Raw genomic sequence first — 72,089 nt, forward strand, 5'->3', positions numbered from 1 at the left:
GATTTGTGAACATTTTCTCAACAAAAAAAGGGTTTTACTTTAATTTTTGGTCAACAATATTAGGGGTTAAAAAAGACCAATGGTTTTGGTGATTTGAAGACAGTCGTGAAGACAACATCTTCACAGTCTTCATGATTAGGTCCGAACACACAAAGCATGGCAAGAATTCATCAGCAAAGACGAATAGTGGACGTGAATCATAGGGACCATCAAACACTAAAAAGGATTTTGTTCAAACAAGACTAAACTACTGCAGCAAAAGTGACAGCAAACCTCGATATTCACCTTGAATGCCCCGCTTCTACAAAACTGATCACAGTTCACAAAGCTAACATCCATGAAAGAGCTGAAATTGGTACAACTTCTACAATCAACAGTGTTAAAAAGCAAAAAAAGATGGTGTTATGATCATAAAAACCTAGACATTTGGCCAGAAAAATCACCTGGCTTGAATATCGTCAAACCACTGTGGGCAGTTTTGGATAGAAATGTGAGAATTCTCACTCTAGACAACATTCAACTGGAGACTATTCAACAATTGTATGAATCTCTTCCATGAAGGTTGGAAGGTATTACATGCAAATGGTGATAAAACACTTTATTAAAGAAATATTGCCTCGCTAAACAATAACCTGCATAGAGATAACTGTGTGCTTTTTAAATGATATTAATGGTATTAAATATTTACGTATGTCCTGGATCTCTGTTTCGGTGCTGATTTAGGGTGAGTGACTTGCACTGCACACTATCATATCTGCTATCTCTCTTTCTCTTCCTCATCTGACTTCCCTCTCTCTCCCGCTCTCTTTCTCCTCCCTGCAGTCAGACAGTTGTGACAGGCCTGCTTCTCTCTGACTGATGTTACTGAGATGCCAAATGGGAGAGAGAATGGCAATTATGTCAAACTGCGCAGAAACATGTGTCTGTGTGCACCAGCGCCGACCCACCTCGCTGCACCTGATCACTCTAAATAACTCTGAACACAGGTATTCTGTGCCAGTGGCAGGCAGCGAAAGAGACAGAACCCTATCCTGCGGGTTTGTTTTCCTACCGCTCCCTTCATTTTCTTTCCCTCTGTATTGTGTTTTGTTTTTTCTTTCCCCCTACGGCTCTTCAGTCCGCAGCCTTGAACTATCAGAATAAATAACCCGCAGTCTTTCTATTTGCGAGAAGCTTTTAAAGTGTTGTAAGAGACAGAATGGCATTGATACACCATTATATATGTGATTATTTGCGTGTGCACACACACGTTACTTACAGTCTCTCGGTACGAGACAACAGCATCCAGCGCCGTACATTTAAAAATAGCAACCTGCAAATACATAGTTAGGCTCCAACCACAAAGTGGAACAGTGGACTAAATAAGATCTAGAGCAGATTGTAGGAACATTTCACAAGAGAGAAACACCAAGTGGAGCAAAGGACAGAGGATTTACATTCCCTTAAGAGAAAGAAAGAATACTACAGAAAGTAGCCTGGCAGTGGTTTGCCAGTAGGGCACCATATGTGGAGGTCTGTTTTCATAGAAAATAATCTCAGTACTGGTTTTACTGCAGATCCACGGGCTGACAGCACTTCCTGGCACTCGGCCAGTAACACGCAGGCTTTAGGATTTGTTCATTTTCGCTACTTATTATTTGGTGGGAGTGTGACAGAATTGTTGCAGAGGTTTTGAACACCAGAACCACTTCTTAGGACTGAATAATTGCTACCATGCAACAACACAGTAGAAGAAAAACAGCAAAGTTTGGAAAGTTTGGTGTGCGGTTTAAGGAACTGAGTGACTGAAGGAAAATGTTTGAAAAAGAAAAGAGAGAGAGAGGGAGAGAGAGTGTGTGAGAGGAGGGAGGGAGATTCTCTGTCTGAATCTTGGCTAACATCCAGCTGAAGGTAATCTGTGTTTCTGACCCCCTCTCTCTCTCTCTCTCTCTCTCTCTCTCTCTCTTCAAGATATATGAAGACTCAAGAAAATAAAATGTTTGAGATTGTACTCTAGGAGTAAATCACATTGTATGCAATAAATTATTTGCAAACTGCACTGAAAATGAAATGATTTTCAAGTAAATTTCATAAATAATTACAAAGAAACAGCAGGAAACACTGAATTAAACATGAAATTTTGAAGCAGAAAACTTATTTTCTTGCAATATGTACTGAGATGTTGAAAAATTCAGATAACCGTGGTGGCTTTGTTACCATTTTGTAGAATATTTTGTAGAACTCATTACCAAATAGCATCATAAAAAATTCTTTGCAAAGGCAACGGTTACCATATTTTTGGTCTGCAGAAGTAGTCATTTCTAGTCTTATTTCTTATTTGACACATGAATGGACATGCGCTGGACATGGTACTGTACATGGTGTGTTCAGCTTTATATATTTACGACATTATTTCAGAATGACTAATGTGATGACATCATGCCATATTAAGCTATGAAATGTGCAAATTGCAGAAAGTGGTGAATAATGTCTCACTTAAAATCTGAATTTTCAGTTAATTTATATTTCACAGCAGTGATTGTGCTGCTGTGTGTGTCAGATATATTCTCTTCCACTTGAGTTTTGCTTTTGCTCTTTTTTTTTTTTTAACTGCCCATTTGACATTCAGGTCAGAGATAGTTGTCAGAACGCGCTGTCATTTTTCTCTGATTAATGTATATTAATGCATCTTACATTTATAAAGCCAAGATTTCATTGATGATAAAGTCCACTAAAATGGCCTTGTTTTAAAATAAATTAAACACCCGTGGTTTGGAAGCCAGAGTCTGTATTCCAGATGAATTTTAGAACAAGGCTAATGAGAGATCACTTTAGCCTTTTGATTGATAGTGAATGTGATCTGTAAGAGCCAAATGTTCCCCTAGAGTAGATAGTGAGCATCACTGACTGCAGTGCTTTCTGAGCACTGGCCCAGTTCTCACAGTCCTGCACAGTGAGGCTGCAGTGTAAAATAAACACAAGGTCATTTGAAAGGATTTATGACATGTTTATGGGGCAACAGAATTCACATTCCTACTTCCTCTTCTACTGTTTATTCACTAGGCTAACCTAAATGCTGCCACATCTCACATTCCCATTTCCATCTTTATCTGATGGGATGAAAACAAACCCCACTTAGAGCCAAGACGAGTGTAAAAACATGAGCACATGCACACAAACACACAAAGCAAAAGGATCAAAAACGTATTAATGCTTTCTTAAATTTCTATCTATATCTATATCTATATCTATCTATCTATCTATCTATCTATCTATCTATTAATAATTTACTTAATATGGCAATATCATGCAACTTAAGACAAGGAAGGGATAAAATCCAAGTTAAAGGCAATAGAGAGAAAGAAAGTCATGGCAGAATGAAACATGTCATTATATGCTGATAGAAAGGCACACTGAGGCATATAATGTAATTACTTCCCAACTTTCACAGTGTGTCAATCACGCCACTATCTGCTTATGCTTTAATGGGATATTGAAATGTCCTCTCAGCTGAGAGGCAATGAAGGCTCCTGCTAATTAGTATGAACGAGGAGCGTTAAAATGAGTAATGCTGTGGAGGACAGGTTTTAATTGAGAATAATATAACGCTCTATCCCTCAAATTCATCAAAGCCACACACTAATTGCCCATCAGACTAATGTTGCCACAGACCATGTTTTATTTCTTGTACATTTTTGGACTAAGAAAGTTTCTTTGCTTTAATTGATGTAAGGTAATTACAGTGACATTTTAGAGTAGGGTGACATACACATTTTATAAGACAGTGCTTAACAGAAATTAGGAGATAAGTAGATTACTAATTAAGTAATTAGCAGTGGTGTGGTAATGACTCCACGTGTGTCAGAAGGTGAGCCGAAGTCTCCGGGCATTTGTCTTAGAAATGGGGAGTGCTTTACTATTCAGAATTGTCAACAAATTACCACATTTCTATCTAAAAACAATGTAGAAATAAATCTTATAAAAACATTTGAATATAATCATGAACAGCCTGTGATACAGTGATAGAATTTCTTCTTGTATTGTTATAGTTCAAAGTGTCATAAATAGTTTAGAATATAAGGTCCCATTTTATATTAAATGTCTTTAACTACTATATAAATAAATATATATTATTGTCTACATACATGTTTTTATATTGCCTGCGTTTAATTACATCTGTAATTGATTTCTGTAATTACATTTATAATTGCACTTTAACCCACCCTTAAACCTATCCATACCACCAAACCTGTCCCAACCTTACCCATACCCAACTTTAATTGCAGCAAGTTTTGCGAAACAAAATGAACACAATAAGTACATTGTGCTTATTTTTGATGTATAAGTACATAGTAGTTAAAAGAACACCACTTTTTTTTTGTTTTTGGAAATGGGCTCATTCTCTCATTAACTCCCCCAGAGTTAATAAGTTGAGTTTTACAGTTTTTGAATCTATTCAGCCGATCTCCTTGTCTGGTGATAGCACTTTTAGAATAGCTTAGCATAGATCATTGAATTCAATTAGACCAGTAGCATCGCGTTTAAAAAATGACCAAAATGAGTTTCCCCTCGTGATATTTTCTTAGTGATATCACTGCCTTTGATGCGGCCATGTTACGGCAGCAAACTTCCTTGATTATTACGCCGGAATGGGAGTATATTTCCTAATCGTATCGGCCTAGAAAAACGCAATTATAAATTATAGTTTACAAAATCAATCTCGAGCAAGCAAATTTATAAAAAATACAGCAAAACCACTCCAACATAGTACAGTCCAAGAACTTGATTAACAAACATGTACTTGAATGAGTCAGACATTCCAATATTACTGTAAATATAGCAGAGGACCATTCAGAATCAGTTGATTTATTAGTATGAGTCTGACGTAACAATATGAGACCAGAACGAATTGACTGGTATAAATATCAGAAGGAGATAGAGATGAGTATTTACAATGTTTGATTATTTAAAATGTTGTAGCATTTGTTTGTGAAAAAGTTACAATAATAAAAACATAAGTTTGTTAACTTTTATTTGCTAGGTCTAATGGCATGTTATTTAATTTGACTATGTTATGTATTTTTAAACTTTGCTAATTATGGCAGAGCATTTTAATTGAACGTTTTCTTCATTTATATGGCTATATTTGAGTTTATATTCTAACCGAGGCTATATTCACCACCGTATCACAGATGACAACACTGCAACACATTATTACCTACATTTAAACAGTGCAAATACAGCAATGCAACAGTAACGCCAGAGAAGGAAGGTGAGAGAAAAAGATAGATTAGGAAACGGTGTAGTGAGAAAAAGAAAGCACTTTTATCTTTTATCTCTCTCATCATTACTGAATGCTGTAATAGAGGCGATGGCCCCCGAGGGTTCTATGTAAAATGCAAAGACAGCATATCCACACTGCATACTGCAGTATCAGCCGTGATGTGGGAGGGAGGGGGTGAGGGTGCTGGAGAATCAAATCTCGTGAAAACATCATTTGTAAAGGGCAGAGTAAATTTATCCTCCTCTGATCCAGCGTAGCCTGACGTTGTTATTCTTACACGCAATTAAGATTCAAATGCGCGAGTTTAAAAATACAAACACCGAAAAATCCGCTCCACCCAAGCCCATCAGGGAGCTCAGTGACATACGAGATACATCATTTAGTATTCAGTTACCTTTTAAGATTCTTGTTCAATTCTGTGGTTTGCCCTTTTAAAATAAGCATTTTAAATATTTAAGCCCCTGCCTCTGGAAGTGTATTTATATTTCTGTGGAGATTTCGACTGTTTACAGGTACTTGCAGTTTTAAGTACTTGCGTTCTAAGATTTGTTGTTGTTACTGCTGAAATAATTTTTGCTCATTTAAACGTGTGCAAATGCATCATTTCATGGTTACATCACTGATCAGCGGCGGCACTGATGAAAGCAAATGCATCAGACTCTTCTTTTGATGGGCTTTTGGACATGCGAGACCAGCTGAACATTTTATTCAACGACAATTCGACTTTATTGCATTACAAAGCGGGGAGAGATCAAAGACCTCAGCGTCTGATAATGAAGACTGAAGGCGAAGGCAATCGCACAAACCCAACCGCCCCAAAAATATCAACCACCCTCTATATGAATCCATGTGTAATGGGGGTGGGGGGTGCTTGATATCTAAGAGGACTGTAGCTGAATCTTGAGTGTATCTGTTCTATACACAACGGAGCAAAGCTGATTTGTCAGTTTGCCAAGGTCACAGCAGATGACGCTCTTCTTTAGATTCATAGCAGAGAATAATTCGGAGCTCTGGGTGGAAAAGTAATACGGTGGGTCACATGTTTGAGACCCCGAAGACAAGAGTTGCACATAACAAATGCAAAATGATGTGTAGGCTGCTATATGATAAATCGCGAGACGGAATACAATGCACAATCGAATTTGTGCGTATCACGAAAGGGCACGTATAAGGTGTCATTATCACATTATATATTAGTGTGGCCTATATAAAAATGCAGCTAAAAGATTTGCATTATGTGAAGTATTTGGCCTTGTTTTATAATAAGCACATGAGAATTGAGATATGAATATTATTGATGCCACTGATGCCTCTTCTTCTACATCCACAGCTGTTCGGTCTAATTTAGAGCACACTGCCACAATGGAGAGATCACAGGCTTAATATGAGGGGCGCATAAATAAAGATTATTAGGTTAATTAATTATTTTGCATTTATGATTCTTTTATACCTCCACATAATTACTATGGGCTGCTATAATTGAATTTGAACTTGTGCCAGAGTGGGATAATTTGTTTTCAGGTTACCAAATGGTGACAATGTTGCCGGGCGTAGAGGAAATGACATGAAGTGTGAGTGCGGCATAATTCATCTGTGCTCAGACGCTGACACCAAACCCACAGAGAGGAAATTAATTCAGTTTCCTCCTGCCACATGGGCAAACAACATTACACACACAAATAAATAATAACAGAGAATCAAAGATGCTCCTGCACACATCAGATCGGGCGCATTCATCACCACGCTTATCAAATGTAATAACAACAACGTGGAATGTGGAACACCCTCCTTATCTGATCGCCTGTGTGTCTGTGTGTGTGTGTGTGTGTGTGTGTGTGTGTGTGTGTGTGTGTGTGTGTGTGTGTGTGCAGATAACATTCGTGCACGTGTGTTTGTCTGTTCATGCATGTTTATTGTATGAGTGTCTGTCTGAGGGGAAGAAAAAGAAATGTTATGCATATAACGTGCATATATTCCATGCGTTTCTTTCCCTTTGTAAAATCCTTTGCCCTTTGTAGATAATTTTGAATGCGAAAAAACACATCTTAATTAAATTTTTGGCTGTTTTGTGTAATATAGGATTATGCATTGCACGAGAGTGAACATTTTCAAAAGAAACACTGTGAATGCAAATGCAATCATGATTGCCACTTACCTTCCAGCTGAGCCTCTGTTTTGCTGGTGGAGTTACTTTCATCTATAGCTCTCTGATTTAGACCCATGGGATTACAGAACTCATCCCATCCCATAATGCACTATACATGCGTGACATTTTTTTCAAGAAAAGAAATGAGTTCTCAGCAATCTTTCAGCTTGTATGAACAGTATAAAAAAATAAAATGGTTTTAGTTTGTGTGTGTGTGTGTGTGTGTATGTGTGTGTGTGTTTGGCACTAAATATGACGACGTTCACCATTGCAATTTGGTTACAATTTTGAATTATCTCCCAGACATCAAGCTTTATGTGTTTCTGCCATTGCATTGGGTGGTTATTTGAATGTTGTAAATCCATGCTGTAATTGTAACGACATAGCTTCAACGTGAAAAAATGAAATGAAATCATTCAAATTACTCTTCTAAATGATAAATCATTGTAAATTGCCTCCAGTGTGTTTGTGGCCTGTAGCCCCTGGTGGTCATACTCAGAAATGTTATCCAGCTGCTTCAACAAAATGTTTGATTTGGCTGCAGGAACGTATGCATATATGTCACATCCTCTCTCTTTCCAGTCGCCTCATATTTGCCTTGCATTAGTTAAGAAATACACGACTAATGGCTTTGTTCCTAAAGCATTGCTTACCCTTAAAAAGACTGAGCAAAAAGCTGAGAGGAAAGCTACCTATTCACATGCAAATGATCTACCCAGGATATTCTGTACAAATTTCTTCTGCACATTTTTAATTCGGCTGAATTGCACTAGGAAAATGTGCTTAGGGTGTCTTTACTTTTTAAGAATTGTTTATATTTGATACGACCCAATAAAATTATGCTTTACGTCTTTGTTTCAATTCGCAATCAATTTTAGTTTAATTAAACTACTTGCTTCAGATCAAAGTGCAATTTCATGTTCCTGTTCGAGCCTGGAAATGGGCAGAGAATTTTGAGTTCCCAGCATGTATATTTAATGTGTTTTTGAGCAAGATGAAAAAAGGAGGAGACTTGTTAGTGTTTAATGTCCTGTTATGTTGGGATTTACAAGAGATTCTGTGATGTTGAGTTTTGGAGTTTGCGTTTAGGTTGAGGATGAGCTAATGGGAACGAAAGGACACCATATGAACTGTGCTCTAAACCAAGAAAAACTACCGAATACCAATATGGCTGCACAATTGTGATGTCAATTTGTAGGCCAACTCTGAAGGCTATTTCACCCTTGGGTACATCCTATGGGTTTTTAGAATAGTGCTTTTCTTTTACAAGTAAGATAAGGCCTGTGGATAGTGAGACTTTCATGTTTTGTTCTAAAACATAAATCACACAAACAGTCGAATCTCACTTTGTTTATTAAAAACCAAAAAGTTGCTATATAAAAATTACATTGGTTACCCTACTCATCAATCATCATGTCATTTATGTTGTAGAACAAAAAATGGAAGTCTCTTCAGGTAATAGTTACAGCAGCCTACATTACTTTACTCCTCACAAACTCAGAATCTCAAGAAAATGCTAATTCTTGAAGGTTTTCAAAGCTATGGTGAATACCCTCTTCTTACGCTGTTAAAAATAAAGTTCTCTAAAGGCATCAATGATTCTATGAAGTGTGTGGTGTATGTGCGTTTCCACCAACTAACATTATATATGTAGTAATAATATAATAAATGTATTACCAGCATGCTAATGGGTAAAAGTTTTGGTAGCTACTGCTTAAAACGAAGTCACGAACGAAGTGGGGACATTCCATAGCCCTAATGGTTTTAATACTGTACAAACTGTATGTGCTATTGTCCTACATCAACCCTACACCTAAACATACACATTACAGGAGAAACTACAGGCATTGTTAGATTTTCAAAAAAAAGTCACTTTCTATGATTTATAAGCGTTTTGAATGTCATTATAATTCACCTTTTCCTTGTCATACCCATGTCATTATAGAGATGTGTGTCCTCATATGTCACAAACGCACACACACAATTGGTATTTAAATTTTATTTAAAATGGAATAATATATCAATATAAATATCATTACAAGCTTAGGCTACTCAAAAACCACACATTGGCATGTACAATGCCTAAAAGAGTTATATACAGATAGATTTTTACATAAATAAAAATTTTATTATTTTTTTTTCTTCAGGCAAGGAAAACTAAATCAAAAAGAAAAGTTGACGCAAAAAAAAAAAAAAAAAAAAAAATCAGCTTAGTGATTAGGAGTTTAGTATTTAGGCTATATTGTCCATGCACGTAATAATGTACGCGGGGGTTTTCTTTCTGGGGCTGATAGGGGAGTGGCGATGGGTGCTCGGGGAGTGGTCGCGTTGAGCCCCACTCTCTCCCGTACTCCTCCATCACAGCTTGATGTTGGCTGAAGTAAACAGAAGACCATTGGCTGTCCAGAGTCCCTCAAGCGCTGTAATGAATATGTAAACACCGCTTCCCAAGTTTCTTGGACTAACGGTGCCATCGGACAGTATTATTCACGTGTCTGGAGGGCTTAATTTTATTTAATTAGCCAAGCTCTGAGAGGCTAAAGTGTCTCCAGATCTCCAACTGACCGGCAGCGGTTAATTTGAAACGTAAAGTGGGGATTGATGGAGGCGTCTTTGAAACACTGAGAGCGGGAACAACCTTGTGTTTAAATCATCCAGCTACCGAGCTTGTCTGTGAGCGTGCATCCGAACGGAGAACATTGTAGCGGAGTTGCAGTTTGCCGGCTTTCTTTGTGTTGCTTTTCTCCAAGCATGCTTGAACCTCGCAGCGCAGGAGCAGTTTGAACAGCGGCGAGCCTCCCTCAACATCCAAAAACTATGGCCAGCGATCAGTGCTTATAGAAGAGGATTACTAAAACTCCTTACAACATCATTTTTAACCTTTCTCTGTCCCATTGAGCTGCGTTAAACCCGCGTTGTTCGCCGCTTCCCTCTCATTCACCGCGCCTGGATTGTTGAAGGACAAGTAAGAGAAAAATTGCGCCCTTTTCATAGAGCAGTGCTTCGCCGAGAGGAAACATGGATGTATTTTATCCGTCTGCCGGAGGGAATTCTATTCCTGGAGACCCGCAAAACCTGGATTTTTCCCATTGCCTGGGATACTACAACTACAACAAGGTAAAAGACTCAGTTTGAGCCCCTGAGCTGGTGTTTCCAAACTAGGAGCGCAAAGTTGATTCTGTTTGGCTCAATACATTTGAAATGGCGAGCGGTGTTGTCTTTTTTGTGACTGCGTGTTTGTTTTTAACCAGTTTAGGTGAGATGGTGTAACTTTGGAGAGGTTTTATAACAGGGTCGCGATGTTTTCAGTGATTTAACTTTGTAAAGCACCATCATTCAGAGCAGGTGGAAGAGCTACTGCCAAAACACGCTCACATGTGGCAAGCCATGTTAACATTTATTAAAAATGTATATATTTTTATGTCATTAGTGCTCGTTTTAAATAACTAGTAATTACTCTGACAGTGATTATTAACCGTATCTTTTTTTCACTGATAACTATTCTACTCATTAGATACTGATAGTGATGCTATCTCCATGATGAAAAATAATTCCATTGCTTCTAATAACAAATTGCAAATGTGTTCTAATTACCACTGGTGCATATTACAGTTTTAATATTGCTTATGTTTTGGAAACTGCTACCTATTTATTATGACAAGTTGCAATCATCTTTTCCCCCATGCATGTCATGTGTAACAACTTACAGTTTAATTGGAAATATTACTTGTAGCAATTTTAGCGTGTGTTCAGTATCTGCTAGGACAACTGCTGTGATTAGTATCAAAGGAAGAAATTGATAGTGGCGTTATTAGATTACTTACTAGTTAGGGGTGCGATGAATACATGTTTGATTGGCTTGCCATACGCTGCACTCTTTCTGTGCTGTTTCTTAGTCTTTTTATTTTCCTTGAGCAGTGTTGAGTGAGCCTACGATAAACATTTTTAGCGAGATTTCACCAAAAGTCAGCCTCACTTTTCCTCGTGTCACGTCCCTTTGACTGCAAGTTACTTCCAGAACCCCATAGGTCTGTGTATTTAGTAATGACTCTACAGAAGGGGGGGGATGCATGCCTTCAGCAGTTAAAGAAGACTTTCAAACAAAAGGCTGTCAGTGTTACAGGACAATGCGTGAATTGTGCTGCCTTACAGACTCTGCTTAATATGACAGGAATGTTTTTATGTGCTCCTTGGGGAACAGTTCTGCGATTCCAGGATTTTAGCCCTCCCAGCAAATGTTGTTATTTAGTAATTCGCTGAACTATAAAATCTCTTGCCACAGTGTTTTAGACTGGCAGGTGTTGCTTGCGTTAGAGGGGCTTGCTTTCGTTTAGGCAGCTCTGTCATCACACACTACGTTATTTTGGCCCCATTGCTAAATATTGTCGGAATTGTAAGTAAAGTGTTGTAGTAATTGCAAATGTGTCTTGCTGTAAAAACACACATTTCCCCTATTATTCTCTATTCAAACTAAATTATATGCTATATGATGTAGAAAACAAAGTTTTGTTCTTTTGTTAAGGTTTGAGTCGAAGCAGAATTGCCTTCTTTTAAGCATTTACCACCTGCCAACATAATTATATAATTCTTGACAAACCTAAAGCATCATCAGGACCCTGGCCTTTACGTTACTTCCTGTCTTCTTAATGATCCTATATGAAGTAATGTCACTACAAAAACCCCGGTTCAGAATGTACACTAAAACACCAGAAGCATAACTGCTTTATTTATTATGAAGTGGTCGTGTCTAACTGGTTTTAGACAACGTCAGATGTGTTTAGATCCTGTTTTGAGAACTTTTTTGGAGGCAATAATTTCAGTCATCTCACACTAAAGACTTGCACTAAACACGTCCTCGTAAAATCAGTGCAGTTTTAATTATGTCCACAGTAACATTGATTTCAGGCGTCGCATATTTCTTAACATCTACAATAAAAACCAAATGACTGACATAAACTTAATCTGATACTGAAATAAAGGCAAAAGGCTGCGTAAGGCCGGGATAGAAAATAGTGGCAGATGAGAGAAAGAAAAAAAGATGTTCTCCACCCCGATCGTAACGCAGTTTCAGGCCTATCCAAAAAGATGAATAAATGCAAATTCCGAACAAGCTGAAATGTTGAAACTGAAAGCACGAGCTTTGGAAAGGCCAATGATCGCAGCTGATTTGCAAACATCCAAAAAAGTAGGTGCGTCCAGTCGACAGTTTTAATAAATTGATCATTTTAGTGAGTAACAAATCCGCGTCTGGGCCTGAACTTTAGGGTATCCAGTAAAAGGCCTGTACCCTTGAAGCAGCTATAAGGGCTCTTGATTTGTGTCTGCAGCCACATTGTATGCAGTGGATTCTGGGTAATGAGTGCGGTTTGTGCAGGAGCATTGGGTTTATGAAGCGAACACATGTGGTAGCAGTCAGTGAAATTTACTAGAAAAGTGTTCCTGATGGCTTAAATAAACCAGTGCCTACATTTGCAGAATGCAGTGTGATTTTATTTTTGCAGTTTAGAGTTTTGTGGAATTTTGAATGACATATTTAAATGCCGTGTTTGGTCCGGTTTTGGTTTGCATCGACGAACTGTTGTTAAATATCAAAGACAGGTCTGTCCCACCGAACTAATCTTTGTGCTAGTAATTTAGCGAGTCTGTGGTTGTATTTACATAATGTCAGGTACCAGTCATTTGCATTCTAGGTGAATTGTATTTACTCCGATCATTTACAGATGTCTAATAGTGTAATAGAAGGAGCCTTTTATTATGCAGAGGCATTGCATTTGACGGATAATCTTCACTGAAATCATTCAAGGCTGTTGCAAAGGAGATAGTATAATGATTACATGGATAATGAGACAGCACATTTTGGCAGGGAATGTCCGTCTTTCGTTTGGTGGTTGTCAGCATTCCTAAACCTATTCACTCTCTCTCTCTTTCTCTCTTTCTCTCTATCCCCCTCTCTCATGAAAAGCATCATTCAGTTATGCAAGAGACAGATGATTCTCTTTGTCCTGGATATGTTTGTGTGCGCATTCTTAATGGACATAAACAGATCACTTTATAACTTTCGCACACCGATTCACTTGTTGTTTAAATGTAAAGGACACATGTATGTTGTGCAAATTATACAACAAAACAAAACAAAGCCATAAAAGGTTCATATAGTCAACACTGAGGTTTTTTATTGTACAAACTCCCTGAAGGGAATGACAAGTTGTGTGGGTTTAGTCAGACTGTTTATAGAACAAATCAGAGTTTGTTTTGACATGCTAAGTTATTGCAATTTCAAATGACATTTACTTTCCTTTGATAGCCAACTTATCGGTGTTTACTCGTAATTATCTGTCATAACAGTCAGATGTCAGTATATAATTTTAAGAACTTTTAGAAATGCGCACATTTCTGTTTTCTGTCAGTGGAATGACTTAAAATAACATCACATATTGAAATAGAAGACTTTGGAGAAAGTCATTTAGTTAAATGCTTATTTGCAGAGGCTGAAGTTGTTGCTATAAAGAAATACTGAAAGTCGCCAACTTAAACTGTATACTATACTGTATATATATATATATATATATACAAAAGAAAAAACAAAAACAGGAATACATTATATATATATATATATATATATATATATATATATATATACACACACACACATACATATATAGTGAAATGTCGCTTTAATTAGTTTTTCTTAAGCTATGTATCTGAAGTTACATATTGATTAATGCTCTTAATAAAGTGTTTCCCACATGAGTGAAGGAAATCACTTTTACACCAACTGTTTGCAGGTCCTGGCACTGATCTGATTTTCCAGGAAAAGCTATGTGGAAATACAGTCTCATATAGCAGACTTTATGAACTTTGAGGATATAGATGCTGTTTCATGGTCTTGTGCCGAAGACAAAGGCTAGAGGAAATGAGGTGACAGCAGCAGGAAATAGCAAATGACAGTGTTGACGACATTCAAGTGCATGTATTCTCTTGTTAAAACCCACACGTAGACTCTCATCCCCCAGGTATATAGCTTTTCAATTCAGCCCTTGTCCCGATACATACAGCAAGGGTTAAATTACACATTCTTACATTCAAATCTGAGTACAGTGTTACAATGAATGTACACAGCAGGTGTCATTACACACATGGACAGGAAGCAGCATAGATCTGATTCAGGAGTTTTAATCGATGTAACAAAATCCCTCTTTGTAGGGCAAGTGGATACGTGTGTTTGTAGAGATTCCTGTTGCGGATTCTTTCCGAATGGAGGATGTTTTTTGTCAAAATGTTGCTTAGTGTTAGAAATAAGAGAAGAAAATTGAAAGTCTAATTGCTGATGAAAGATCTTTTGAAGAAAGTTTCAACCGTCTTCGTCCACGCATCGAAAGTCAACGAGCGTTTCAAGAAAGAAAGCAATGCAGGTTTGGCATATACATGAGGGTGAGTAAATGATAACAGAATTTTTTATTTTTGGGAGAACCATCCCTTTAACTACCTGATCGACAGCTGAAGAAAATAGCAACTGTTAGCTGATAGGCGAACGCTGCAAATGATATAGTTTCGCTCGCCATCGCCATTCAAACAACATAGCATTTTGAGAGCAGAAGCAGATGTAAGTGCTCAGTGTGTCTGAAATGTTTCTCATTGCCTTTGCCAGGAATACTGATGTATTTATTGAAAGTGGAAAGCTTTCATCAGGATATGATTTCACCGGTATTATGTCCTAAAATGGCAGACAGATGCGAAGGTTGTCATTTGGACTTGTGGTGTTTGTGGCCGGGTGCATGTAATCTGCTACTGAGTGTTCAGATCTTGTATTGACACTCAACAAAACGACGTGCCAATCACATTGAGTTCCCTTCATGTGCGTCTTTGCAGAAGTACTGACCTCTCTCTCTCTCTCTTCTGCGGCCTTTTCTTCCCTGTTTCGGTTTTCCGGTTCTCTTTGTGTTGAACCATCGTTTTAAGTGAACTTAGACTTAATGCGATTTCGCCTACAGGAAAAGTCACTCGATGGTACTAGTCGCATATGGCCAGCCACGTTGTATAACCTACATAATGTATCTCGTTCTGCGCGTGGGAAGTGTCATCATTCCGTGTAAATAGCAATGTAATTCACTCGAGTCCTTCACCGCTAACGGTAACCAATGGCCATCTCAGATGCATCGGTGATTGATGGAAGAAAGGTAACCATGCCAGTACAAGCCCCGGGCTCAACAGCTCATTTCCACTAACCCCTATCAGCAGACTCTTTAATAGTGGCTATGATTGATTTAGTAGCTGGCTGATATGATGTTGTGTGCCTGGGCAAATATGTAAATTTGTAGCTGACACACACCATTAGCCAGGCCGGATCACGCTCTATAAATCATGTCTTTAATCCTCTACATGCTGCTTCCTGTAAATGCTCCTCATCTCATTTCCTCCGATATTACCTGTGCGCCTCTTCTGGTCGCTATACGTTGAGGTAACTGATGGTATGAATGTCTGTTTTTGCTTCTAAGTGAGAGGCATTCGTGAATGTGTTCGATGAAACTGAGTAAAATAATAAATGAAACCTGAGGTGATGTACTCGCATGTGTGTGTGTGTGCGTGTGTATTTAGATTGAGAGAGAGAGAGGGAAGGTGAGACAGAGAAAAAGAAAGGAATCATTGATCCCGAGCTGCTGAAAACTGTCACCAAATCTTCCCCTGAGATTGTGTTAAACAAAGGTTTGATGGCTCCTCTTCAAGACAGGAATGTGCCCCATGCTAAGGGCACAGCACATCTGACAACACATTGTGCTGATGCCAGTCAGCTATGTGGAGAGGGTTTAGCATGTCCTCCTTCTTTTGTTAAGAGCCCAGCTGAAATTCTGATTCGCATCCTGTTCCAAAACACTTCTCAAATCGTATTGTTACGAAACAAAGGGTGCCAATCTGGAATGCTGATCACTCAGAAGATATCCCAGTTATGACAATGGCTTCTGATAAGAGAGAAAGGAAACTTTTTCCATACATTGTTTTAGCTTGATGGGGTCAGCAAACATCTCTGTTATGATGAGCAAGGCAAGTCTTATTGCTACAGTTTTGCACTTCTTTTGGCGTGGAAAGAATATTTTATGATCGCCTATTGTTGTATTATTATTGTATCATTTATACAGAGCTGTTGATTGACGTCTCTGTATACTGCATGCTTATGCATGTACTTTTTTAAACCGCTGAGTTAAGTCACAAAGAAACAGACGTAGCAGCATTTCTTTTCATCCTTATTATGAAGTACATCAGAGTGAAACGGACTATCGGAAAAGAAAAATTATAGGGTGGTGACTTGGTTCTATTCATTGGTTGCTGATTGAATTGAGCTGAATACAGCTTTACTGTAATTGAAATAGTGAAACTTACAATATTAAACAGAAATATTTTCAAAGCTTAACAAAAATGTAACTTTAAGGTTCTATGAAATGTTTGTTTTTCTCTCAAATTTATTTTTTTTATCAAATATTAATACTTAACAACTTTTGTAGTTAATTGATTGATTTATTAATAATAATGTATAGATTTTTTTCAGAAATACTGTGTTTTATACATTTTTCTTCTAAATAAACTTTCTATTAAAAATAATGTTTCAGTCATTTTATTAGTAGTAGTAGTAATACTATCTTAACATGAAGTAATATTCAGTTTCTTGAAGTTAATTGATCTTTTGTTTTGTCAGGGTGCTGTGAAGACCTTGAGGTTTATGTTTGTATATAAAATGATGATAGCTTTACTGAAAAGAAATCGTAAAATGTTCATAAAGTGACAGTTCTTGAGATCATTCATGTGCTTATGTAGCAGAAGAGGCTGAAAACGCCGCGACCATCACACACACACTTCAGTAGTAAACAAAACCATTGATGAACATGCAGGATTCATATTTAAATGCCATTTTTGCGGCTTAATAGTCACAGACACTAATCCATATCACATTTTGATTTAAGTGTACTTTTTTTACTTTTGATGTATCCATCCAAAACTTTGCAAATTAAGTGACATTCTAGGGGTTATACAGTAGCCTTTTTATAACTGCTTTTCAGAAATCATAGGGCCCTATGTATGTCATCATATAGTCTGGCACACAGCATTTCAGAATATTTACCACAGGGATTTTATTCAAAGTATGAGTTCAAAAATATGCATGGATGAATTCAATAAAATCAATAACATGAATTTAGAAAACAGAAATTAATGGTTATGTAGGGTTTTGCAGTGGGTGGAGCTGACCTTCAAAATAGAAACTGAAGTAATCAAAAAAATTGTCCTGTTGCTTATCTTTATTGTGGTTGTTTGGACAAAACCTCGGACACACACATAAGCGATAGCTTTTATCTTTTGTCATTTTATCGCGTCGAGTTGGGGCACAGTGAACATCTGTCTGAATATATACTGAGCTTTATATAGCTCTTCAAGTGTAGTGTTTCTGAGATTATAATTGCACTAATGATTGCTCTCATTTCCTTTGACCTTTTATACATCATTAAAGCTAAAAGGAAGTAGAGGAAACAGACTATTTAAAGAACAGTCTGGAAAGTGTATGTTCATGGCCCTACAAAGTATATTTTGGTCTCTCAAAGCTCTCACAAGCTTTGTCCTGCTTCTCTGAAGTTATCGACCTCTCAGGCTTATTGCAGGGATATTTTCAGTGACCTAAAAACAGCTTTTGCTCTGAATCAAGTGATTTCTAAAGATCCACTTGGCACTCCATAAGTGGGCAATGCAATAAAATGTTTTCTTTATTTATGGTTAATAAACGACTACTTTCATCATTGAAAAGTTGCTCTATATAAAGAGCACAGTCATATCTATCTACTAGTCTCAGCATTTAATCAACTCAAGCTCTTCTGATAGACTGAAACACTTTGGATTGTTACTTCATACTGAGGATAACACAAGTCTCTACATATTCAATCATTTTTGACAAAGAGGTACAGTGTCAGTTGTGCATTTGAGGAAGACTGTTTGGTTTTCATTAAACTTCCATTTTTTTGATATCCTGTCACAGAAGTGAACAGTGACAGAAAAAGAGGAAGGAAGGAGGGAGAATCTCATTATTGTAACTGAAGAATGATGCCTGAGATACCACATGTCAGATGATAATATAAAATCATATTGCAGAGCTTCTGTTAGTCCTTTGTCAGGTTGCATACCCACAATGCCCTGTGGCTTCAGGTTGTCCTGTATGAACTGACAAAGACAGCAGGTGTGCAAATACTAGTAAGGCTCACTGAGCAAAGAGTTCAGATAGTGAGGGTAAACAAAAGACTCATTTGAATGAGCAAACAGAACACATATTGAAATGACTTGTACGAGTTACGACATTCATAGACATAGAAGACAGCCTGTAGAGCTGTTACATCAGTTCTTTCTTTCTTTCTTTCTTTCTTCACATTTATTTCTTGCTCTCTCTTCTTACTGTCTTTTTTTTCTCTCTCTTTCTCTTAACATGAAATGCAGTTAGGTTCAGGTTCAGGTTCAGTTCAGGGTTTTAAGGTGATTGTATGCAGCCGGAGACTGTGTTATGGAAATTAGGAACCAATGTATATTTGCTATTAGCTTAAAAAAGGTCATCGGTTACTGACACTACGGGTAACTCCTCCCCTACTTTCCCATGAGGTATCTGGGTGCCTATTAAATATCTTCAAATCCAGTTCTTCATTTCAAATTGAAAAGCTACCGTCTCCCTTGCTCTCTCTGTCGATTTTAATTGGAACCTTTTATAGAGGTGCATTAGACTGATAAGAAAAAAGACCCTTTGTTTTTCATGGGAATGTAATTCTCTGTAATTTATGTTAAATAAATCGTTAGGCCATGTACTCTTTGGCTCTGCACTGCACTCTCTCTTTCCTCCTTTCTTTACTTTGTCATCTATTTTTCTGAACGGATCTGGTTTCTTGTGTTTACATTAGCACTTCACAAAAATCTGATTCTCAGCATGTTGATTCACGGCTGTTGCTTTGGACCCGTTTGCGCTCGCACTTACTTTCTTTGTCAAAGCCGAGGAGGACCGGCGTTGTCTCCCATGCCTGAGGCGGAACAGGAGCATGGTTTTGTTCTGTAGCGGCACATTGCTCCAAGGGCACTGATTTCCAAAGGCTGGCAGCTTGTGCTGACATGCCGACTCATTTAAATTGTGCTTGACAGAACAACCCAGGGCAATTAATCATTTGACTAGCATGTGGAATGATGCTGTATCACAGACAGAGGAGAGAGAAAAGGACCTCTCGCACGTTTGCTCTTCCTATCCGATTCGCCAACCATGAAATTGTTATCATGCCCATGACAGCGTATTTTCCCTTGTAATAAAAGTCTGCTCCATACAGAGGATCTCTTCTTTTCATTAGGACAGGGCAGTGGACATTCACTCGCTGTCACTTGTATCGTAACACATTAAGACATATGTTCTCTGTTGATGCTAAATGAAGACAAGGTTCTGCCAGAGGGACGAATGACGAAAAAAAGAAAGAAAGAAAAGGGAGGAAAAAAAAAGTTTGACGCTGTGTTAGTTTTTCATAGCCACCAACCATATGGTTTGCCTCACTGCTGAGCCAGCTGCTGATATTTATTTCATATGCATATTAAAACTGGAGAGTGGATGCTTTGTAGACGGTTTCCAAAAATTGTACAGTGATTGCTTCATTGCTGATGGGTCTTTTATAAGCCTCAGAGGAATCCTTGAGAGAAACACCAGTCTGCACTCTCTGCTAAAGTGTGATTGAATGTTGCATTTAGCCTCTAATAAAGTTCTATTGGAGACTTCGGCAGCTGGCTCCCATCTGGAGTTTGTGGAGAGGCTTTTACTGTGTGCGAGTGTGTTTTAGGGTGCAAGGGGCTTTTATTTAAATATTTAATTTAGGTAGGCGTCTAAATGGAACACCTCCTTTTTGTTAAATGAAATGTGACTAGAAGAACATTGTGGTTATTATGCGAAAAGATGGCTTGATTTGTGCTACTGAAGCTGGATGACTACAAGGAGGACCTTCTGAGGGTCCAGTGATTGTCTTTTGGTTGATGGCATGGCTTTTGGTTGAAACCAAAGAATAAACAGTAGAGTTCTGCAGAAGTGACTGAATAAATGTGCTATCTGGAATTTTAGTCTTTTTGTGCAATAGTTTACAATTACATTTTATGGTGAGTTGCACTAAAATGTTAATGTGCTATACCTTTTGAATAATGTATCTCTTACAGTAAACATAGCAAATAGTGTTAACAGAAGTAAGTGTGAAATAAAAATGCATTAGTTGAAGCAATACTTGCCATTTTCTCAAGTCTTAGAGCTCTTTTATTAATGCGACTCGCAACAAGACCCAAGTGCTTTGCATCGCAAGTGTAATGCTGCACCAGGTGAGCTACTGAGTTACTGTGTCAGATGAGCTTTACATATGGTGCTGGTTATGCGATGTAAATGTCAAAATGTATTAGTCTACAAATCATGTGCCATGGTTAAAGAGTTGTGAGAACAGTATTTTGCACTATTACGTCTTTGTTAAAGTGAGATGATCTGCTCTGGGTAATTCTCATTTATGCAAAAAGGTCTTGGTGTTTTACTGACGCTAGTGTTCCTTTCAGCTGGACACTTCAATGAATTGTGTTTATACATGTGCTTTTGGAGTTAGGCAAAAATGTAGTTACAGGCATATTTTCCCAATGAGCCTAGGTTTGGTATGCGCATGGTGTATGACTGAATGCTGAAAGAGTTTTATTATGAATGTGGTATCATTTCAAACATGATGTTTACTTCTGTTGTCAGCATACAGATGCAGTTGTGCTTTTAGTTGCGTTGTTTTTCTCAGATGCAAATGTTTGGAAATGAAGCCTACTGTATAAATGCGTCACGAGCAAAGAGGTTTAACAGGATGATTCACTGTGGGACTTATCACTTATGAGCACTTTGATTTTTTTTTTTAACACATTTCATTTTCTCATCCTTATCATGAATCCTTTGTTCTATAGCTTAGGTAAATAGAACCTCAACCGCTGTTTTTCTCATCTCTTTCCCTTTCTTTCTCTTTCTTCATTAGTTGATATAATGGAGCGTTGTAAAAATGCATTATGAGTTGAACCAAAAGGTTACAGCAGAAGTTAACAGCTAATAAATGTGATTAAAAATAGTCTAACAAGAGTGCTGTATTAAGTGTTTAGGAAGGAACTCCGTGTCCTCTTAAGTGTCTTGTATCAATAAGGATTCCTATGTAAGCATTCCTGCGTAATGTTCTCGATCATTTTCAATATTACCAACTTTTGATTTACAGTTTTACTGTACAAATGACATTCTTATGATTTAATCGCGCTCTTTTGGAGCAGTTAACACATTTATTTGATTTGACATTATAACTGTTTCATTCTGCTCTGTGTGCTTTCTAAAAACTGACCTTTGAAACTTATTGGAACTGATCGTAGCTCACACTCAAAAAAGTCCCTAGCAGAGCACTCATTCCTCAGTAAATGGATATGAATAATCTTTGCAAATAACGAGTAACACGTTGGCTCTGTCGCACTTTTAATATTTGTTTGAGCGATTACACATAGAAGCCAATGGCATGAGTATGAGGTGGGACGAAGAGTTTATCCAACCAAAGGCAGGTGGGTAAAGTGCTTGGAGAAACCTGCCCTCAAACCTGTTTTTGTGCTCTTAATTGTGCAGAAACACACTTCACCTTTAATAAACTTGCATGACTTTGTGTGTTTTATGTAAACGTACAGTTAGTATGGGTTACCAGATGTTGCAGCTATTTTAGCATCTGTTCGCTTGGGCCGCTGGACAGTGCGCTTCGGAGCCTTACAGTCTGTAAAACCCCCGATGGTAGATTGTTTTAGGATCATTACCCTTCTCACTCACCCTGATAAAGCTTGTATGAGAGCATTCATCTCCCCATGCTCCTCTGAGCCACATGTCAGAGCCCTGGAGAGTGGAATCTCCAAAGCTCTGTTTACACATGAGCTCAATGCACTCCCGAGCTCAGCTAGCCTCACCGAGCACCGCGGTGTAAAAGAAGGCCGCGCTCGCTACTAATTAAGCGTCGGGGTGGAGCCGGAGCTGTTTGGCGTCCCCTGGCTTGAATAGGCATCCTGTTCTGTGCCAGTAGTGAGAGAGTGAATTGTTATCGGTGTAATCTTTGTGGGTTGAGCATATAAACAATGTCTCTTCAGTACAGAAACATTCTGTGCCTCTCACTCTGTGTAAATGACAGGCAGTGTTGTGTTCATATAGAGATCTGATTTAGCTGTATAGGTTTTCACCTGTGTTTAACGTCTTTGTTCCCAATCCAGGGGTGGCGTAGGATACGATCTACTTGTACGGCGTTCCTCGAAAAGATCGCTAAGCTAGAGAGCGCCTGGCCCCTGTCTAACTGAGACTAAAGGGCTGCAGAGGAGCGCTGTGATATTTGAAGTAATTCACAAGTGCATGTGTTCGCACATTAGTGGGATGCAGTCGGACAGCCACAAGGTTGAGAGCTAATTACAGCATTTAAAGCCTATCAGTTCCATGTGATTGCTGCTTGTGCTGGGTAAACGGCTTTTATTTGGTATGCTGTGGAAGTTTCCCCTCACAGCGAGGGCTCTGTGGCAGCAAATTATTTTCATCTTAATTGCATGTAGGTGGAGACATGAAATAATGGGGCATATTTGTGTTCAATCTGCTGTGTTTTCATTACATTGTGGAGGAAAACATTGTTAGCGGGAGTTAATTAACAAATATGAGTAATTGCTCTATGCTCATATTTATCACTAGTGTGTTCGCAACAGGCAGGCCTGAAGCGCTAACGACAAAGTGCTACATAAATCAAAGTGCTTTTCTTTGCCAAAGCAGAGCCCTTGGGAGGTACCTTAGAGCTTAATTAGAATCTAGAAGGATTTTGTTTTAAGTGTGAGGTGAGCAAGCACTTGAATAACAATGATAAATTAGGCCCCAGAGCATTGCCTGTATGTTTTGGACCGTGCGCGTAATGTTATATCCTATTTCTATATAATTCATAAAGTGTGATGGCAGAGGCTCCACGCCAGACATTCTGCCGGTCCTGTCGAATTGATGAGAGAGATTAATGCAGGGATTGCTGTTGCTGGCAGAAAAGTTTACTGAAATGATGCCAGAGTGTTCACTGCAGAATTACCCAGATGGGATTACGTGGACTATTCAGATTTTACGAGGCCGTTTAGAATATTTTTCTTGTCACGGAGTAATACGAAGGGATGCTTAATGTTGTGCTTCACTGTCAGTCATAATTCAGCGATTTGGCCGACTAAAATGTTTGGCATCCAACATATTTGTGGTCAGCCAATAAAGTGTTCATTTTTGACTCTTGATGGGAAATTACTGCGTAACTTGATCAGTCTTCTGTTTAATCAGTTATTTTTTCAGTTGTTTTTTTTGTATTCTATTTTTAGAATTTTATTATGGGGTTCATTTGTAATAATAACTTTTAATGCATTTTATATGTGAAAAACGGCATGATGATATATAGGCAACCTGTTGCTGGCTAAATTAAATAATTAACTTTTATAGTGTTACTGTACTGATGCCCTGAGGCCAGAGCAATTGCTTTGTTGTTAGATTCCATTACTCTTAGTGTTAGATTCATTAATCAGTTAAATATTTTTTATGAACTTAAAATGTTTGTATTACAAACATACACATGAATGTTGTTCTAGTTTGTAATTAACTTCGACTAAACCAAACATTTTTTCTTACAAATTTTCAGCAGGGGAATCCCACTTTGAAAACCCCTGGACCGACCGGTCACCAGCATTGTACAACCCTCTCAAAAAGACTACTTTCATCATTTAGCCAAAGAAAGAAGTGCTCTTATGTACATGTACAGAGAGCATGTTGCTGATGTTAAGGACTGCATACATGCCAATTGCAGGCTTCTGTTGTACTACCGCAGCAGGCCTTGGAGGTGCATCGAATGTTGTCTGCTGATTTAAAAAAAATAGCACACTGAGTGAAAAGACTTTGTCTGTGTCTGACAGACACTTGTGCGATTCTTGATTACAGTCATACTGATACTCTGTGGACATGCATATGGACTGCCTGTCTGTCTTGGCACCAGATTCAGCCATCTGGCCTCAATTATGCTTTAAACATGCTTTGTTGTACATGACAAGTCCACACTGACAGCGAGTCTGCCAGTGTTTAAACGTCATGCCTCTGGCTACGATTATACTCAATCAGTCACTCTGATTTTAATTGGAATGGTTGAGGATGAGTGGGAGACGTGAATGAAAATAAAAATGTCTTCATCTCTGCTGTGGTCAATTTGGAGGTTTTAAGTGTGGCTGTGCTCAAACTGCTTGGAATTGAAATTTGTACTTTACAAGGTAGAGTATCCTGTATTATGCTTTCAAATGAAAAAAAACTGCATGTTTGCCAAGTCTCTTTGAAATGGTTTCTTTTAGAACAACTTTTGTGTTTGCTTCTATTAGTTCAGAACTAATAGTCATAATGAGTCTTGTGACTGACTAGTCATGATCTTTCCTGAAAATCAGACATGCTGAATGAATCTTTTTATGTCTTGGAAGCATGGAAGCAGTCTATTTCTTGTTTCCCACCATCCTCAGATGCATTCCATGTCAGACCTTTCCTCTATCTCTTTTCTCTTAGGCTCGGATTAGCCGCTTGCCATTGTCTTCACCGGACCTGCTGTTGCTGTAAATTGGCTGGCTGTGCTGTTTTGAGGTTACAGCTTTCAAAATATCCACGCTAACAGGTTTAGGAGTACACAGAAGGTCCCAGAAGACCTCTTCAGATGCAGAGAAACGGGTCAAACACTGACCTAATGAAGACAGATGGAGGTGGACAGTGTCTACATGTGCTGTGGATGATGGTCGGCCTGTGGAATGTTTCGTGTGCTTTGGCCAATCCGTTATTTTAGTAAAGCACCTCTCCCATTTGGCCTTTAACAGAGGTCAAGACTTAAATATAGGATCTGTTATTGACCCCCTTTTCAGACTTTTCACAGCAAAATTACACAATGTCCTTGAGGTGAAGGACTGTACATTTTTCTGGATATATACATAATGGACATAGAAACGTAAGCAGTATACTTGCATTATTTAGTTTTTTATATGATTTTATCATAGGGTTCATTTCAAAAGTTTTGTTGAGGTCGATTTTGTGTCGTTTTTGCACTGTGTGATTGAAGTGTGCATCGATTCCTCCGTTTCCTAGTTTCTTGTTTGTTGTTGTAGTGCCAGTATCACTCACAGGTTAATTTCCACAGTCTCTCAAAAACTTCTTTGTTGCCGAAGATAAGTTCTCTCCATCCACACCGCATGAAACCCTTTTAACGATGTGACACAGTTTCAGTAATTCACAGTTTTATTTCAGTTTCTCTTTGATCTCTCTGCTGTCGCCCCGTCTTCGAGAGTGGAATAATTTTAGGGCATATATGTGCAAATCCTTAGTGCTCTTTTGTTCCTGGGCTCTCGAAATGTCAGTATAATGACCAGAAGTGAATAGAGTAGATTAGGCATCGTAATTTGTGTAGCAGTGCTGTCAATCTTAGCCCCCCTCTGAAAATGCTATGTGTATTAGAGGACAGTTCAGGTTTAAACATACACTATCGATTCGTTCGAATGCATCTAGTGGTTTGTTTTTCAATTTTCTTCTATCATTTATCCTGGAATGCTGTTTGTCTTTCATATATGAGCAAGACCTCTCTTTCCATACAGCTGTGCGTGAACACACAATAGGTGTAAACTGTCTGTGTGGCACAAAACCTATAAACCGTTTTCATTATTCAGGCTAATTTATATCAACCACGTTGTTAATCTTCCACAACCTGTTGATTGCTTTGTTTCTCGACACATTTCTGGAGAGCAGCCATAACTGTGTTTTCAGAAGGACTCCTGTCAGTGGCGCCAGGCTACACAGCCACAAATTGGAATGTGGCACTGGTCCGGGAATACAGCCAAGATTTAAATTAGACAATAACCTCTGGCCCCTCATGCAGGCTTCTCTCTGCAGCTGTAGGCTGATCCATTTGTTTAATATGGTGGAGTATTCGCTAGAATAATAAGCTGATGTATGAGCCGGCTCTTAACAGTTTGTGTTTCACAGACTTACGAAGACTGAACAACTGGCAGGCAGAGTGCCCACTGCAGATGTATCCAAACTGCAATAAAGGAAATGTACAGTACGTAGCGACTAAATATACACATTTGGAGAAATTAGTCATGGAAATGATGAATACAATAGAAAATGCTGTTCTGGAAGTTTCACAGTTTCTTGGTAATATGAAAATGCATTTAACATTTTTATAGGGTACACTTTTTATTGCGTTATTTTTTTTATTATACAGGGCGTGTTGGTGCATTCCAAAACCCTAAATAAAATTAGGTGCAAGTCAGCATACACATAAACTGTGTTCACTTCCATATGTGGGGGCGTTGTGTGTGTATGTGTGTGTGAGTGTGAGTGTGTAACTGGATGTTCTGTTCTATTGTGGGAATCTCTGGAGCTATATCCAGGGTGTAAGCTTGACTGTGGCACAGAGCCAGTGCTGTACCAATCGAGATCAAAGATGAAGCTTCAGCTAGTCAGGGCTTTCTTTAAAGGTTTTCTGTAAAGACTGACATAAAATAACTGACCTATAACTCCAGCACAGAAAGTTACAGAGGTTGTAATTAATCAGAGGTATTTCGACAAGACAAAACAGGACCGTTTTGTCACGTCTAAATACCTCAGATTAATGACAACCCCCATGGTAGGTCCGGCTCTCTTACACAGCAGAAACAGATGCCGGGGTGGCGGGAGGTGACAATCCCTAGTGTCCTCTTGTGTGACTTCTTACGTCGTACGACATGTTTTTCCATAAAGATGTGTGTCCAAATGGGACATGTTGCATTATCATTGATTTTATTCTACTAAACTTATTCTATTAAACCAATGCTCTTACACGGAGCCATCGACCTCCCAGGTTATGTCAAGGCCTGGCCCAGACCGAGACACCATTAGATAATGTGCCACATACGATCAGGACAGTGCTGCTTGATAAAGTTCCAAAGTTTATCACTCTCACTCGTTTATAGATCTCCATGCGGTAACTCACTCACGCTGTAATAGAACATTAATGTGCGTGTGCATTTGAATGAAGCGCGCACACCAGTCTGGTCTCATTAAAGTTTAAATGGCACGATTTTCTGTTTCTATTTGGTGTGCTTATGATGCCCACCTTCCCCACACCTCTAGACCTAACCACTGCCCAAAGCCAATTTCTGCGCATTAATAGCACACCAAATAGAAACAGAAAATTTTGCCATTGAAACACGCTTTCATGAGATCGGGTCAACCACTTTCACGTTTTTCAGAGCACATACACAACACATCGTCTCGACGAGTATTTAAGTAAACGCAGTCGGTTAGGTTTTCAATAAACAAAACAATTGTGTATATGGATTCATGCCTTTCATACATTAGGCTAATCATTTTAAACAAGCAAAAAAAAAAAATCACTCAGCTACTTGTGTAACTTTAATAGGTAATTGTAATAGTTTTCATGAGAACTAGATGAAGTCCTAGAATCGCCCCTGGCCATAGCCCACTGAAATTCAAAGGAGGAAAGTGTATACATTTCGAAGAGAGTGGCATGGCCAGTTTCCCCTGCCAATTTAGATTTTCTTATTTATCTTGATATCTTAAGTTCAAATTTCAGCTCAATGAAGCACTTTAAAAACCAACACTTTTTCAGTAAGTTACCGTTCTTGTAGAATTGTGCTTTGAATAAAGAACTTTATGTTGACCAGACTGTTAGTTAATCATTTACATGTCAATATTGCCTGTATGGACTGCGAAAAAGTGAACTTGTAAAACTGCTGCTACTACTTTGAGTGTTTTGTAACACATTCTAATGTTATTATAGTCAACTCATATTTTCAATGTCAAATGTACTCATTTTAATTTGCATTCAACCATCCTTCTTTATGTATTACAGTGGTATAATGTCTGTCATACTAAAAGCCCAGTGGATAGAAACTCAAGGACTTATATATGGATCCATTTCATATCTCTCATCTAGTGGGAAAAATCTCAAGTAACTCTCAAATTTCATTGCTGCCACTTGTAGCTCTTTTGGCAACGGTACACTAGTCTAGATCGTCTCTTTATCTCTCTTGTTGATATGTTTGTAAAAGGCCAGCTTCTACAGCAATAAATATCACGTAATGCAGTTTTCATTTATAAATGGCCCTTTATACACCCAGATGTGCTTGTTTTTAAAGAAACAGGGGTATAGCAGAATGCAATAACAGAGCAAAAAAGCCCAGAAGAGAGAAGGAAAGAGAGCGAGAGAGATGAGAGGAAGAGGTGACTGTCTAAAGAGTCTCTGTCAGTGTGATTGTATTCTCTCTGTGTGCAGTGCTTTCATGTAATGATTTTAGCTTTAAACTGACTTTTAGTGATCGATTTCTCCCGCGGATCAGAACAGCCCTGCTTTAGGCTCTTTGTGTGGGCCTGCTGGACAAAGTTGTCAGTTTACACATTTACCTCCCCGAACCGTGTGTACTTTCGTCGTTTTACGTTTGTGTGTGTCGCTTGTATTGTGCGTTATTCATGCCGGTTTAGAGAGCGAGATTTACCGTCTCCCATAAAACACCAAGGATAATTCCTTTCTCAAAGTGTTATATTTTCATAATAAATTAAACTGGAATATGCGTCACACTCCAGTATTTTTGTTCGACTCTCCAATTCGTAGATAATGACCATGTGACCTCAGTAATTCTTCAAACAGGCCGTTGGTCATGGTCACATTCTTCTCAAGTGGATTGTGTTTGGGTTGTGTCGGGTCTTAGTTCTGTAATATTGTTTTTTCCCCCGGGTGATTGAATTCACTCTGTTGTAATAATATCTTATTTCCCTCTGGAAACACTTGCATAAGAATATACAAACACTCAGCTTATGAAACCCGGCTCAGTATGGATGCTGGTGTCCAAAATCAGTCAGGAGCTTCGTAAAAGTGGAACCTCGCATTTTTGTGCATGCAACAGTGGCGAGATTCATACAAGATTGTCTGGTAAGACATGTAAGAACTATACCTTCTTAGTCAGTAGTCAGACAAAATTTTTTAGATATGTATATTTATAAAAGTATAAAAGTATTTTTTATTTTTATTTTTATGAAATATTATGTAAAGAATGCAATGTTTAATGTAAATGAAAGCACTAGTGCTTGAACCAAAATAAAAAACTAAAACTTGATGTCACCAATTGACTAGTTTGTTGTTGACTAGTCATCTGTTGTAATTTATCCCTAACAGAGGCGTGTCTTGAGCTCGTTACCGTTCACTAACGAGGCAGAGGTAGCGTTTGCATTACTCCTCTCATCTTGTTAATTACAGAGGCTCCATTGTCTGATCTGACCCATTTACAGCATTCTCTCTTTCATTCTTTCAGTTTGTCTCATCCTCCCATCACGGCTAATCTCATTTGGCATCTGGCTCAATCCCACCCTGCCACGAACATGAGAGGGTCTGCTCTCTCACTGAAGAGAGCCAAGAGTGACAACAACACCCCCTGTGTCCCTTTCCATTCACGCTAACTTCTGTTTCCTAAAAGCTCTACTTCGTCGTATTTTTCTTTATCGGCATCAGTTGTTAAATGTACAGCTGACAAGTGAGAGGCAATTTAAAGCAGTCCTTCTGTGATATCCGTTTGAGAGTAATGTTTGTTCAATTAATATTCATGAGTTGTGGATCTGCATGTGTCAGTGATGCGAGGCAGAGAGGCAGGTAATGGGATTTAAAACAGGGTGAATGCTGATGGTGTGAATGAATAACTCAAAGCCTGGAGCAGTTCTAGTGTACAAACACACACACATACACTTCTTTCTTTCCTCTTGCTGTTTGTATTATGTAGACCCACATTAGTGATGAAATGAGGCGTGAACTTTTTTCCATCTTCTCAGAATTCACCTTGTTCTCTCTGTCGCTGATTTGATAGATTTCTCTCTCTCTCTCTCACACACACACACACACACACACACACACACATAGACACTTTCTGTTTTTTTAACTTTCTCAAAGCAGTGATCTTCTTCAAATTTCATTGGCAAAGTCAATACGAATGCCGTTCACTACCCATTTTCTGTAATAGAACTTATTTCAGAGTGAAACTGGATATTTAATAATGAAAAGTGTGCGGTGAAATAAATTGGATTTTAAAAATATGCGAGTTAAACCCAGTGTGAGTTAAAACAATGCATGCATTGATGTTTGGCCATTTGCTCTTAAAAATAAGGGTTCTATTTTGGTACCTATGGCTTCACAAAGAACCTTTAACATCCACGGAACCTTTCCATTGCACAGAAAGTTCTTTATGTTGGAAAACAGCCTTTAGATTAATAAAATGTTCTTCGCACTAAGAACAAAATGTTTAAGAACTGGAAGGTTCTTTGGGTAACCCTGAATGATTCTTCCATGGCATCTCTGTGAAATCCCCCTTTTTAAGAGTGATGATTAACATTATAAGCACCTCGGGCAGCCTCGGTGATTACAGAAGGCTAGATTAAAAAGAAAAGAATTCTTTTTTAATATAAACTTCATGGAGGGACTTGCATTCGTGAATTTGTCAGAAAAATAGCAGGCAAGTCCAAGTGTTGCAGTTATATTGATGATTTTGTTGTATTACTTTTTAGTTGTAAAAAAACTATTTCCGTGCTGTATTACTATTCTTTGTTTCTGTGTGGGGTGAGGAGATAGCTAATTCTTCAGATTTTAATGAGATGTTTAGTCAAAGACTTCTGTCTTTCTCTCTGTACTCTACAGAGACACATGCTAAAAAAGTTGAAAGCATTTGCTTTTCTCAAACTACTTAAACATCAGCAATTCGTCATCTTGTATTTAAATGGCTAAGACAGAGTGTGACCCAAGGACCGCTGACAGCAGACAACATAAAAAGCAGGACAAGAATTAAATGGAAAAAGGGTCATATTTCAGGGTTTCCATTTTCAGAGAGACATTATTCCACTGACATGATGGTGCTATATTGTGCGAGGCAGCGTGGTGTTCCTCTTTAGTGTAGATGTACCAGGTGAGAGCACCAAAAGGCCTCCTCAGCCCAAAACACCTGCTCTTCAAGTCTTGCAGCTGCTGCACGGGTACACGTGTATATTTGCTGGTTAGACTTTTAACATATCAGCCCGTTCTTTTTCTGTCCCCCTGCTCTTTCTCTCGCTCACTCTCTCTCCAGGGCATAGACTAATTAATGGATACCATTCGCAGTTGATTAGCTACAGTTCCTTCGGTAATTACATTCGCATACTAACCACTCAGACAAAAAGATGAGGGGGAGAGAGAGAACAAAGCAAGGGAAAAATAAATTAATGCTCTTCTCATTTTGCTCTGATCTTAATTTGTTCCTGCAATTGTTTGCCCTCCACAATAAGATAAGAAAGCCCTTTTTTTCCCTCTTCTTCTAACTCTTCTGGTTGTGTAACATCTGAAGGAATCACTTTGTTTTAAACAGACAAAAGCTTGCTGTTGGATCCACCGTTGAATCAGGGCCTTGAGGCTGTTGTGGTTGATGTTTGTGTGTGTGCGCATGGTCCTCACATGTGTGTGTGTGTGTGTGTGTGTGTGTGTGTGTGTGTGTTTGTGTGTGTATGCATGATTTGTCTGGTTATAGAGGGCCCTCTGTGCTGGCCCTCCAGCTGCTAACCCATAATTCCTCATTTTGCTTTTCCATTGTTCCTACCTGTCAGTGTGTTTGTGTCTCAGAAGAAAAGATAGGATGCCTGCCATTTCAAGAATTTGCCATCACGTTTGATTTAGAGGGGCACAGATAGAATAAAAGATCAGAATAAAGTAAAGAGCTCAATTTAGAAAGAGATCTGTAGAAAACTACATGAATGATACACTTGGTACACATGGTAGAATAAACACCACCACCATTTTTGTTAAAAAATGACCTGAATATTTGTTTATTATTTTCACAATATCAGATTGTTTCTGCTCCGTGTTCACCTACTGTAATAAAGTATGATCTTTCATCAGCCTGTGCGGGCATTTCAGTTTAGGAAGATGACTGTGTGACTCTCCCCCACTCTTGCGATGCAAAGTTAGTCTCTGGCTGACAGACAGCAAGCCACAGCTAGCTTTCCTACTGATGCATTACAGTACAAGATGATGTGAGGAGAATTAGCAACTGGGATACTCCATGTGTCATCATTACTGGTTTACATGAGGGGTGAACTAATCAATGAACCGTTCGCGCACCGCTTTCCAAATTTGTGCGCAGGTACATTAGCATTTTCTGTGACCGTTTGATTCCAGAATTCTTTTAATCAATTCTGAAAGTCTTTTAAATCTGCATTCTCTGTTTTCATTGTGACTTTTCTGGACCAAATCCAATTAGTTTTAAAATATTTCTTGCAGTAAGTAAAGCGTAAAATAAATCGGGCACTTTTCATTCGATTATATTAAATTATTTTTAACACCAAAGCAACAAAGACTTTTTTAAATGAATATAAACAATTATGTTCGGAAATAGCCCTGACCTGGCTCATTAAAACGATCAAATCTGACTTTTTGAATGATTCTGTCGAACGATTGACTCGCTGGACTCACGAAGCTCGCACAAGCTTTGAAACTGAGTCTTCAGTCCAGACTCCTCAGAATCAAAGCGCTAGTTCTTTAAGAATCCAACTCCCTGCCCTGCTATTTTGTGCGTAAACAACACGTAATTCTTACACGGTGACTGCACAATAAGACTAGAGTGAATTATTGAATTATATAAACAGATAAAGAGGGGACAACTGAAATAACTAACCCATTCTCTTTTTTTCTTTTGCAGTTTGGGAATAACAACAACTACATGAACATGGCTGATGCCAACGGAGCTCTATTAGCAGGAGATGTGAGTATACGCTTGAGGATAACCTTTACATTTCCATGGATTGTTAGCTCATGCCATGAGCCATATTATTCTGGAATCACTAAGCAGTCATTTCCATGTCTAACCATTTATTGTTTTAAAACAAAGTCGATTAATTTAGCACGCATGCCTCTGTATGTTCAAATAAAATGATTAATTTCAGTGGCAGGTGTGCAGCTGCCGCATTTACATAAAACATGATTAGCTCCCTACAGGCCTTCCTGAACTGCTTTGGGATTTTCCACAACCCAAACCCTTAAAGCTTAGAGCTTGTTATGCCAGCGGCTACATGTTCATACACATACGCCCGCAATGTTCTAATCTGACTGAATGATTCCTCCAGTGGATCCGGCATGTTTATGTATCAATGCTCGGTGTTAACAGAACGACCGGCTCAGCGCTGACCGGAGGTTGAGGAGCACAGGGGGCGCTGAGCTTTGAGATGGGATTAGGGTTGCTTTTGCAGGGTGATATACCACAGGTGCTCACATCCTGCTGATACGCTCCAGGTGAAAGCTGCCGTCAGGCTCTGGTGACGGCTGAAGGAGTGTGTATGTAAACACCTGTCCCCATGATCATTTAAAGATACCATCAAGCTAGAAAAGGAAAGAAAAGTGGCACCTCTCACAAAAGTCACTCGTTCTCTCCATCATTTTTTTTATCCCCTGTCAGTGACTCTGACAATATATATATATACTGCAAATCACAGGTTGTATATCTCAGGCTTGCCTCGCTATCGGTGTGTGATTGTATACAAGCGCTTTACAGTACGCGTTGTCACTCACTGTTACACTCACTGTTGCCACTGCCTGATTTCCATCACATTTCCAATGCAAATCTCCTTCTTGCAATCTCAACGGCATCGATAGACTCATGCTGGCTAAGCAAAGATAATGTCTGTGCATGTGAAGTGCGTTTGTTGCACATTTGTTGGTAACGATGCGCTAGTGTGGGCATCTGGCTTCATTTTCATTTTAAGTTTAGGAGGTGAAACCGCAGCTGTGTCACAGGCAGTTGTACCCACATTCGATTGAGTCGGTTGCAATCTCCGCGAATTCTTTTGATAAAAGTGTTCCTTTGCCGAGGCCAAGCTCTCTGTTGGCACCTGCAGTGGAAGCAGAGCTGTCGAGTGTTGATGGAAAATTTCCGCCAGTCGAATATTTTCCTAAGAAATAACATTTCCTCATTTGCGCTGCAGCTGGTATTATGACACATGACACAATGAAATTAAAAGCATTAACATTTAAATTCTTCTTTTTCACATACCTGAAATAAGTGTAGGGCGGTGGGAGGGGGATATTGTTTCTTGTAACTCAAGCTGAAGAGAAATTAAAGGGACTTTACCCTAGTGAGTGCTGTAATTTCACAGTGTGATGGGTTTTCCATGAGCTTTAGCTCTTTCATTAATCTGCTTAATGTGTCATCTTTAGGCGAGAGAGAGAGGGAGAACGGGAGAGAGAGGCTAAGTATCTCAGAGTCTGACACTCTGCACTTTGTGTATGGGCCTGAATATACTGTATATGACATTAGATTTAATGTAAACAAGTTTTTTATATACACATCATTTATAATAAAAAAAATAAATAAATAGGTAGAATGTGCATGGTAAAAAAAATAAATCCTGTTAATTTAGGATTTAAAAACTGCAGTTGTGGTTGCCAGATGTTCAAAAATCCAGAATCTGTTCCAAATTCGTATTTTCTTTTAAACATTTTCTGTATTAGGGTTTTTTTCTGTTACATTTTTTCTTGATTCATTTTTAATAGTTAAATTTAATTTTAGTAATTTAATAGCATGTCTAATTACATAAAGTAAAATAATAAAAACGATTGAACGAAAATGAAAAATGGCAAGGTTAGGGCCCTATGAAATGTTTTGTTTTTTCTCACCCTATTTTTTATTGTTACCAAATGTTATTACATTTTTCAAAGTAGCATATTTTTTCCTGTTGTGTATTTAGATTTTTATTGTTATCAAATGAAGGCATAAAACATTCATTTAATTTATCTTTTAACTATTGAAAATTAAGCACATTTTATTATTTGGCAAACAAAGAGGTTTTACTATTAAAATTAAAACATCAAAGAAATGTTGTGTGATTATTCTTGAATGTTAAAAATGTTAGTTTCAGTTTAGTAGTAATAGTAGTAGGCTATGTACATTCTACTGAAAAAAAAATAGTAATAGGCACAATATCTTCAAATTAAACTGGACTTTTATTTTGATGAGTTGCTGTGAACACAGTTCTGTGTATGTGATATAATGCTAGTTTTACAGTTTTACGTGAAATGGTCAAACGAAAGCAATAATTTTGCCAAAGTATCCTTTCAAATATTAAAGTTACCACAGTCATTGCATGCCTCCCCCGGCCTGGAAAAAAATTCAGGTTGAGTTTTTTTTTTTTTTTGCTTTAACCCCTAAATAATACTTCTCTGAATGTCCTTTTACAGTTCTTCCACAGTAAATTGTAAAGTAATTCATAACTATTACTTGCAAAATCTATTAATATGACAGCTTTTTACAGCAAAACTATACATATAATGCCATGGTAAACTATTTACACTTTTCACAGTATAAAGGTAGCCTAAGTTAACCAATTAACAGGTGTTTTCTATTGTATTTTCAGTAGCAAATTGTCATAATTCAAATATGATAATATATGTAAACCGCATTATCTTGAGCGTTGTAATGCAACATGATATGGAAACAGTATATCACAGTGCTTGATAAGGTGACCTCTTCCTTCCTGCTGTTGAACCGAAACTGATACGGCCATATTCAGTTCCACTTAGTAATATCACTTATCACACACAATCTCATTACACACATGTAATCACTACTGTATATGTAGAAATGGATTTGGAATGGCTGCTATTGGACTCCCAGAGTCTTTGCCACTGTCATCTGAGGAGCGTTTTTCTCTCTGCTCAGCTGATGTTAGGAGCTTTGCTCTATCGATCCTCCTAACCATCATGCTCAGTAATTGTGATGCACTGCCTTTTAACAACTGCTGCTTATGTCTCTGCTGAATCGGTTTACTAAATCTACAAAGTGAAAGGGCTTATTGCTTCATAATCGGTGCTATTGCTTTACCTCGGTCGTCTCGGTTTAGCATATGGGGCTGATGAATGAATTCAAGTTGGGCGTTTAGAACAGATCTGTTAGTTTGTGTTGAATTAAAGGTATAGTTCATCTAAGAATGAAATTCTGCCATTGTTTACTTTTAAAAATGTAACAGACGTGAGGTTGAGTAAATGATGAAAAAATTTCATTTTTTGGGTTTTTTTTTTAGTTCATACGGTAATTAAAAATATGTTGGCCTTTACAGATTAGCATGCAAATGAAAAATAATCGCAGACATTAAAGAATAATAAGCAGAACTGTAAAACAGTAAACTCCACCCAGACTCTCAAAGGTCTTGCTTCGTTATTCTGTAATAATGAATGCTTGAGGGTCGGCCCGCCTTGCAGTGCCAGGTAAAGTGAGGAAATTATGACAGAAATATTACGCTATTGTATTCTGTGCACAGATGATATACGTATGACCTGAGGCTGTTTGTAAATTAAAATCAATCTTGATTAATCTCATGATGTTTTTTATTAAACATTATTCATTTATCACAATTGGTTTTGCTAAAATTTGCCTCTAAACATATATTCATATCAACTGTTCTATGTGTTATGTCTGATTAGCCTCATATTCTGTTTTTAAGCAATAAAAAAGTAAATATTGTAATGTTTTATTAATGCCTAAAGATCAATAAGATCTTTGTTTTGCTGAACAAAGACACCTGTGTTTGATTCACCTTTAAAAAAGGCTAAAAAAAAAATATTTTATTGGCCAGTTTATAGCTTAGTTCATTTAGAGTTTGTTTCAAAATACCGCACACAAGTCAAACCAATCCACGGCCACCTGCATTTAAAACAAATAAGTATGAACACGCTGAAAGGATGCTTTCATCCACTCGAACTTAAGATTGAAATCGCTTTAAAGACACTGACCTAAGATTTGACCACACACACAGTGACCTACTACCTCATCCCACAACACCAGCAGCACACTGACAGCTGACAGCTTCTGTATACTTCAGTCATGCTACCACCATATCTCAATTTTCATTTACACACACCACCTCACTGTCTCCAAGAGCAATGTTAATTTAATCTCTGCCTTCTCTCTCTCTCATCTCATTGTGTTCAGTCAGGTGTTCAGTGTTTTGTTTTGTTATTTGTAAAGGTCAGTGTCATTTTAGTTACGCTCTGATGTGAAAAAGATGAAGAAAGGGACTATATGTACCTCACATTTGATCTTTGAATGTCGTATCAGATCTTACAGCACAGCTGTGTGTTGTTGGGACATTTAGGTCGGGCCACTCTCTTTTTCTCTCCCTCTCTCCTTCTCACTCTTTCTTTCTCTCTGCGGTATTGTACTGTGAAAACATGCTGGCACTGCAGGTCTTATTCATAGAGAAAGGTCATGAAGCAAAGTAAATGAAAAGAGCACCACTCTCTCTCTCTTTCTCACTCTCTCTTCCTGTTTTCTCTGCTTTGCTATCATTCATTCGTCCTGTTTCACTCTATTTTATCAATCTTGTGTTTACTTTTTATTTAGTTCTTCTCCCTTTGCTCAGTTTTTTTTTTTGCCTCCCGGTTGGCCTTTTAAATTCAATGTCAATGATGTCTTTTGATCACTGCCATGTGCATGGTATCTGAAGCGTACTTCTCTCATGACACAATTTTTATTATTAATGCTTCAACACTGCTGTTTTGATTAACACACTGTTAACTGCTGCAATGCCACAGGGAGGGAAAATGAGTTTGTAGCTTGTGCGTTAATGGAGAAGTGGGAAACTGTGTTGGGCTGGCCACTAATGGCTTTAGTTGGAGGTAATGTGAACATGTGTTAGGCACTGCAAGCCCCTGGCCCTCACTATGACAAAACACACCACTGCCTTTACAAGATTCGCTGCTCACAGCTGTGGAAAAAAGTGCTGCAAGTTAAATGCTGGAATGGAGCCACATAAAAAATGAAATAAGAGGGAGAGGTGACGAAAAAGAGCTGATTATTAGCCTTACCCCTCGGCTGGATCTCATCACACAGGCATTGAATGAGCTTTGAGTCTCGATATATGTGTGTGTGTGTGTGTGTGGGTGTGTGTGTGGGTGTGAATGGGGGGATGGTGGTCAGGTTTTGCATACATTGTAAAGACCAAAATGACCCTATTAAGACCCCCAGAATCCCCCACATTGTGACCACTTAATGGCAATGAAGAAAATGTCTTAATAAAAGTACTAAAAATGTTTAAATTAAAATCTAAAATGCAGAAATGTTTTTGTGAAAGTGTTGGGTGTCTGTAATGTGTGTTTAAATGTGTACCTGCCCTAAAACAAGAACATTAATATGCTCTAATAAAAAATATGTTGGCAGATTCCCTGCGCACATTATGCTTTTACAAAAGAGTAAGAATAATACTGGAAGGGAAGAAGTTTGAGAACAAGGAAGTATGAATATGAAAGACAAGATATAGAGTGATAGCAGAAAGAAAGACAAACAGCTTTAGAGGATGGATGACGTGCTGACATGATGTTGATATGTTTTTCGAGGCAGTGGAGGAAACACGTTGAGGGTATTAAAGTGAAGATTGAGAACAGGACTGAACATGAAACGAGAGGTTCTAAATACATAAAGCAAGAAATTGAGGGAGACAGGAAGAAACAAAGAAAAAGAGAGAGAAGAGTTGAGCGGAGGTCAGTGAATTCCTCGACGAGGAGCCCAGAGCAGGTAGTCAACATAAGCAAATTAAGTGTGACGATAGGCTGTAATTCACAGGCGGAGGGATTTGGTCGTTTGATGAGCAGATTTGGAGGTGCAACTGAGAAGAACAAAGTGTGACACTTTTGGATAGCCGAAATAATCTGTGTGAACGTTCCCTAAACCCATCACTCCCTGCACTTTCTTTCTCCTCCAGCCAACATCATCCAGCTTGGATTAAGCAGCTTTTATTTTGTCCTTCTGCGAGTGTGATAGCCACACAATATTGCATTTCAGATTCAGACATCTTTTTTCACATCCTGTTGGAGGATGTAATGGTTTGGGTCAGAATAAACATCCGTTTCTTGTACAAGTATTAAATAGGTTTTCTTATCTCTTCTGCTCTGGTCAACAGATATTTCACAGCTCTGAAATGAAATGTGTTTCTAACCTACATTATGAGAAGTCAGTAGCTCGTGTTAAATTTCTATAGTGTAACATCAAAGTGATTTCGGGTTTTCAGCTTTGCAGGGGAAAACTCGTCCCTGATTTTCTCCTTTGTCTTATTCTTAGACGTTTCATACTCCAAGTCTGGGTGACGAGGAGTTCGAAATACCCCCCATCACCCCTCCTCCTGAGACCGAGCCTGGTATGGGCCTCCAGGAGGTGGACTCACCTTTCCCCGGGCTACCTGACCACCCCAACTCTCAGCGGGGGTCATTCACCCCTCAGTTCCCACCCCAGAGCCTGGAGCTGCCCTCAATCACTATCTCCAGAAATATGATGGAGCAGGAAGGACAAATCAACAATGGACATCCAGGGGTAAGTGTCTGGTTATTTGCTTGAATATTTGAAAGATCTTAATCTTTGCAGATGTTGAAGGCAGTCGTTATGCAAAGTCAAAAATTACACAAAAAGTATTTCCACAACATCATTCACTGGCAGTTACATTTAGCTTTTAGATCCTGCTGGATTTAAGTGAGAATTTAAATTTAAGTAGGTTTCCTCCTCTAAATGCAAATATATTTGACAAGGTGTTATGTGCAAAACAAATCAAGGTGGCTCATGATACGTGCCGTTGTTATAAAACTGGATTTGTATTTGAAGATAAAGGGGTAGTCCATACATAAATATAAATTCTGTCTTCATTTCTTATCATCTTCCATGGAGCTCAAAAGGTAATATCCTGGCCACACTTTCCATTTTTATGTTAGTGAATGAAAACTGATGGAGAACTCCAAAATGAAAACATACACGTTCCCTATATCTCATGCAGTTTTGCCTTAGCATAGTGTGGCAAGTTCATCAGTTCTTGAAAAAACTGTTACCTTAGATGAAAAAATATCATTAATTAACAACACAATACTATTGGATGGCTTCATAAGACTTGGATTACAGTGCACAAGACATATCAGCCACTTTGATAATAGTATTTGAATGGTTTTCTTCCAAACAAAACAGCTTAGAACGACATGTGGATTAGTAAATGACAATATATTAAAAAGACAACAGAGAACAGACAATGAAGGAATGCAATAAAATTGGTTAAATTGGATTTTTTTAACCTTGTGTTGCGGTGATGACTAACATGCAAGATAAAATAAAGGTCTAGGAAAGCATTTGCTTCATAATAATCATGCTTTATGATCAAGCTTTCATGGCTGTTAATTCAGATAGAGAAATGGCTCCTAAATGCCACAGACATAGATTCATCGAAGAGGAAGTATTGAAAATGCCATGGCTAGACTAGATATTTTAAAACCGTTATTACAGAAATGAAATTGCTATCAGAGAACTTTGAATACATAAAAGGACACAAAGTGACATTAGGCAGCAGATGATGCGTTGGCAGGCTTTTGATGTTTCTGTTTTTGAGATTTTTCATGAACTGTTTTTATTTTTATTTTATTTTCATTCTGAATAGTCCCTCGCTTTCCCTTAGCCTACAATGTATATGAGGAATAATATATCTTTATTTACATTCCAATATGGATAGGCACCATCAAATTTTATTGCTCTTTTCCTGGCCATCCGTGCTGCTGGCGAGTAAAATAATTGCAGCTTTTAAAATATCTGTGCTGCATAAGTGACCGCCGGAAGGCTTTTTGCCTAAAGAATTTTCATTTCATGGTCAGTTAAGCTCGTATGCATCTGGAAGAAAAACGGAACCTTGACACAATTACAACACGGCCTGTTCTCACTGCGCTGTGAAGGGATTAGATTTGATTCTCCAACATTATTCCTCTTTAGCAGCTCTTTCTGTGGACAGTGGTTCTGATTGTGTGGGGACTATATTAGCGGGTTTGGGGGAGAATGAGGGCACACTGCTCTGTGCCTGGTGGCATTGTGACGTTCCTCTGATTCTTCTCTATCGCTTATCACTCATTGTCCTCCTGAAAGACTCTCGGTCTCTCTCCTCTTAATGGAATTGATCTCAGTTTGTCCTGCTCTCTGGGACTGGTACAGACAGTGCCGTGCCTTTGAGTCCATGCCTCACATTTATAAAGGACTCACTAAGGGTTAGCGGAAGTTAGCACTGTAACCTCCAACGTTGTCCTTCAGTCATTTTGATGCTTTTTAGAGTCATAATTGTACATTTAATGCAGAAAGACAGGCCATTAAGTACAATTCGGGATCCAATTGTTGTGATATTTAATAGAGATGGGCAGCAAGAGAATAAAACAAATATGTGTGTCAAGAGAATTGAAACATTGCCTCACAAAATCTATTCCAGCTCTTAATTGCAACTTAAACAGATCTATGAGGGATCAACACAGAACAGCGTACCTGTGCTAGTTCATCTGCCCTTTGTGTTTCTGCATTAAAGCCAACTATTCCTCTAATTCCTTTCCTGTAATGCTCCACGTATGTCAGGCGAAATTAGCCGCAGATGCTGCTGGCCAAACCCAACTCGGCAAAATCCATTTCTCAGCCGTGAAGAAGTCTGGCGGGATTCAGAATGTGAAGTCATTATTTATTTAATCTGTTCTCCTAACAAGCTCCTGCATCTCGTTTGAGACTCGCTGGAATCTAAGTTCTGACTGGATCTCAGAGTAGACGGTAACCAGTAAAGACGCAAATTATGTGATCACCTATTTAGCTCAGAAGAGATGTTCTTGTGCAGAGCAGGTTTAGCTTTCTATTTTTTTTGAAGCAGTGTGCATGATTTGAAATAGAATACCAACAATCTAACAGTATAAAGCGGTTTATTTGTTCAATATATACGTGTGTGTGTGTGTATATATATCATATATATAATATATATATATATATATATATATATATATATATATATATATATATATATATATATATATATATATATATATATATATATATCTTATATAAGTAAACATCATTATTTTGCCTAAATAAAAATATAATGAACAGGCAGTTTATTTATACAGAGCAGGTGTTTGTGGGATTCGAAGCAATCTACAGTGGAACAGTTTGTTTTTAAAACATGATCCCTCACAAACTGACTAGGGTCTGACTGCTGTGTCTGTGAATAAAATGGAAAATATGACCAGTGTTGCAGAAACTATATTTTTCTTCTCCTCCAATACCAAACACACACACACACACGCACTTTCTCTCTCACACTTTCCTCTCTCCCCCACTCTTTCTCTTTACACGTTTCTGTTATCTTATCTCCAAGCTGAGTAGTTGTGACATCAGTTGTACATCAATCTCTGAAAGTGGATTTTTTTTTCTCCCCATTCACCTTCATGTTTTTCTTTTTCTTCTTCTTCTTTTTTTCTTTTTTGTCAGACAGCCATTGTGACATATTGGACCAGTAAGAAATGAAAGATATTCATGCAGGCATGCAATACTTGTAATGAAGTCTCAGCCTGACCTTCTATGTGATTGATTCTGTAATTTAGTTTTCTCAGCCAGTAATCATGTTGAACAAGTTTTAAATACCCATAGTGCAACGGGAGAGGTGAAGGGAGGGATGAGGTAAGGGAAAGAGATGAGAGTGAGGAGAGAGGTAGGTTCTAGACTAGTCTTTTTTAAGGCATCGGGACGATGTTTTGGACCCTTTTTTTTCAAAGAGGACAATTCGTATAGGGTGCATTGAGCATGAACAGTATATGAGCTGCATGAAATGAGAGAACGTGTGTGTGTTTTGGAGATGGAGTGAGAGAGGAGAGTGAGTAGGTTGAGGAGAAATAGGAGTGGAAAACAATTTATCTTCACGCTACCATGGTCTCTACAAGCATTCAAAATTCCATTTTCTTTTTTTTTTCGAAGAGTTATGCAGGTGCCCATAAATGGTTGAAAAATAAAGCAGCATGTTGGTTAAGGTTCCAGTGCAGCTGTGAATATGTGCAGGGGGCTGATAAACTATTCATAATAGAGCTGACCTTTTCACACTGGCCAAACTTGTAAGATTCATCCTCATAATTACCATATAGATGATTTTACTCCTTTTTCTGTTATGGAACATTTCCAAGAGCTCCGCGGAAAGATTGAATGGAAATTGAACTTGTTAACATTCTTTTCAGCATGGAACAGCTCATACCAAGCTGCTTTTAATAAACTCTCCAATTCCATTCCCACCCCCCACAGAATCCCGAGGCCGGTATCTTAAAGAGCAGACCCAAGACTCTCAGCCTTTGACACGGCATCTTCAGATTCTTATCCCGATCGTCTGAAAGCAGTATTGGTTATGTTATGGTTATGAACACATGCTGGAAAAGAGGTCTGGGCTGTTTTTTCTCCCCCCCCCCCAGTATATTTTCTTGACTGTTTAGTTGCGGTTCCTGCTTTCGATGAAAGGGGTGAGGATACTGTTTGAGGCAGAACCAAACAGTCATCCATCAAACGTCTCAGTGTGTCGGACAAGGGCCTCGTTGTGCGGCGTGGCTGTTTGGTCAGCATCTCTTTTTGGCGCCTTTTAATGTCGGAAGCTTTTGTGCCTGTAGTAAAGTATGTCGGGGAATAAAGATACGAGGAGAAAAAGGTTATTTTTTGCTGGAATACAGTCAGCTGAGATGGGCTGATTGCTGGAATAATAGCAACATTTGCACAAGCACACGCAAACACACAGAGGAGAGGATAGGGCACATCTGGCCTCTTTGCTCTTCAGATAAGAAGTTATTTACAGATTTATGAAGACTATCAAAAGCATCTGTGTAGATGTGAGCTGTGTGTCAGCAGACAATGTTCCAATCAAAATGCAAATGGAGGGTGTGCAGCAGGGACATAAATAAACAGATCGGATACTGACTCACTCATTCTACCAGCTAAACCACTCTGACAGCAGAAATCACATTTCTTTCATTGCCTACAAAGGCTGCTATTAGCAAAAGCTGACTGCTGTTTGAATGCTCCATTCAGCCGCCTTTCTTTTCCATCTACCGATTCTACACATAAATATCTGTTTTATACGAAATCATCTCATGTTTTCTTTTTCTGCCGTATGATCATTGGGAATTTGGAAGATAATGTTGTCAAATCATTAGATGCTTCAAGATAAAGCGCAGCCTTTTTTTTCATAATCCGCCTGGGGAATTATTTCCACATCTGTTCTGCTTTGTGCGACCGGATCAAAGTGCTCCTGAAACTAAAGACCAGTTCTGACCGTTTCCGAGACCTCATTTACCGACGTAGTCAGTACATGGAAAAAAATCAAAAGAGTAAGTGGGCATATGGTCGTCTGACAAATGTTGCATGTTCAAATCATTGATCATGTTGAAGTGTTCGCATGAGGGAGAGAGCCAGAACACAAAGCCCAGCCAGAGACTTTGATGATAAATATGAGCCCTCAAAGGCTGCCTTATATCTCTGTGATTCCCTCCGCTCTTTACATTACAGACATTGCATAGAGAATGCTAGTGATTTCATACGGGCCATCGCCGACTGTTAGTGTTGAAGTGTTAGACACAGATGGTTGTGACTAATGAACACAGTAGACAGGTCTGACACAAAGACTGCTGCTGGCTCTGTCACTGCATTCTAGCGATGAAACTAATGCAAATGTGTTTATTTCTGTGGCAGCACAATTCTTTTGTTTATCCATTTATCTATCTAGTTTACTTGCTTCATTTTTTACAGTGTGTTTCTTTTAAATATATATATATATATATATATATATATATAAAATTCAGCATCAGCCAAACAGATGTTGAAAACATCTATTGTTTTGTAGATTGTGTTTTTTGATAAGGCACGGATTTGATATGAAGCTGCATGCACCCAGGGAATTAATACGGAGAAAATGTAATCTGTGTGTGAGGGAAGGTGTTAGAATATTGTACTAAGGGAGAGGGTTCAGCAGGTCTGGCCAATAAGGCCAGGTGCACAGCTTTATGATGTGTTGACACATACAGATATTGAGTTTGAGTCTCTGAATACCAGATGGAGAGAGGGAGCTGATGTAGAATGAAAAATGAACAAAGGAGATCAAATGAACTGGGTTTCTCTAGTTTGATTCTTGCTCTGTAATCTGGTTGCTTTTGGAGACTGTTCAGTCAACGCAAAACACATCATGTTCTTGTGTACCCCACCCATAAACACACCCAGCACATTTGTTGTAGTTTTAATTGGGACTTTCCTTTTACTTCAGTTGTCTTTTTATATTGATCAAATTATATTTTTACCCTATCTGCGAATATGCCAAACCTTTGACTAATACAGATAAGTTGATAATGTATTTTTTAATAGCCAATAACTTATAAATGGCCAATATTACTTTTTTATTATTATTTTGTCTAAGTTAATAATGTCAACCGATTAATCATGGTTAATCATATCCAAAATGAAAGTAAAAAGTTTTTTAATTATTTAATTTAATTATGTACATATAAATGCACACACATTCAGTATATATAATATTTACGTTTATACATTTGGTAACACTTTATTTTTGATATTCCACTGTAGACATTCCTCTAACAGTAGGTTACTTTGCAACTACATGTCAATTAGCAGTAATTAGAAATAATTTTAATATGTTTATGTGATGCTCAGTGTGGTAACAGTTGTGCAGCATAATATTTTTCAGAATTTTTGATGTTAACAGAACAGAATTTATTTAAAAAAAAAATTGTAATGTTGTTTTGTAACAATTAATTGAATGCATCCTTGTATATCTAAGCATGATTTTGTTCTCTGCTTGCTCTGCAGGCTGTCGGTCAGTCCCACCTCCGTCAGTACCCTCCAAACCCCACCATGGTGATGCGCTCCATCATTAGCATGCATAACCCCAATGGCATGATGTCACAAAACCAGCTTACCACCATCAACCAGTCCCAGATCAACACACAGCTGGGGCTGAATATGGCCGGATCAAACATTGCTCACACATCCCCATCTCCACCTGCCAGTAAATCTGCCACACCCTCTCCCTCCAGCTCTATTAATGAAGACGATCAAGAGGAAGGAAACAGGGTGAGTGCCATTTAATCCATGCATTTACAATATTTACAATATATGTAATTGAGAATGAAATCAACATCAAATTAGTAGGGATTTTATAACAAGCTGCTTTCTCTCCTTCAGGTGATTGGGGAAAAGCGTCCTGCCCCTGACGCAGGTAAGAAGCCTAAGACGCCCAAGAAGAAGAAGAAGAAGGATCCCAATGAGCCCCAGAAGCCAGTGTCTGCATACGCCCTGTTCTTCAGAGACACCCAGGCAGCCATTAAAGGCCAGAACCCTAACGCCACGTTCGGAGAGGTGTCCAAAATAGTAGCTTCTATGTGGGACGGATTGGGTGAAGAGCAAAAGCAGGTATAAAATGGCAATCCTGTGTAATACCAAAATGTATTTTTAACCTTACAAAGAACACCATCTGTAACATTCTGTAAATAGAGCTGTCTGCTGTGGAGTTTTCTCGCTTGAGCTAGAATAACAAATGTTCTTAATTTCTATTCTCATTGTTGCACAGAATGATTTTTGTCAGGTATTTTAGCAGACTGCTTGATATTTTCACCCTTCTTTAGTTTTTTATTACCGGCTGAGATGAAGCCTGCAGGCTCTCCCCGTTGTGAAGCGCATGCTTGCCAGTCAATGTTCCGCTAATTATCTGTTTATCACACCTCACGTATTCTGTTCTCCACAGGTTTACAAAAGCAAAACAGAAGCAGCAAAGAAAGAGTACCTGAAAGCTCTCGCAGCGTACCGCGCCAGCCTTGTGTCAAAGGTGAGGATTCTTTTTCTGTTTAAACAGCTCTCCGTCTGTCTGTTTTTTCTTTCTTCAGTTCAGACTATCGCTCACTATGTTGTCTTCATTTTTTTGCCATTCTTCATGTTTTCTATTATATTTTTATTTACCTGTATCCGAATAATAGTTCAGCTCACTTTCAGGCTTGATAGCTTTCACCTTGTGTCCTTGGCCACTTTTAAAAGGCGAGACCTTCTACACGGTAAACGTTTCAATGTAAGCAGGGAATGGAGAACCGACAGCTGAAAGTCATTTGAAAACAGCAGTCCTTCTGGAACTACGAGGAAGTGTTTATTTCTTTGTGCGTTAGTTAACATTCATTGATCTTCACAAACTGGACTTGCAAAACCAGCGGGAAGGAATTTTCAAGCAAAATTCTCTTGCATACTTAAATGTGACTGTGAATGTGTTTTTCCCATCACACTAGAGGTGTAAAAATAGCATTAAATACAGCTAATGAATTAGAATGAGATATTCTTATGATTCATCATGCCTCATTAACTGGCTGCATCAGCCAGACAGTGGGGAGCATTTGCATATTTGTTGCTTCTTGTAAAAAATTAAGATCGCTTTACAGACAGTTTAGTGGTACTGTATGATGAATCCAAGCAACTCGGATACTAAAGATGTTTGCAATACATTTATAACCAGCGTAACTTTGCATCGACTACATTTATGAAGCTTTTTTATTTTGGTTTGTTATTTTTAGTGTTCAGGACTTATTTCAGATCTTTTCTACTAGACTACTAAATAATATAAATTCCCCTCTTGGCAAGTTCTTTAGATCACAGAATGTAAGACAGCAGCAATTTTCTCTGAACAGCTTTTCTGTCGAGTCAGTCACCAGATCAGCACTAATAAAGGAGAGGGCACTACATGAGAAAGAATCTGTTGAGTACTAGAATTCATTTGACCACTCTCTATTTCTGTCTCAGGCTGCCGCAGAGTCAGCGGAGGCCCAGACGATCCGCTCGGTGCAGCAGACCCTGGCCTCCACCAGCTTGTCGCCCGCGCTCGTGCTGCCTTCCCCTCTATCCCAGCACCCCTCGATGTCCGCCGCGGCGCAGGCGCTCCAGCAGGCCCTGCCTCGAGCCATCGCCCCAAAACCTCTGCAAATGCGCGTCGGCAACAGCCAGATTGTCACCTCGGTCACGGTAGCTCATCAGAACATGACGGCCGGCGGCGTTCAGTCGCAGCTGCTGGGGCAGATGGGAGCGGGCGGTCCGCAGTCGGGCGTGTCGTCGCAACTGAGTCCGCCGATGCAGCCCCGGCACGCTTCCATGCAGCAGCAGATGCAGCAGCAGCAGATGCAGCAGCACTTGCAGCACCATCAAATGCAGCAGCAGCAAATGCACCACCAGCAGATTCAGCAGCAAATGCAGCAGCAGCATTTCCAGCATCACCTGCAGCAGCAGCTTCAGCAGCACCACATGCAGCAGCAGCAGCAGCAGCACCAACAACAGATGCAGCAGCAGCAGCAAATGCAAATGCAGCACATGCAGCACATGCAGCAGATGCAGCAGCATCAAATGCAGCAGCATCTCCCGCAGTCGCAGTGTTCGCCCGTGCAGCACTCGCCCGGCACGCCGCACTCGGCCTCTCTGGGCAGCCCGCCGCCCCCTCCCGCGTCCCAGCCTCACCCCTCGCAGGTACAGGCTCACGCGCAGGTCCTGTCGCAAGTCAGCATCTACTGAACCAAAAGCCCTCGGACCCGCAGTTGCGACTCCACGAGAAAGCCGGAAGGAAGTTGTTATTGAAAAGCATCGTTACAAGGTTGCTTTTTTTAAGTTGCACTTAAGAAGTGTGTAAGAAATATGAATGTTTTACAAAGAACTGTCCTTTGTTCTAGATGGATATAAGATATGTGTTAAAAGGACGAAGCGTCTTAGCTGGATTTTTTGTCTATAAGATAGGCTGAGCTACCGGGAGGTCTGTTGATAGACTTGAGTGCCCAGTAGTCATTTGTATGTATATTTAGTTCATTTGGTTTCTCTCTCTCTCTCTCTCTCTCTCGGTTGTGGAGTTTAAACTCTGTCAGAGCATGATGGTGTGGGAAGAACATTCAGAGACGATCACAGAAACACCTGACGGTTTTATTTAACAGCTTTATTTATGAGGTTGGATTGGCTTTCACCACCAGACAAAACAGAAGACCGGATTTCTGTGGAAGGGGAATTTCTAAAGCAAGGCACTGTTTCGCAGAGATGAACTGCTACTTAACTGGTCATCAGAGACATGCTGTATGGCTCTTGCACCGTCTGGCCAGTGCATCGTCAAGTCTGCCCTCTCTTCTTCCCCTTTTCCATCATCTTTATTGGCGTTCCCACGGATGAAACTGTTTAACAGTCACTTTCGGGAAGCTCTCAATCAAATCATCCTGCTTTTAGAAACATGCCGCGTCATCAAACAGGAAAAATCGTCAAATGATGTAAAACACTCAGCGTTTCGATGGACTATTTGACACGCCTCCATAATTCATTTCAGCCATCACGTCTCCAAACACCTTTGTGACCTGCTGTATGTGTTCTTAGGAAAGAGGACAGAATGTTTTTTCGGAGCTCTTCTCCTCTGGCCAAAACCCTCAAAAGCGTATTCACCCCCGCTTATGTAGTAACAGCACTCCAAAAAACTTCTTCTCTGTAATTATCTTTACCTCAGAAGTTTTATTGAATAAGTTATGTTTCTGTTTTTTCTTTTGTGTAATTAAAACTTATTTTATGGGGTGGGGGGGTGGCTAAACGACTGAATTTAGGCTGTCGGTTTACTGATCGGGGTATTTTTATTTCATAATACCCTACATTTCACAACAAGGGCCGTCAAATGGGAGTCTTATCAGATGTTTTTTTACTATCATAGAAAGGACATGGAAGTATTTTGTGCCAGCTGTAAAAGAATCAATGGTAAGATAAAAGAAAATGAAGCTGTACATTTTTCATACCTCTTGTTGTAAAGTTTTAATATGTGAGGCTTTAAATGCAGATGTCGGCAAGCTGACCTGTCACCTGCTTTATCTCATAGTGCTCTTTTCTACTTTTTTATGAGTTACAGTAGCAGCAAATCATTTGTTTGTATTTTTGCTTACATTTAAAAATTAATTGCTTTTAAAAACCTGACAGTAAAATAAATACAGTTCACGTCAGTTGGAAACTCCACCTGTTTTTAAACGTCATAAATGTCATTTATTAAGTTTTATTTTTGCCATTGAAAAAAAAACAAAAAAACTCGACATTAAAAAGAGGCATTCCATCATCATCATCATCATCACCATCATCATCACCATCAATATGATACTAGCCATAATTTTGTATTATATTTCTCTGTGTCTCTCTGTTTGCAATTAAAATAATCAAAAATATTTATTTCAAGGAACTGATTCATTTCAAAGATTATATTAGCCATACTTTTGTATAAAATATTTCCTCAATGTGTCCTTGTTAGTTATGAAAGATTTAAAATAAAGACATCAGTACTTAAATTATTCTGTTGATTCGGGATATACAGTTGTGCTATTTTTATTCATTTCTGCAAATATGTCTGGTTCATGTTTTCTTCATCCCCTTTCACGCCGACCTCCTTTTCCATGGTGCTTCCCATTTTAAAAATGACCCCTGTGCCCCCAGACACAAATATTTGTGGGGGAAGGTCGGATTTGCGAAAGGCTAATTATCATAAATGCACAATAAGCACGTGAGGACAGTGGAGCGCCTTTATCTGCTGAGCGGTGCTGGTGTCTTCCGCGCTACGCCAGACAGAGACGCCTGAACGCAACAGAAGGGAAGGAATCTGTGCCTGCGCATATCTTGTTCCACATTAATAGAATTCTCAATCTGTATTTTGTACCCAATTAGTTAATTTTGAGAATGCTTGTGCAATTTGCATGAGAGAGGCTGCAGTGATTGGCTCTCGAGTCGGGTTTTGTGTCACAGAGAAGCCCACACTCTCACTCTTTGATTAATTGCAGCATCTGTTCTGTCAGAGGGTGTAGTGGAGAGGTCTGCAGGAAAACTGCAAATAAGTGCTGGCAACAGTCTTAAAGCGCCTATGATGAAATGAAAATTAAAAACAGCGAGTACCCCACATGCCCTGAATTTCAATGGCAAGAAGTGGGGAGAGAGAAGGAGGGAGAGAGCGAAGATTGCTAAGCATAGAATGTAAGAGCGGTGTCCATGGTGACCAAACACATCCTTTAAAAACAGCCGGTAATGAGGGGCCGGGAAATAGCGCTTATTATTCCGAACAGTCTCATGGAGGGCAGCATCAATAATGCATGCAGTACCTTGTTATTTGGTAAACCTTGTTATCCGCATGGTCTCAGTGAGGATAAATATCTCACAACAAGGGTTGGAACTCTGACACACCCCTGTGATGAATAAATAAATAACGCTTTGCAGATATTTTCAAAACTGATTAGATGTCCTAACAACAGCTGATGATGTTGGCGCACGAGAGAATGGGAATTCAATTTTGTGCCGTTTCAGAGAATTAAAAAAAAAGCCTGACCATCATCTAGACCTCATTTTTCATTTCATTCTATATTTATACAATAAGTAATGTATTTCCATACAGTGCTATTTAGATGCTTAAAGGCATAGTTTATCTAAAAATTCTATTTCATCATTTGACACCTTTATGCGCTCATGTCATTCCAAGCCTGCGTGACTTGATTTCTTTCTTTATAGCCTGTATGTGAGATTTTGGAGGTCTAAAAATGTGAGTAGTTTCCTGTAAGGGTCGGTGTGGGACAGTAGCACATACAGTTTGTACGGTATAAAAACCATTGTGATGTCCCCAAAATTCACAAAAACAAATTGTCTTAGGTATCAGGTTTATTTGTATAGTCAAAAAACATTGTATATATAGAATTACTGTTTTTTATGCCAATAATCTTTAGGATATTAAGCAAACATCATGTTCCTTTAATATATTTAGTGATTTTTTTCTACTGCAAATATGCCGAAACAGATTAAACTGATTGCTAAGAACTTCATTTGTACAACTTTAAAGGCAATTTTCTCAATATTTAGATTTTTATTTTTTTCACCCTTAGATTCAGATCCCTTCAGATCCAGTTTTCTCTCTGCCTATCCTAACATCCTAACAAGCCATCATTAATTGAAAGCTTATTTATTCATTTTTCAGATGATGTGTAGAAAGGAAATTACTTATTACTGGTTTAGTGGCGCAGGGTCATATTCATATGTATGTTTATATATATATATATATATATATATATATATATATATATATATAGTTAGATGTAGCTATATAGACAGACAGATAGACATACAGATATATAATTTATATCTAGAATAAATACACATTTTAAAGTAAAATGTTGCCATGCTTTTTTTCAAAACAAACATAAAAATCACCTCGACTAGGATTACTCTCTAGTAACCATATAATGTCTATTTATAGAATCTAGATAAAACCACATGGACATGATCGAACAGTGGTTTTATTTAATATAGCCTAATATTCCACTGCTATTCATCTCTCTCTCTCTCTCTGCATTTTAATTTAGTCTATGTTAGTCACCGAGGAAAAGGTCATATGCATTGTGAATGTCCCATTTTTGTAATATCAATCAATGATTGATTGGTGTCTTTCATTACCCTGCTGTCTGCACAGATTCAGTGGCAGCGGTGTGACAAAAGGTCTGTGTCCCGAGGCTGAGACAGTGACCTCAGTAGCTTGTGGTCTCTTTCACTACTTTCCATCAGAGCACGGAAAGAAATGACCGTAATTTCAATTTTTATTTCACATTTGATTATACTGTGCTTTCCACCAAAACTCTAAGCTTAAGCCCGCTGTTGTGAAAAGGCTTCATTATTTTAGTTAGCAATCAAGCATTTTCTGCCTCGCTGAATCTAGCCGGTCTTATGAAATTTGAATAAATGTTTGTGATCGGTAATTTAAGGTAATCATTGACACGATTTCTTGGGTTCTGGTAAAGCAATCACCGATAAAGCAGCTACACGACAGATGGAGAGTTTCTGCTTGTGGACATTAGTAGCTTAGCAACAATAACCAAATAGGGTAGAACTTGCATAGGGCAAAGGTCATCTCTAGCCAAGGAACATCAGTAACACTGTCCGGCGGGCCACGCCGCTTGCCCTCCATTAACAAAACCAAGCCCTTCCCGCCCAGCTCTCAAACAACACACGCAACCTTTGACCTGACTTCAGACACCTGGCCTTGCAGCGAGCGTGAAGAGTTTCGCTGACTAGCTTTGGGCCAGATCCCGTTGATCCCTGGCAGCTTTTGTTTGCACAATGTTGACCTCTCAGTCGGAAAGAGAACTTTCTTTAGGTGCTGTCGACCTGCTGGTGCTGCTGTGAACGTTGCTATGAAAGATTCCCCAGACTGAATGATAGGCTAACAGCTGGCTCTGAGGCCAAGTGAAGAACTTGACTTTCAAACGTTTGTCTTTTCTTTCTTTTATTTACCTTAAAAAAAAAATCCATTTGTTTACGAATGATTTATTTCGATTAAACTTTAAAACCTTGTAGTGAACTAGAATAATGTTTAGTAGTAATATTCAAATTCTGCATAATTTATGTGATTTTATTTAGTATTTTTTTGTTTCAGCTGTTCTAATTTCACGCCGTGCCACGCAGAACATCAAGGCTATACTTACAAATTCCTATTTACGCTTTCATATTTTGACTCTTTATTTATGTTTCCATGCTTTACAGTCTTTCTGAAGAAAAATCCTTCTTTCACAAGTGTTGTTTTCACAATTAGCGCTGGTTTGTATAGCTGATAGCGAGATGAACATCATACAGTATGTTTACTCAGTACAGTTGCTTTTCAACAGCACTTTATCAAAGCAGTGCTTCAGCTCCATTCCTCCCAAGAACAGATCAAATGAGTTTCTAGCTGTTCCCAGCAGCCCTCTCAGCTCTGCCAGAAACAGCAGAACTGCACTAAATTGAAGTTTAAATTCCCAGAAAATAGTTTTCTCTAAAGCAGGATACTTATACGTACTTATTAATGTCGAGCAAGATTATTCTTTGAAGCTAAATTTCACGCTTCCGCTGGAAAAACGAATACAATGAAGCCCTCAATATTTTAACTTCAGCAAGTTCATTTTATAAAATATCTTACATATTATGAACTTTCTGAATTTAACTGAGCATAATTTCGAATTCCATTCATTGTTCTCCACAGCTAAAATAATTTAATGTGCTGCCTTTGAATGTACCAAGGTTACGTTTGCAGTACAGCACTCCAAAAGATTTTCTTCTCAGCTCATAAATATTCCATGGACTGAGTCACTATTGGTTAGATGAATAAAAAGCCTGAATTTTCTATTTATTTTTAATTGCTACGACAGTCAATGTCAAGATACTGTGTGCTGTAAAAACTGTTTTATTCCCTCAGTTTTCAGCTCTTGACCGCTCTCAAAGTCCGGCACTGAGAGTTAAAGGTCATCAAACAAACAATCCTGCTTCAGAATCGCTGGGGTGAACGAGCGCAGAAATACGACTCTGTTTTACCTTGCAGGCAGAAAAAAAGCCAGCCGTTCTCAGGAAATCTCCAAACATAGTTTACTGTACAGTCAGTATTTCTGAGGCCAACACAAACAATGTGATTTGGTATTCAGAACCAGTTTGCACATAGCTGGAATTTCTCGGCGCCGATGTTACTGTTGCATTCATTTAATATTTAAGTAGAGATTCGTTTTAAAATCACATCGTGAGCCGCCATTGTAGTGACAGAGAACGAAACTTTGTAGCTTGAAAATTCATCTCGTTGTGTTGCAGAATATAAAACCGTATCTCGTCCCCCCGAGTTGCCTCTTTCCAATTCCTCTTCAGTATTCTGTGGACTTTGTGTTCTTCTGAGAAACCTGACTCTCTGAAATTGCTTTTTATTGTGACTTACTTAGGTTGTTAATGTAAGCTATTACTGAGCTCGCATGTTACTATAGCAACAAAGCTGATAAAGTGTACTGGGAGAGCAAAGTGATAGATTACATGTGCATGCTATGTCATATCCAATAACTCAAACTTACTATACGGCACATTATTCCAGTGGTCTGAGAGAAATCAATAAATGTGGACACAATCCAACAAGCCATGCTCCATCTTTCTCCCTCTCTCTCTCTCTCTCTCTCTCTCGTTCTCTGCGTCAGTCTCTCTCTCTGTGTCTAATTCTGTACGACAGTAAGGAAGCCGTAGCAGATCAGGCCATGTTTCTATGATGTCTGTGCGGAGCTACAAGGGGCAGGTGCTGTACAGACACCATTCAGAGAGACTCTATTCAGCTCCTCTCCTCCGTTTCTCCATTCATGCAGGGCAAAACGCCATCTGCTCCTGTTGTGCCTGGAGCTCTCACAGCTGACCAAAAAAAACCACCCCAACAGCTGTTGCCAAACAAAAGCCAAACAATGGGGGCAGAGAAAGGTTACACACAAGTTTGAAAGAGAGAGAAAGAGGGAGGGAGGGAAGGGTGGAAACGCATTGCTCCGATGAAAGGGGAGTCAGAAACAAATCTTTTACAGATTATGAGGAGGAATGCTCTTTTCAATGGGTGCAGTAGAAACAGTTAAATATGAGATGGTAAATCTTGCCTCTTGTCTCTATGAACTTGGTGGACTCCATTACGCCTGTCAAATGGAGAAAGAGGAAACAGTATTCATGCTTAGTCTTTTGAAGGCCCTGATGAGTCAGACTAATCTAATGCAACAAGAGAATAAGAGGTCAAATTACACAGCATTTTAAAATATTAACCACTCAGGATGGCTTGCAAAATCACCCTTTTACATTTGATATATATACAGTATATATATAGCTGCTGTTTTATTTTTACTAAACTAAACCTGTGCTGCTTTTGAGATTTAGAACAGTCAAAAACATCATTCAGCTCTCACATATTTTAATGAAACGCAAATGAAAATAAATAAGAAATTTAATCAGAGGAGGATTCAGGCCTTTACAGTCAATGTTGTCTCTGCCCATGCATATAGATGAAGAGTTGTACAGTCAGTCCAAACATCAGTAGACAGAGACTTAATCTCATACGAAAACCTATTTTTATGAGGTTAGATTTTGCATGAATTTATACATGCAGTTATTTTTTACTACGAGTATTTTTTTTATTATACTTGCTGAAAGCCTCTTCTCATTTTGATAGCAAAGTGTGATGCGTTTAATTCACGTCGGTTGAATGTATATACTTTGTCCAGTCATGGCCTTCAGTCTTCCTCGCAGCCAATAGTGACAGTTTGGGGGCGTGGCTACTGTAGCAGCTGAGCCTGAGGGTGTTTAGACGGAGAAGAAAAGGACATTTAAATTCCGTTACAAAAGTGCAAGCCAAAATTCAAAGAATTGCCCAAATACACAGACACAGTTAAAAATATGGTAAAAAAAAAAAAAAAGAAAAAACACTGACAGCATTTTTTTTTAAATATGGAGAAATTTTCAGTCGAGTAGAGAGTACAGAGCTTTTCCTCGACAGGTACCTAAACTTAAAAGTATTCCTAATTGGAAGTGTTCCTAAAGGACATTTGCAAAGGTTGTTCGTAAAAATGCTTCATTTTTGCATAGCCCATAGGACAGTAGTAGCGCGGAAACCGCCTTCCATACCTTTAACGTATGCGGGAAAAACAGTAATGCAAGTAACATTTAATCTTCACAAAAGTGCCGCTATCTTAGTAGTTTGAAGAAACAGTCATTAAGTTAAGGAGAGCTTTAGACCACTTACAGCCTGCTGCTTGTTTATTACTGTTTTTGCATTTTATCAGACACAAAGGGGCACACACACAATATTAATGCAATTACTTTTTTTCAAGGATTTTTTCAAGGCTATTATGCTCTACATTCGGGAATACCGCAGTGTTTTTAAAAATAGTAGTGTTGTTAAAAATAATTTTAAAACAACACTGTTTTTCATGAAATGAAGTGTCTTTTTTGATAAGCACTGAGTATTTGCAACAGAAATATCATATGTTCTTAAAAAAATATTCAGAAATAGAGAAAATTTGAGGGGAGTGAGAGAGAGAGACAGAGAGAGAAGAAAATAAAGGAACAATGATCTATCTTGATCTATTTTACTCTTCTCTCTTCACAAATATCCACATAGAAATACAGAATCATACCAATAATGAATTGACTAGTGAAGTTATTTGGTTTGGTCAAAGTGTAAACTGGATTCCGCATGAAGTGTAGACAGCAAGACAGCACAAAGACACATCAACGTAATCCTAATCCTGTTTCATAACAGTATGTCATTTCACGGAAAGAATATGTATTTATGTAAATTAGATTCTATTGAACCCAAGGTGAAATATTGTCTGCAAAAAGTATATGAAATTTTATGTTTATGATGTTTATGAAACACAAACTCGGAATGGCACCATTATTACATCTAATGCATTTCTCTAACGCTGATTTGTCACAAGTTTCAAATGAGATGGCTAGTTAAAAACCGCAAACACTAAACAAATACGCTATTTGCCATCTCTCCACTTCAAACAGAAATTCTCTGCATTCATTCTGCCATAGACTGAGGCGCCGTGCATATTAAATGAGTTTTAATCAAAATCAGTTCTGTATTGTTTTTCTATGCTCCGACCACCCCAGTGTTGCGCTCATGTGAGTGTGTGAATGTGTGTTTACGTACGTCTGGTTTATTATGTTCATGGTTCCATTCAATTTGTCGTGTGTTTGACCGTGTTGATGAGGCCGCGGAGGTGATGGGGTTATTTATCACGCGGCTCCTAATGCACTAATTCTGTGTTCATGATCTTCAGAGGGTTCATCCATCAACATCAGGTTGACAGAACCCCACCCCCGCCTCCTTGTCCCTAACCCCGCCTCCCCCAAAAGCCGTCTGTAAACATATGGGCCTCATTTTTTCATCAGTGTCCTAAATTTCACACAACCACTCCATCTTATGAATCCAAACAAGCTGGACAGGACGTTTGATAAATGGCATAAAAACATGTACCAGACTACACAGACTAAATGCCATTAGTTATTAAATGAATGGTTTCTTTAAATTATTGATGAATATATATACAGAAAAGAACTGAAAACTAAACAGACAAGCCAAATAAAGCTAAGAAATATAAATCCTTGGCTTGTGGCTTTTCTGTGTGTTTGTGTGTGTGTGTGTGTGAGAGAAGCCGCAAGCCAAGAGCACAACAAAAATACAGTGTGTGTATGTATGTATGCACACACACACACACACACACACACACACTGTACTACTCATTTGCTGCATATATATATATATATATATATATATATATATATATATATATATATATATATATATAGCTGAATCGATGTTCTAAATCTAGTGAACTCATTTATTTGTTTGACTGCATTAATGTGCAATAAACAACCAAGAAGGCTTCGTAAATAATGTTGTTTTATAAGTATGGATATTGTTTTAGATAATTCTGATCCCGTTTATGTGAATGGTTCCATCTCTCCTATTACATCCCAGCTGTGTTAATTGCCGCTATAAACAATAATGAGGTCTGAGCAATCAAAACACAATTAGAACAGAGTTTGTAATTAATAAAGGATGCTGATAATGATGGTATTAAACATTACTTAGGCATTCAATTCTGTTGCTTGTGAGCGAGCGTGTACTTCAAGATATAAGATGTGAGAAAAATGATCCAGGCGGCGGGAATGAAATGGCAGCACTCTCTGTGATGCTCTCTCCAGCAGTAGAAAATGAAAACAGAGAGGCTGGCTGTGGGGAAAGGTCAGAACACATGTAGTGGAGATGTCTTTTGAGAACGCTCTACCACAGATGGCTTGTACTTAATGATGAGGTGGACCAGGAAGCATGAGTACATTTTGATTAGACTTTTGCTTCCAATAAAAGGTGTAAAAGGAACCTAACCATGTACTGTAACAGATACACACTAGCCTAGATCTGTTTTACGTTACCTACATTTTAAATAAATAAAAAAATGACTCTTTTCCATTTGAATATGTTTTTTTAATATTTGTCTGTGGTGTCACATGATCCTTCAGAAATAATCATGTGACACTGAAGCCTAGAGTAATGATGCTGAAAATTCAGCACGGCGTCACAGAAATAAATTGGAAAACTTCACAATTTTATTTATTTACTTGTATTTATTTTGTATTTTAGATCAAATAGATCCGGTCTTGATGAGCATGATCGCATGATCCCAAATGTTTAAACAATATATACAGAGAGAAAGAGAGAGAGAGAAAATGAGAGAGAGATGGAGAAAGAGAGAGAGAGAGAGGAGACCAAAAAAAAGAAAGAAAAAGAAAGGTTTTCTGTAAAGAGCTCCTGGCTCACCTGGATCACATGAAACACAGTTACACAATCTGACCCAGCTCTCGTCTCTCTGTGACTGACTGGGCTGTCCGAGAGACACATTATTTCCTGTTGGGGTTGTGTTGTGTGTTTCTGGGTCAGTGGCCTGGTTTTTGGGGAATGAGGGTCTTTTGTAGAGGACCAGAGTCCTAATACAATAGAGGCTCTTCAACAGCTGCCCTGTTCTCAGCCTGCCAAATGAAGTGACCAAGCCCTGATGAACTTTTCCCTATTGTTCTCCGGCTCTGCCACCTTTTTCCCCCTCACTGGATTGGCAAACTCAAATCATTAGGCTTCATTGAAAGTGATGTACGGTTGGCTTTTGTTTGGGCAGTGCTGTTGTCATATCTTGTAATTCATTAGACACAGCAGAGCGCACAAACACAACAGGGACTGCACTGAATCAACCTTACATGCATGTTGATTATGTAATGTTGAGAGTGCATGATGATGATGGTGGCGTACTGATTAGTGTTGATAAACAGCATCTGCTTAGCTCAAACCTGCACAATAACCTTTCTTTTCTTCTAAATAAGGTTTCTCTGCACATCAGTGGAGAGGGACTGTCTTCTGCGTGCCAGAACGTCATGGTTTATTTTCATCAGATGAAATGATTCTGATGTTGAATCGCATCTTTTGCAGCCTGTATAAACAATAAAAAAAAAACATTTAAAATGTGATCTTCAAGGACTGTTTAGAGTGAAGGCGGCAACACTTGATGGAGAGAATTAAAGAAATACCGGTCACATCTATTCATTTTGATTAAGTTTCACCCTGTGCCCCATTAGAGTCATATATGACATACTGTAGTTTACCATGCAGCAATTTAAGGATTTTTTTTATGTATATGTTTTCTCTGCAGGATTTATAAAATGCCTTGCCTTAGAGCAAGAGAGAAGCTGGGAGATTGTTGCAGAAATAATGTTAGCCTGACAGTATAAATCAGCTCCAAAGTAAGGTAAACATTTGTGTAGCTGTCACATTTAATAAAGTGCCCTGGCATTTCAAGCAGCTTTGAAGAGTTGTTCAGTGTAATAAATAATATATCTAGCCTTGGACTTCAAGACCTCGTATGGAAGCGAACAGTAAATATTAAGAGGAATTTTGTGTTTCGAGTGCCGACTAGTCATCAGATTTAAAAACGAAACCTGCAAGGGTCGACTCTGTTCCCAGACATACAGCCCATTCTTCTCCATACTATAAAAAATGAAATTGCCTTGACAAAATACACTGTCTGTACTTCATACCATGTCAAAAAATGTGATCTAAGTTGGCATGGCAACAAATCTCCAGGGAAGGAAAAGGTCATAGTGGCTATAAATTCATTGCTTCGGTTAGAACGAGGTGGTTTCCTATTATCATCTCCATTCTGCAGTAGCTTTATTCTCTCTCTCTCTCTCTCTCTCTCTCTCTCCCTCATGCTCTTATAAATGAGGTGATTCACTGCTCCAGAGCTAAACAAGCTGATGATTTTAATTTTCTGTTTTCAGAGTAATAAACATTGACATGAGAATGTGCCTCAGGCTCTGGCTCCTAATGAGAAAATGAAATTAGTTTTTCAGCTGACTGATCAGCAACATTTTACACGTAATAATCAAGCATTTATTTGAGTGTGGGAGCTCTCTGTTTACGAACGCTAGTATGTGTTTTGTATGTTTACATGCATTTCGAGAAAGAAAAAGAAGGGGAAAAAAAAAACTCCTGATGTGTTTGTGCCCGGGAATTGCGATGTGCGAAGTTCATATACTTTATTCATAGCACACTGACTCCGCTGAGCGCATAAATTAGTGTTTTTGATTTTTCTGCCTTACGCTGAAGGTTGCAAACTAACACGACCTTATCTATAATTTATCTTTGTTGTAGTTTGGAGGTAAAAGAGGTGGCCCAATTACCTCTCTGACACAACATTTATTCCATTTACAAACTGTCTGACCTCACATCTCAATGAATAATGCACTCCAGGTGTGTATTTGCTGCGGTGGCACAGGTCTTGAGTCATACACCAATGTCTCAATTGCTTACAGATGCGCAATGGCTGATGCAAGAAGCGGTCAATAAGAGAGGCCCCCTTTTGCCCCTTTCAGCCCTGGTGTGTACAGCGGCGCTTGCGTTCTCTCAGACAATTTTATTTGAGAAACTGTTCGGGAATCTCATACACCAGAGAGTTGCAAGATTTTCAAAAAGGTCCCTAACAGGAAACATTAATTGGACAAGGGCGAAGCTGGGAGAGCTGCGCGCGGTGCATTGTGGGTAAATGTAGTCGACCGAGAGTGCATGCCAGGCTACTGTCCTCACAAGTTTAAACTTTACTCATTCATGTACTTCGGTCCAGACTCGAGTGAGCCAAGTCTCTCTATCATTTCGTCCATATTGAGCTGTCTACCTTTGAACTGAACATGCTTTATTAGTTTTATTCCTGCTGTTGGCAGCCAGTGTTGGGGAATCACATTCATTAGTGTCAGTTTCATTGCCCGCTGAGTTCAAAGCATTTATCTGATGAGAGAGAGTTGGCGCGGTTACACTGAGAAACCCACAGCACCTCTCCCCTGCTACCACTTTACATCTGTCACTCAGCTGATGCAAAACACAAAAACAGCAACTTGTTTATTGGCATTGTTTTGTTTGGTTTTCTCTGTAGCGTTCCTCAGAGGAGCACCTGCTGTGATCATTTTTGTTTGATATAAACTTGTAACAAGTTTGCTCGCCCTTGAGGGTTTTAATTAGCAGTAGTGAATAAACAGGCAGAGCGGCATCGTGCCCTTGTGGTCAGTTAAAGGAACAGAAAAATACATGAAAGCTATGTATACTAATAAATAAATAAATAAATAATAACAATCTTTATTATTCAGAGTCTATTTCTATGCACTATGTGAAGTGCCTCTGTTATGGCACTTATGAAAGGTCCATATTTTGGTTTTTGGAATCTCCAAGAACGTGCATGCATGCGCCGAAAGCGCCACCTAGTGGTAAAGAATGAATTAGCATTTTCTTTCAGACCAATGCGAAAACTGACTGATGCTCACAATTTCACAGGTCTGTGTGTATAAGTGGGTGAGCAGTATATTATTGTTGGGAATTGTTTTATTATTATTAATTTTTTCCTTTTTACTGATTCAGAGTCAACTTTATACACGTTACACACACGTTTTCATTCACTTAGAGCTGTGTTACACACTGCATGTAAAGCATTTTTTGAATCGTGTACAACTCGCTGTGTATAACAGTTACTGTAAAATAAGTATTTTATATGATAGTGGCATGTTTGTAGTTTTAATGTTAAGGAAAGAGTCATTGGGCTTTTAAGTATTTTGTATTGCACGTTAGGCAAGTTTTTGCTTTTCGCTGATTTGATTTATTTTGTAGTGGCCTCATTTAAAACTATTTTCACTGGCAGAGCAAAAATAGATAAGTTAACCATGCAGTAATAACTCGTCTAAAATGTAGGTTACACAATTCTCAATTATTGAACTGTTAAATATTTATAGAGCAGAATTCGTGCTTGTGTGATATTCTCTAATTAAAACATATCCTAAAGAAAACATGAATGTCCAGTGAAGTGAACACCCCGCACTGATCTACAGATTATCTAGGGTAGGGTTTATAAACAGCCTGGAGGTGATGATGATTTATGTCAAATCATGATGAAATATGCCTGTTTGCAGTTTACTCTGACCCTCTGAGGTTGATGTAAGACAGGGCATCCATTAAGTCTTTTATACAGTTTACTTCTAGAGTTTGGATCTCACATTGATAAAACAAACTACATTCATATAGATTTTCTCCCATGCTGTTCTATCTTTGAAAGCCAGAATTCAAATATTTAGCCTGCACCTGAGTTTCAAGCTTTTCGCTCTCACTAGCACGGGGGAAAAAATAGTCAGGAAATGTCCAAGAGTTTGAGAAAACCATCTAAACAAATGGGGCATGAAAGGATTCTAAGACTATCTCAGACGGTTGTAGGAGTGTGCATGAAAGCACATTTCATATGTGGGGTTTTAAGTGCCCCCTTAAAAAAAGTCCTAATAAATATTTTCACATAGCTTTCCAGTAAAAATACTTAGGCATTCTTAAAGAAGATACATTTGGTTTAAAAAGCAAAACTGTGCGAGATGACTAGTTTTTTTGAACGTTTAAACACAAATAAAATACATTTTAGGTATGCATGTATTCGGTTATTTCTTTTTGCGCAGTACTGCAAATGGCTTTTTTCTACTATACATTTTTATAGCTGCTTTTTTTTGATTGAATGTGGTTTTATCAACATTATGTGACAGTTTCCTGTAGCTGAAATAATAACTCACCTCGCCATTTCCCAGCAACCTCATTAAGCTCTGGTTAGACAGATGTGACAAATTCAACACCATGTGCAAAAATCACCTCAGGCTGTAATGCAGTCAGGTAACACTGACCTAAAGCCCAATTACAGACCTGTGATGTCCTAGCACCAACTCTCAGCGCTGACCCTGTACCTCACAGTGCATCGGTCTACATAATCTCCCACCATCTGCTTCTGGGAACAACCCCGAAAAATTCCAAAAGAGATGCTGCCACAGTAGAGCGTGACAGATGTAGTAGTGATGACCAGGGAGCGAACAGCAGCGGAAACTGTGAAATCCCCCACACCATTTATTCAACACATATGAATGGTATCTCAGATCTCATATATTATTGACCAGATATTTGTCAAATTCATTTTTTAAGCAATTAGACCTAAAAAAAAATTCAGTAGGCTATCTATGTTTTAGATAGTAACCTCATAATACTATAAATAAATAATTGCCCAAAATAAAATTATATTTGAATCACTTCTTAGGCATCAATGTTTCACATACCTGGAACAAAAGTCTCCTAATGGTCTTTGATAGTTCTGAAATTAGAAATTTTAAGGGCTTGGGGGAAATATCGATTCACGTTTGAAACGTGATTCAGTCTTCTAGCAATTTGCATCAATTCACAAATTGTTCTTTGAAGTCGACTTAGTGTGTCCTGGCCTTTAGGGGATTTGTTGTACTCGACAATTCCTCTCTGAACATGTTATTCAGATTCTGGTGCATCCCTTCTGTGAAACATAAAATATTTTTTATTTATTACTAAGTTAATAGTTTATAGGAAGCACTGATTTCTTGAGTCAGGACTATCCACTCTAAAAGCTGGTGTGTTCTGTATTAAAATAAATTCCAGTGTGCACAAAACAATTGTGATTGAAAATTTTTAATTGTGGTCACAAGACTTTATATGGATCAAATAATGAGGTAGTGATAGATTCCCACCCTTGGTAGTAGTGACATACTGTAAGTCAGCAGTATGCTAATGAAAACGTGTACTGTATCACACAAGAGCACTGGGTGAAAATAATCTCTCTTTAATTGCTGGAATGGTTTTCTAGTACAAGTAAAAAAAGAAAAAAGAAACAAAAGAAAAAACAAATATCTTACCATCTTACCAAAATGACTACATAATCATTTTGTAAAATTATAAATCAGTCCAAATATACAAAAACATATGATAAAAAATATACATATGATAAAAATAATAATAATAAATTGTAAGAAAAAATCATATAAGGTCTTTCAGCTTAAAGTTGTAAAAAAAAAAAAAAAAAAAAAAAAAAATCGTCCGCTATTATTGTGGGTTTTGCTTTCTGTTTATTCCTCATTTTGCACATGCTGTACTATTAAAAACAAACAAAAAATATATTAAATAAAAAATTCTGGAAGGTGCTGACTAATGGTAACGGTAAACACCTAGGATGCTTCAGTGCTGCTGTGTTATCTTTGAGTTTAACGTATGCTACCGTTGTACATGTGGCCATGTAAATGTAAAATCAGAATATTATTTTTTTTTGTCAAATTGAAAATGAAGGTTCGGTGGGAGATTATGATTTTCTATCCTCCGACTTGAACTCTAACGCACACCAACGCAGAGCGCGCTGAACATGATGTAGTGCAAAGCACAAAATGAATATTTTCATATCAACTGCAATTGGTTTTACCTAAATGACTGCTCCCCTCAGTGCCAGGTGCACATGCTTTATGTGCAGTTTTACATTATTGCATTCTGTTATTTATTTATCTGCACCAAATTGAATTTTCCATCTGGCTCAAGCTATAAAGCCGTCTTTGTTTGCCGTTAGATCATTACTCATGATTTTACCTTCTTTTTCCTCTCAGGGGACGTCAGGGCCGCTTTATCCAGAGGAGAGAAATGCACTGTGAAACATTGCCCCGTTTCCACAGCGTTAGGGTTATTTCATCCTGCTGTTGCTATGCAACAATGTGAAATGTTGGCACAACATGATTTAGATCTCGCACAACAATAAAATCCTGTGCATAGCGGCGAATGAAACCTCTCTACCTCCACACCTTTAATGTTGCCAGCTGTAGGCGAACACAATATAAAACACTTTTATTATAGATTTTCTGTCTCAAGTACGCCGCGGTCTGTTTCTCATTCAGAAAGCAATTTTTTTTCTAATCTTATATTAATGCTTGATGTCTGTCTGTATAGATTTGATATGGCATCGCTGATGTATTTCGTACGAGACAAAATAAAAAAAGAGCGATGTTGGCTGTGTTTCAACTTCCTGGTAACTGTGGGCACATATTTTACACTAACTGCTGCAGAAAGAGAGCATTCATATAACGCTTTAATCAGCCCTGCTGTTGATACGTCCTAGATAGCAGCTCAGAACAGGTGTTATTCGGCTGATAAGATCTTTCTTATGTTAAAACTGAACTGATAAGGTGCAGTGTGGCATGAAACAGGCATGGTTTGAATGTAAGGTTAATGTTTTTGGGCTGTGTGTTTGATAAAGATAAAACTCAATTACTAAAGCTTTTATTCACAGATAAGAATTGCTTAGCCCTTTATGACTTATGCAGAGCCTTTTTAAAGAAGCTGCTTTAAAAAACTCGAATGAGCTACCAAATTGTCGTTAGCCTCTAGTAAAAAAAAAAGAAAAAATGTATGTATTTATATTCCCACATCAGTTGAAGGCATTGATAATCTTAGTTTATAATATTAAAACAGACATGAGCAGATGCCTAAAATAGCTTTGAAAGCAGCCTGTCATTTAGGTTATGAAATTACCAAACTGTTTCCAATAATAATGCTTACAGTAATATGAATATCGCCGACATTATTGCTTGCTGGTAATTCTACTATCTCAATTTAACCTCCACCGTGGCGAGCTACAATCATCTGACATTGTGTCTATATTAAGAAATGAGAATTATAGCATATTAAACACAATCAATGTACTTTATGTGGGCTGTAAAGAAAGAGTCTTGAGGATGTGTGTGTGTGTGTGTGTGTGTGTGATGGGGAGGGGGAGGTATAATAGTGCCTGAAAAAGGAGCAGAGAACATTAATCATGGCTCTCTTTCACGGCCTTGACACATGAGTCACAGAAAACTCTGTTTATCTGTGCTCAGAGAAAGAAAGGGAGAATAAATATAAACGCTTTACAGATAATTCCCCACAGAGCTGCAGAAAGCTGTCCTTTCAGACAGCTCTCTCTTTCTCCTGCCATCAGACAGTGCCTCAGATCATCCAATTATTTCCCCCACTGCCACATACCAATTAGTTAAACCATCCCGTCTTTATCTCTGATGGCTGCACCAGGTGCTTCGGTTAACTTCCTGTGAAAGGGTGTTTAAGTTGGAGGGAACTCTATTAAGACTGAAACATATGGGAGATTCCTGTTATTGTCCTGACACCTTTTATCATCAAGAGAATGAACCCTTTATACATGCTGACATTGACATTTTGATGTTAATGTGTGTTTGTTGTGGGGGTGTTCGTTAAAAATAATGAATCAACGGAAAAAGCGCATTTTCACTTTTTTCAAACTTCACATTATGCTGAGATATATGGCTACTTGCCTACCGAACAATAATATTTGAGGATTGTGCATTGAGTTTTGAGTGCCTCGGTCATTCACGTGATTTGCTCAAAAACACCCTGCTTCCTAGTTTGAACGCCACCCGCCCTAAATAGTATCAGAGGTTAGATCTTGAATATGATCAGGTGGATACTGCTCAAGTCGTATTCAGTCTGATTGTTTCAGAACTAAAACAAGTGCCAGTCACTGAATCAGTCATTTGTTCAAAAACACAAACTTTATGTTGCAATCGTTTGGAACGATTTTCATTGATACGTTACAAATACACAAAAATTGATAATATGCTGGCAATCTGGCAACCTTGCCGATGGTCAACAACAGCGCATCACTCTTGCTCACGTGATTTGTAAAATGTAATTACTGTAATAATTCTGTTAAAAAGTAAAAGGCGCTTTTAATGTTTTAAAAGTACATTTAATTGCTTAAACTGGATAACATCTCACTGCGTTCAGCTTTCAGGCATATAGCTTTGTGAAAATTCCTACTCTCCAGACAGTCTGGTGAAAACACAGCGGACGTAGCAGAAAGAGAGACTTATGAACAGCTTTTAACCTGCCATTGTGTGTGTTTCTTTCTTTTCTCCTTCTTTCTTGTGTAGTATTCATGAGGAAAACAAGAAAGTGACATAATCACACTGGGAGGTGGACAGTCTGACAGTTTGTGTGAGTTTACACCAGGAGAAAGCCACGGTTGTTCTCTCTCTCTCTCCCATGTCTTGCTCACACTCCTCTCCTGCACTCCCCCTCAGCGTGAGTTTAATTATCCTGCTCATTCTCTTATCTGATTCACACACACATCCAAGACTCCATTTTCTCTGCTTTAGGACCCTTACTTCTTCCTACTTTTATTCAGCCTGAAAGGGAAAGCAGAGACTCAGCTGGCAGCATGGTGGATTTTATCATAAAGAGGTTATTGTTGTTTTATGGCCAGGGCAAGCTGAACAGATTTCTTAGTGCTGTCTGAGAAAGTTGGTACAGTAGCTTTGTCTGTACCGCTGTGCCTGGAGTGGGTTGTTGGTGGTTGGCTGTTTTTTAAAACTTTAGAACATAATGCTTACTTTTTGTGTGTTTTCGCGAGAGCTTACAATATATATTACGGTGAATTCATTTACACCAACTAAAACAAACCATTCGCTTATTAATTTTTTTTAAAAATTATTCAAAATTATGAATGTATCTCTCAAGGACTTAAAAAAGATTCCCAGGTTCTAAAACTTGTACAATGCCACAGCAAACGGCCTGAAGCTTTTTATTGTGTAACTCTCTAAAATGTCAGAATGTGAAAACTCATTCTCAACGTAAGCATTTTAAGAGCTCATTTTAATTTTATGGGATGGATTGGTAGTCTTTCACAGCTCTATTTGCATTTGCTCAGAGCAGCCCTCACCATTACATGCAGCTAAGCCAGTCATGTAAATACCTGGTTCTTTAGAGAAGCACTAAAGGTCAGGTCTACACAAAGATGGCTTGTTTCTAAACAAGAAGGATGGGAGGCTGGGACTACAATTGACTTAAATCTGAATGTTTCACACTCAGTATAAACCAGCGTGGAATACAAAAGACAATCCACTACCAACATGTCACAACACAAATGGAAAATGGAATTCTAATGGTGCTTTCTCTCCCCTCCCCCAGACACAGAATGGTTCCCTCTGTTATAATTGATGCAAGGCTCAAACTGATCTTGGCAATCAGGCTGATTCATATTGAGAGTAACACAACACAACTGCAATAATAACATGTTGTTTTCAAATGCAGCACACTGGACACAAAGCAAGAGACAAAGACATTATATATTCTAAAGCCAATGGCCAAGCCTTTATGTCGATGAAGCTGTGGATTTGACCAGCACCTCTCTTACAGAAGGCTGAATGAGAACATAGTCTTTATGTGAAATATAGCCTCGGGTTTTTAACATTTGTTTGGTCAAGAGAGACATAGCTTGGTGGATCTGCAGACCTCTCTCAGACTCCTAAACTCAAACACAGCCTCTTAACGCCGACATGACTCAACTAATAATCACTAAACATCAGTTAGATATTTATAATTCTATACCTCATTATGACCGAGTCAATGCACAAAACACTTTCTAGCGTGTGTTTTTTGCAACATTCACAACCATCTACACTCTGTTTGCACATTCCTCTCTTGTACATTCCTGCTAACCTTAATATTCAAGTCTACAGCATACTGTCACATTATTTATATTTTTATTATTACTGTTATTCTTCATTTCTGTTTTTTCAGTACCTTTATTTATGTGCATTTCCTCTGCGTTTGGGTTCTATAATGTTCGCACAGTCCACAGAGCTGACCTGACCTACATTTCACTGCTGGTTATATATTCTCTATGTAATCGTATATGTGACAAATAAAAATCTTGAATCTTGAACGTCTCAGGCCTGGTCTGCGTCTCCAGTGACTTGGTGTGATCACATAACCTGCCACAAATAAACACCTCATTTAATTCATTGTCTTCGTGCCATAAGCGATAGTGCTGGTTCAGCTGAAAGGGATTCAAGTGACTGATACGTAAAGAAAGCAAATATATAGATATATAGATATATTTTAGCCTTTTTGCTGTTTCTGTGAAACACCACTTTTGGCATAAATCATACAAAACACTCACCCTGAACTATATCAAGCTGATCTACACACAATTTAGAATTTTCTTAAACAGAATGAAAAGTTTGAGACAGTACCAATATTTTGAGATCTTTGGACTAGAGCCATTCGCTGGGTTTGTTTATGTTCATGTAAGCAGTCTGAGTAAACAGTCTGAGTTTGTTTATGAGCTGGAGATGCTGAGGGTTCCTGACAGGGAAGAGAGAGAGAAAGAGATGCTGATAAAGGTGCACTTTAGCCTCCAGACAAACACAACATGGGCGACTCAAGGCAGACTGTTGCTCTGACTATGTTGCAACTGCAGTTTCAGTTATCCTTGCAGATAAAAAAAGAAAACAGACGCCTACAGGCATCCAAGTTATAGATTTTGGTGGATTTTCTGTTGTTTGTTATCAGTAAATAAAACAATTTTATGAACTTGTTTTTGTGCTGTTCGTCTAATTTGTAGGGCCTTTTTGGGAGTGTTTATTTACAGGCCGTCTTGTTGGCAGTGGCTATTTGCTTTTTAAGGTTAAGGGGGCTATTTAACGAGTGATCGGAATAGTCATCAATGCAAAAAAAATGAATGCTTGACATTCATTTTAGTGGTGCAGAGGGTAAAATGTATGGTGATCGTATTGTGACGTGATCGACGTAGGTTCGAATCTGTCTTCTGATGAAATTTTTTCACTTTTTAAATTTTAAAAGCATTTATTTTCAATAATAATGAAGGAAATAATCAAAAAGTAAAAAAAATAAATAAAGTGTTGGATAGGTTTAGGGTAGGTGGAGAAAGGGCTTTATTGTCCCAATAAGGGTGTCAGCCATAGCATTTATTTAATAATTTGAATCAAAATGAATTCATTTATTTTCACCTTGCACTTAGTGAAAATAGCATCTATGCTAAAATAAATATGCTGTATCCACTTAGTGTAAATAGCATCTAATTGTTATTTACACTTAGTGCAAATAGTCACTGCCTTTTTTTGCCATTCTGCCTTTAGGACAGTGTAATGACAGGAAGTGGGAAAGTGGGATCAGGAAAGGAGTCGAATTCGGGAAACCCATAGCACAAGATAATGCAGAAATGTGTTTCAGACCAACATCCCTTCTTTCAAGCTTTTGCTCAAAAGGCAAAAGAAATATAGGCTTAAAGGATAAGACCTTCAGAACAGAATGCAGTGTCAACTATTCGAACAAAAAAATGAACTGTTTGACTGTTCAATGAATCATTCATTCCAACAATTCATTTAAACACTCAGATTCACTAAATAAACTGAATAGTTTAAGATTCATACATTCCTGTGTGTTAGTTGGTGAAGAGCACAACATATTTTTTGCCTTTAATTTAATTTTGCATCTGATGTCTGCACAACAATATACAAAGCAAGTGACAATTTTGTGTTTAAAATGTAATTTACTAAATATTAACTTGCAGAACTGTACCAAAATCACGACACTTACAATTACGCTTTTGTTCTGAATATTGAGCATCAAGCCAGTTTAATTCATATTGCACTTCAGAGATCTTTAAGTAATCAGTAAACTTTTGCTTGTGTAACACAGGCTATGTTAATAACACATTCGTTTTAATATGACATGGCCAGACTTCATTTATTCTGTTGCGTTTGCTTTTGCACACAACAAACACAACAGCCCAGTTTTCTCCTATCAAGATAAACATTGGCTGTTAGCTTTGGAGTGTTATGAAATAAATTACCACCCACAGACCAGAGTGAATAAGGAAAAGCACTGCTGTGATGTTCTGTCTTAACTAGCTAAAGTCTGAACTGACAATTCTGCCTTTGCCCTCCCTGACAAATTATTCATCAACTGTTTAATATACATAGCTGATATAAAGGGAAAAGGGCTTTCCGTCACATATGAGAACAGACATAGTCCACCTGAACATAGCCTACAGTTATTTTTATTTGTGGAAATGGGGTGCACAGTGAAATGGCAAGCAAAGGCCATTACTGTAAACTAAATTATGTATAAATAATGCTGCACATTACTTGTAGTTATATAAGTTCAGTTCAGCTTGTGTTAGGTCAACCATAGTG

General features: G+C 38.4%; 1 protein-coding gene across 1 annotated transcript; it reads left to right on the plus strand.

Moving 5' to 3' along the window:
- The first annotated feature begins 9,753 nt into the window (after positions 1-9,753).
- On the plus strand, positions 9,754-50,689 carry tox3 (TOX high mobility group box family member 3). Its single transcript, XM_043243054.1, has 7 exons — positions 9,754-10,526; positions 33,204-33,266; positions 39,609-39,857; positions 46,167-46,430; positions 46,542-46,769; positions 47,101-47,181; positions 48,138-50,689. Exons 1-7 carry the CDS (start codon positions 10,428-10,430, stop codon positions 48,894-48,896), a joined length of 1,743 nt encoding a protein of 580 aa, XP_043098989.1. The 5' UTR covers positions 9,754-10,427; the 3' UTR covers positions 48,897-50,689.
- Positions 50,690-72,089: the final 21,400 nt, after the last annotated feature.

The sequence above is a fragment of the Puntigrus tetrazona genome, chromosome 7 (genome assembly GCF_018831695.1).
Source record: "Puntigrus tetrazona isolate hp1 chromosome 7, ASM1883169v1, whole genome shotgun sequence".
Lineage (NCBI taxonomy): Eukaryota > Metazoa > Chordata > Actinopteri > Cypriniformes > Cyprinidae > Puntigrus > Puntigrus tetrazona.

Excerpts from the sequence above, each read along its gene's own strand:
- tox3 (XM_043243054.1), top strand. The coding sequence starts at position 10,428 with ATGGATGTATTTTATCCGTCTGCCGGAGGGAATTCTATTCCTGGAGAC. Across the intron at positions 33,267-39,608 it reads GAGCTCTATTAGCAGGAGAT|ACGTTTCATACTCCAAGTCT; the intron begins GTGAGTATACGC and ends TCTTATTCTTAG. Across the intron at positions 39,858-46,166 it reads TCAACAATGGACATCCAGGG|GCTGTCGGTCAGTCCCACCT; the intron begins GTAAGTGTCTGG and ends CTTGCTCTGCAG.